Consider the following 72,089-nt stretch of genomic DNA (forward strand, 5'->3'; position numbering starts at 1 on the left):
CTGCTTGCTGCATTGGTTTCTAAGGGTTCAAAGGATTTATCTATGAATCATTATATAGTTTGGAACCAGGATGCCTTAGGGAATTTGGGTGTCTTGTTTCCTCCTTGAAGAGGAGTCTGCCCAACCTGTGGAAGTATATACAACATACCAAGAACTCAAGGGGACATGCAATTCTCCTCTTATGATAGCCACCATGCAGTAGAATTTCTTCCCCTTGAAAATGAGCTATATTCCCCCTCCCCCAATCTTTCAGATGCTCAGAGAAATACATATGGTATTCCCTATACAATTCTATTTATTTAAACTAAGTACATATTAATTTATATTAGGGTTTAATATTCTATTTAATATTATATTCATTGTAAATTAATAAAAAATGGCATGAAGAGTAATCTCTCTGAATGGTTTTTAATGGGTTTTATTTTTCCTTGAAGGAATTTTTTTTGTTTTCTTTCTTTAAGTTGTGTTGATGCAAGCTGACTGAAGCTGACTGAATCAATTGAAAAGCCAATGAACAATATAACTAAGAGATTGAGAAGAGGGGATAGGAGGGAGAAGCCCTCAGTATTCACTTCCCTAAACCCACATCAGTGACCAGGAGCTTAGGGCTCTGATTCTTTTCAATTACAGGTCGAACTATAATAAGTGTCCTAATTCATGATTTAATCATGGATGAGGCAACCAACAGCACATATAACCAAGACCTGGATAGACTTGGGAGGGGGGAATTTTAGATTTAGCATCAGGCAAGAGCCCCAGGATGTTATCTGAAAGTCACTGAGGTCTCTCAAAACCTCCATCTGATTGGATAAATTCAGAAGAAACAAGAAACAACTCAGGTTCAATCCTGACAAGATTGAGCAATGTAGGCACTTGGATCTGGAAGATTCTTCATCTCATGTCTTTGAGACTGGTTTGCAGTCAGGGGATCTTGGACTCCCAGCTCTTGTTTGAAGAGCAGGTGACAGCTGTGGTCAAGAGGACTTTTGGACTTTTAAAATTTTTTCTCCTTTCATTAAATCAATTTCATAGCAAGCATGTATCAAGAAAACCAAGATTAAATTTTAATTTCTTCCTCCATAAAGCCCAAATATCTTGAACTCCCCTGACAGATGGAAAAATCATGGGATTCCTGTAAGATTGGAATCAAGCCCTTGTCAGGACTTCAAGAGGGAGTGGCAGAAGTTGGGCCCACAATGATATATGTTCAATATCTCTTTCATTTAGATTAACATACGTGCCCAATGGCATACTTTAAAACAGGAACTTTAAAATAAACATAGGTATATGAAAAGCACAGCTTTAAAATAAATGCTGCATATGTATTATTTACAGTAAAAATTCCAAAGAAAATTATCAAGTAATTTAAAGTATTTAAGTGGATCCAACCTTTCTCTTCTAAACCTTACAGTTATATTCATTTTTACCACATTTATTCTTCCCATAGATTATTCATCTCTGGATTTTCCCATTTAGCTCACTGATACAACATAAAATATTCATTTCAGTAAGCGAGCAAGATGAATTATCTCCAGTATTTAATATAATCAAGCAATATAAAAATTTATTTATAGGTAGATTTTTATCAATTTGTTTAATACTAATTATTCCAATTCTTATGTTCCCAGAGCATTTATTATATTACTACAGCATTTTTACTTACAATAATATCCATAGACATATTCTATTTTGTCCAGATAATTGTACAGTAGTGGTAAACATCTTTTCTGTCCCATTAACCTAGAATAATTCTGCAAATTAAAGATTAAGAACTTCTTTTGACTGTCTGTTTCTCTGTCTCCCTTTCTATACACACACACACACACACACACAAACCCATCCATGTAGTATCTATGAATTTATATAGGTATAAATATCAACACAGATATACCTATGAAGTAGCAAGGAGTTTATGCTCGCATATCAAGGAAGCAGCAGTATTTTGTGGCCTGAGTGAAGGAACAAGATGTCCTATTCCATTTACAAATGTGGTTACGTAGTTCCATTTTGGTGCAGTCTGGACAGGGCTTCCCTTATCTCTGAAGACTGAAAAGGAGCTCGACAAGGCATAAAGCAAATTGTTTGGTACATAATTCCAACAACTACTGGCCACTTCCCAGAATTTTCTGATGACAATGCTTGCTCTGCAGCCAAAGAAACATAGTTACTCCAAAGTTTATTTGGGTAATAATACAGCTGTTCCTTTTCTACTCATGTCCATACTGCTTGGGTATTCTGAGAAATTGTCCCCTCTGTCTTAAGCTAGGATTTGAGTATTTGGATTTGATTGCTGCCTCTTGCTAGCTTGTCTTGGCATGAATGATTCATCATAAGTCTTGTCATATAGCTGTTTTATAATTATTCTTTCAACTCTTGAAGGGAAAATAAAAATACTAATATTTGTTGGATATTTTATGAACCAAACTTTCTATGTTCTGTCACCTTGACTTCAAGCAAATGAATCATCTTATAGATTAAACACATTCAACACATAATGGAGCATAAAAGAAAAATAATCTTAAAAAGTAGAAGCGCACACTGACTTTCATGATTCCTAAGGAAAGATAAAATTAATAATAATAATAATAATAACAACAATAACAATAACAATAATAATAATAATAATAATAATAATAATAATAATAATAATAATAATAAAGTTGGAAGGGACCTTGGAGATCATCTAGTCCAACCCCCTGCTCAGGCAGGAAACCCTGTACCATTTCAGACAAATGGCTGTCCAGTCTCTCCTTAAAAACTTCCAGTGTTGGAGCATTCACCGCTTCTGGAGGCAGGTTGTTCCACTGGATAATTGTTCTATCTGTCAGGAAGTTTCTCCTTAGTTCTAGGTTGTCAAACTCCCAGAAGATTCTAGCAATTTTGATGCTATCTGTGCTTTGTGCTACAGATAACAATTGCAAAGAAACTAATACATTTCTAAATAAAGTTGGTTTGGAAATAGTCCCATTAGCATGATTAACTATAGTGTGATCATTGTGCAGAGAACTCCAAACAGTGAGTGCCTAATTCCACATTTTTCTCTTTGCTCCAGTTTATTTTCCTGTACACTTTTACCTCCCCAGTGCACATTCCCCACTTCTGTGCTTTTTCCCCAGCCTTAGTGGTCAGGAACTTTCCTGTTCACAGAAACACATTTGTTCTGCAGAGCAAAGCACTACAGAACAAAACTGAATGGTGTCTGGCCATTTGTTTCCTCAAGAGATTCTGTGGGGTACTGTAGGGTAGGCTAGGCTAGGGAAAGACACTGGACTTCTCCTGAGCATTTCAATAAGAAAAAGCTAAGGGCTGTAACCCCTTCATGGATTACTGCCTTGTCGTGGCGAAGGGGCTTGCGTAATTCAATGAAGCTATGAGCTATGTCGTGCAGGGCAACCCAAGACAGAAAGGTCATAGCAGAGAGTTCTGACAAAACGTGATCCACTGGAGAAGGAAATGGCAAACTACTCCAGTATCTTTGCCATGAAAACCCTATGGACAGTACCAAAAGGCAAAACGATATGACGCTGGAAGATGAGCCCCTCAGGTCGGAAGGCATCCAATATGCTACTGGGGAAGACCAGAAGGCTAGTACTAGTAGCGCCAGAAAGAATGAAGCGACTGGGCCAAAGCCGAAAGGACGCTCAACTGTGGATGTGTCTGGTGGTGAAAGGAAAGTCCGATGCTGTAAAGATTTTTTCTCCATAGGAACCTGGAATGTAAGATCCATGAATCAAGGAAAGCTGGACGTGGTCAAACAAGAGATGACAAGACTAAACATCGACATCTTAGGTATCAGCGAACTAAAATGGACAGGAATGGGTGAATTTAATTCAGATGACCATCAGGTATACTACTGCGGGCAAGAATCCCTCAGAAGAAATGGAGTAGCCTTCATAGTCAATAAAAGAGTAGGAAAAGCAATACTGGGGTACAATCCTCAAAATGGCAGAATGATCTCAGTTAGAATCCAAGGCAAACCATTCAATCGCACAGTAGTCCAAGTCTATGCCCCAACCACCAGTGCTGAAGAGGATGAATTTGACCGGTTCTATGAAACTCTACAGCACCTTATAGAACTAACACCAAAAAATGATGTCCTTATCATCATGGGGGATTGGAATGCTAAAGTAGGAAGCAAAAAGATAACCAGAATAACAGGCAAGTTTGGACTTGGAGTACAAAATGAAGCAGGGCACAGGCTGATAGAATTTTGTCAAGAGAATACAATGGTCATAGCAAACACTCTTTTCCAACAACCCAAGAGATGGCTCTATACATGGACATCACCAAACGGTCAACACAGAAATCAGATTGACTATATGCTCTGCAGCCAAAGATGGAGAAGCTCTATACAGTCAGTAAAAACAAGACCAGGAGCTGACTGTGGCTCAGACCATGAGCTTCTCGTTGCAAAGTTTAGGCTTAAACTGAAGAAAGTAGGGAAAAGCACTAGGCCACTCAGGTATGAATTAAATCATATCCCTGTTGAATATACAGTAGAGGTGACAAATAGATTTAAGGAATTAGATCTGATAGAGTGCCTGAAGAACTATGGATAGAGGTTCGCAACATTGTACAACAGGTAGCAACCAAAACCATCCCAAAGAAAAAGAAATGCAAAAAAGCAAAATGGCTGTCTGAGGAAGCTTTGCAAATAGCTGAGGAAAGGAGGGAAGCGAAAGGCAAAGGAGAAAAAGAAAGATACACCCAATTGAATGCAGAATTCCGGAGAATAGCTAGAAGAGATAAGAATGCCTTCTTAAATGAATAGTGCAAAGAAATAGAAGAAAACAATAGAATAGGGAGGACCAGAGATCTTTTCAAGAAAATTGGAGAGATGAAGGGAACATTTAATGCAAAAATGGGCATGATAAAGGACCAAAATGGCAGGGAGCTAACAGAGGCAGAAGAGATTAAGAAGAGGTGGCAAAATTACACAGAAGAACTATACAAGAATGAGCTTAACGTTCCTGATAATCACAATGAGGTGGTCACTGACCTCGAGTCAGACATCTTAGAATGTGAAGTGAAGTGGGCCTTAGAAAATCTGAGCAACAACAAAGCTAGTGGAGGTGACAGTATTCCAGCTGAGCTATTCAAAATCTTAAAAGACGATGCAGTAAAAGTGCTACACTCAATTTGCCAGCAAATTTGGAAAACTCAACAGTGGCCACAGGATTGGAAAAGATCAGTTTACATTCCAATTCCAAAGAAAGGCAGTGCCAAAGAATGTTCAAACTATCGCACCATTGCACTCATTTCTCATGCTAGTAAAGTTATGCTTAAAATCCTACAAGCTAGACTCCAGCAGTATGTGGATCGAGAACTACCAGAAGTACAGGCAGGATTTCAAAGAGGCAGAGGAACTAGAGATCAAATTGCCAACATACGCTGGATCATGGAGAAAGCGGTGAGAATGAGGTGGCTGGATGGAGTCACTGAAGCAGTAGGCGTGAGCTTAAATGAACTCCAGAAGATGGTAGAGGACAGGAAGGCCTGGAGGAACGTTGTCCATAGGGTCGTGATGGGTCGGACACGACTTCGCAGCTAACAACAACAACAATAAATTAAGCTTATCTTATTAAGCCCTTTAGTATGTATGCATGAAGTTTCATTGGCACAGAACTGACTAATTGGTCTTAAATACAATGTCTGTCCTACTATGGCTATAGGTTACAGCTCAGATATCTTCAAATTACAATTAAGTACCTATCAGGGATCATATAATGACATGTCAGGGGACTGTTATGATTTTAGGTACCATAGAACAGTATACTCAATCACAGCAAATTTAAGAAGTGTGGACTTCAACTCCAAGAATGCTCTAGAAAGCATGGTGGTTGGGGAAATCTAGGAATGAAGTCCAGACATCTTAAAATTGTTGAGGTTGGAAAACATTGCTCTTGGGGAGTTCTGTCTCCTCAAGAGAAAAACCTGGTTTGAAAGAAGTAGGCTTCCCTGCTGCCAAAAATAGAACAAACCTGGAAAACTGGGCCTAGGGACATAAAATGCATAAAATGAAATTAGCCTGCTGATCAGATCTGGTATTAGGAAAAGGTCAGTATTTTTTCATTATTGTATTTTTTGCCTATAGTCAAGGAAAGTCAGCTGAAAGGTAAAAATACACAGTTATAAATGCTGGTTTCTTTAATATTATAAAGAGCAATTCCTTCTTCTCGTCCTCCTTCTCTGCTTCTAACTAAGCTGCAAATAGCAGTTGGGATGTTTTGGGAGAAGGTAGGGAGAAGTTACCTGACATCCCATCTCTGAGGCCAGCTGGCAATATATGTGACACACCACTATCATTATCAAAAATGAAATAGGAATTTGCAGGTACATAGATTAAAGCACATATCTTTAATAAAAGGTATCAGAATCTCATTGCAAATGCTGATACTAAATGTAAAAATAATCCACAATTATTTTAAAGTTTTATAGGTTTTATTTCTATTCAGTAACATTTTTATGCTCTACTTTTCCTAATCTGAAATGAAAATATTTAAGATACCAATTTAATTCATTTTCTCTTTTCACTGCATAATAATCCTGCCATATAACAGAAGTGATATCTTAGCAGTAGAATTGACTCATAGTTACTAGAGTGCCATGTGCATTAGTTATACAACCTGTTGAACAGATTCATTACCTGTTCAGACTTGTTTAATTATACCAGCTATGGGAATACAGTATGTATGTTTCTGTCTCATGTAAGTAATTAATGAAGGCTGAAATAATTCATGATAAATGGAACAGAAATATAGCAGCAGGTACTAAAGTTAAGAATCTAGTGCATTCCTAGCATGTAGGCAATACTTCAGCTGCTTAGGATTTGTCTTCTTTTCAGTAGATATGCTATCAAAGAAACATTTCATGACAAATTAGTTATGCATATCAGATTCATATTTGAAAAGTTATAAAAATAGCATAGTCCACTCAAACTGGTGTTCTCCAGATGGGTTGATCTTCAGCTCTCATAACTTCTCTCCCCTAGCAGCTGCATGAATTGGCCATGCTAGAGACAGCAGAGGCATTTTTAAGGCATTTTAAGTCAAGATTATGGCTGCAGTGTGACTGAACTGCTGCCTTTATATATGTGAACATTCAGGATAATGGGAAGTGATCCAACTCATCTGGAAGACATCAGGTTATATCAATGCTGTATGTAGTTCTAATCATACTTACTTAGAACTAAGCCTTGCTAAGGCCAAGATCATTCCAAAGCAGAAACCCGAATTATGATTTAAAATGTATATTTTGTAAAATAACACATGAAAATGTTGCTACTTAAGAATTATTATGGTCCGTTATTTATTTCAAATGTGTTTTCTATCCTAAACAAGGTGAATGGTGCCAGTTGATGGTAGAATCTGAGAGCATTCACTCTCTACTACTGTAACTGGGGGATAATGATAAGAGATGGTGGCAACAGTCATTCAGCAACATCTGGAGAAACAGAGATTCCCTATTGTCCTCTAAAATAATTATATTTGATTTTGAAATTAAAATCTATCCCCAGACTTTATATGAAGAACAGTTACAGAACACCCCTGTACATCATGAACTACAGTTCTCCAATTGTTATGGGAAACATATTAGAAAGACCAATGCTATTTTTAAAAAAATGGGTTTTGTTTGTTAAGTCACAGGTTTGTGTGAGCCTGTGTAAGTGTACTGCCAATTTAACCTAAGCCTGATGTGACCTCTGGAGTAGTTAATAAGTGCACATACAAAGTGAAATTCTTTGTAAAACCCAAGCTTTAGATAGGGAGGGTAAGGATTTTGCAATATCAGTTTCCATCTCTCCCCGCCTCCATGGAGAGCTGAAATATCTATTTGTCAGTCCTTTTTATGAAACCAGCCCAATGAGCTGCTCAGGCACTTTCATCTCCACCCTACACATCCTTTTCCAAAATATCCAGTCCTTGCCAAGAGATGAGCTGTATTCCTGTAATCTTGGCAATAGGAATACACTCAGAAGCTGCAAAAATGTTTCTACAGCATCAGGCCCTTCTGCCCATTCAGGTTGTACTGAACTCTGCTCAGAGCTGGCCTGTTTGTCATCTCTGGAAATGTCAGAAGCTATTCAACTTCCTCAGGTCACGGCATTGTCTTCCAGGAGACTGAAAGTCAGGCGGTGTGTGTCATAGTTCTGACAGATAGAGATGAATAAAGCAGAACTCTGAGGCTTGCAAATTCCTCAAAGGTAATTCCACTATAAAATCCATTGCTATCTCCTCCCAAGGCTGAGAGGGATTGGCAACTTGTTGCAATAATCCTGGTGTTTTCCCAGGATGCCTCTTCATGGTAGCGCAAGTGGCACAATTCTTAACGTAATTCTCAATGTCCTTTTTCGTTCTTGGCCACCAGATTTGCCTCCGCAGTAGATGCAATATTTTTAATATTGCATCATGACTCCATTGCAATACCTGGAGTCTGAGGCCATCTGGGAAGTATAACTTCCAAGCTAGCCCTCCCCTTAAGGTTAATATAGATTTATTATCTTTAAACCAGGCATTAGTCTCTAATTTCTCCTTCAATTCCTTTAGCGAGTGATCATCAGGGCCAGCATGGGGTCTCTGTACGTGCGATCTGGTTGTTATTTGCGGAGTGGATTGTGGCGGAGGAATAATGGAGTTAATTCCTCTTGGTGGCTCTTGAGGGGCATTCTAGACAAGCATCAGCCAAAAAGTTCTTACCCCCAGGAAAATATTTTAAAGTGAAATTAAAATGGTTGAAGTACAGAGCCCACCGAACTTGCTTGGGGGATAATTTATTTTTTATTTTATTTTATTTTATTTTAATTCCATTTATATCCCGCCCTTCTCCGAAGACTCAGGGCGGCTTACAAGCTTAGCTTATGGGGGGTCTTGAGAGCCTCCAAATTTTTGTGATCAGTCCATACCTCAAAAGGTATCAGTTAATTTCCGGGAAGTGTAATTTTTTGATTTTTTCTTTTATTTTTTTGGGTAGGAGAACGGCCCCCATGGCCACGTTGCTTGCATCAGCTTGAATGATGAATTGTTGTCCGGGGTCAGAGTGTTTAAGAACTGGTTCAGCTGCAAAGAGTCTCTTTAGTTTTTCGAACACTGCCTAGCACTCTAATGACCATTGCAATGGCTGACAAGATTGGGGTTTTTCCCCTCCTTTGCCTGTTTTGAATAAATCAGTGATTGGCATGGCTATCTTTGCAAAAGAGGGAATAAATTGACAATAAAAGTTGGTAAACCTCAGAAAACTTTGAAGCTGCTTGCGGGTGCGTGAGGGTTGCCATTCCAATACTGCTTAAACTTTGGCAGGGTCCACCTCTACTTCCTCATTCGAAATCCGGTTCCCCTAGATCAGGGGTAGGCTTGGCTGGCTCAGGAATTCTGGGAGTTGAAGTCCATGAGTCATAAAAGAGCCGAGGTTGCCTACCCCTGCCCTAGATAATCTAAGCGGGTCTGGTAAAATTCACACTTTGACAGCTTTGCATACGGTTTGGCTTTCAACAGTCTCTTTAATACCTCATGGACCTCATGGACCTGTGGACTCGACAATCAAAGGGAGGGGGGTACCAGCACATCGGGAGCAGCTCCACAGGCGAACCTGGCAGAGACAACCAGCTGGGAGGTCCGTCGGCCTGTTCTTGCCACCGCTGATCAGCTGGAGGTCTGGGATGGCCTCTGTGTAGCCACAGCTCCGCCGAACAGCCAGGAGATCAACAGGGCCATCCCCAATGCTGCCAAGCAGCTGATCAGCCCAGGGCAGTTTCTGCACAGCTGCGACACCGCTGAACAGCTGGGAGGTCTGCTGGCCCGCCGATCAGCTGGTGGACCAGGACAGTCTCCGTGGAGAAGGCTACCATACACAACAGCCCACAACGCCACTGGATGGCTGAGGAGTCTACAGCCGGCTACCAGTGGCAAGAAGGCGGTAACAACACTGAACAGACCATGGAGTGCTTGGGAAGACTTACCGGGCCAGAGGCAGCCCTGACGCTCCGTTAAGCAATGCTGGCCGGTAGCAACAGGAAGACAGGTGGGGGGGAGGGAATCTGGCTGCCTTTAAACACAAACACCGGATGCTGGCCTGCTGTGGGGGGAAGGGTGGAGCCGCAGGGGGGAAGGTATTTAACGCTCTGGGAGCAAAACACTCCCAGCACTGACTTTGCGAACCATTAAAGCATCAGTTGCAACATTCCTGTTTGCCAGTCACCTGTCATTCTGCTATCGAGTTGGAGGAGACTAGGGACCGGTAGGACATTGACAGGACCATTTTGATGTGTTCATCCATGGTTTCAAAGTAAATAAGAATGTTATCAAGATAAACCAAAAACCCCTTGTATAAATGATCATGGAGCACTTGATTTATCAATTGCATAAACATAGCATGGGGCCCCTGCAGTCCAAAAGGCATCACCTTAAATTGGAAGGTCCCCAACGGGCAATTAAAGGCAGTTTTCCACTCATCCCCCTCCTTAATCTGGATCTGGTAATAAGCCTCTCTTAAATCCAGCTTGGTAAAGATTTTTCCTTTAGCCAGGTGGGCTAACATGTCCTTCATCAGGGGGAAAGGGTACGTATTTTCCATGCTGACTGCGTTCAAAGATTTAAAATCTATGTATAATCTAAGAGACCCATCTTTCTTTACCTTGAAGAGCATGGGAGCAGCCACGGGTGATTTGGCAGGCTGAATGAAACCCCAAGTTTCATTTTATCAATGTACTCTCTCGGTTCTTTCATCTCTCTGGGTGTCATAGAGTACATTTTTGGTTTTGGGAGCTTGGCACCAAGCAGAATTTCAATAGCACAGTCCGTAGCCCGGTGTAGGGGGAGGATGTCACATTCCTTCTCACTAAATGCTTCCACCAAATCACGGTATTATTCTGTGTGGACCAGTTGAATCTCCAGCAGTTTTTTGGCTATGGTCTTTAGGGTCTCACGGGGCTCCCCTTGAATCTCGCTGATGGCCAGTGTCTTTGTTTTATCATCAGTGGCAGGTGGGAGGGGTCCTGTCCCCAGTCTTAACTTCTACATTCCCTCCTCCCACCAGATGTTAGGATGCCATTTATCCAACCATGTTACCCCCAAAACTGCTTCGGTCATCTTTGGAACCACCACAAAATGAATGATTTCCCAATGCTGACCCATTTCTGAACACACAGGTTCAGTTAGGTGTTGTGGTAGGGGTACCTCCGATGAGGGACCCATTGGCCTACTCAAACCTCATGGGCAGGGGCAATAGCTTGGCTCGGATGCCCAGTTTGAGCACAGTAGGTAAATTAATTAAGCACCGAGTGCACCCCGAGTCTATTAGGATATTCAAATTCATGTGAGCTCCTGTTTTGGGTACTACCAGCCTGGTGGGGATGGCAAAAGAGAGAATGGGCTAACTCACCATGGGGTCCTCCTAACCTTCCTCCTCACTGTCATACAGTGCCGGCATCTGCTGTGGCTGGGATTGGGGTTTGGCTTTGAGCTCGGCGGGTGGGGAGGCTTCAACACCAGACCTTGACATTTCCAGTTAGTTTTTTCTCTTCCTCCTCTAGGAGCTCTTCGCAGTTTCACGGCAGCAACTGGTCCACTCCTGGGTTGAGGGTGAGGAGCAGGGCACTCCACAGCATGGTGACCATCTGACCACACTGGTAGCACTTGATTGGAGCCCTGGCTGGTGCTTGGAGATATTGGTGGCTGCAGAGACTTGGAGATGATGGCCATAGAGGGATTTTTCTTGGATGCACAGTGACTTGGGTTTGGTGGTGCTTGACTTTCGGGGCCGGTCCAGCTCGATGTCTAGCACCACTGTCATACGGTACCACTCATGCAATAGGTTGGGAAGACCTTGAATGATGCAGGCTTGAAGCAAGTCATGATCTAGCCCATTTGATCAGTGACCGCTCAAGCAGTTAGCAACTCTTCTCAATTCATGGATGTATTCCTTTGCGGGGTGACCTCTTTGCTTCAGGTGGTGTATTTCTTTCTCAGCCAGCAGGACTCGGGATTCATCTTCAAACTGACCCCTCAGTTCCATGAATAGATTAATGTGCAATTCAGGAGCCCCTTCATCATGAAGGTTGGTCACCCAGTCGGCTGCTTCTTCCTCTAAATTTGCCACCACAGCATTCACCATCAAAGCCCCATCCAGGTAGGCATAAGCGTAATGATCTAAATGAGCCCACACCTGGTTTAAGAAGGTCAGCTTTCCAGGATCCCCATCAAAGGTGGGCTTGATGGGAGGTTGCTCAAATCTCGGCAGAGCCGCCTGCACTTGCTGCTGGGCTTGGGCGGCTTGTTGGTCCTGGGGACATGGCTGAACCACTCTCTGGATTTCTCTTGGCTGGGTTCCAGGACTGGCATCCTGAGGACATGGCAACAGGCTTGGCTGGGATACAGAGGAGCTGGTTGGGGAATGGGCAAAGCAGCATGGGCCCCAGTGGTTGGCGAGGGGGAGGAAGAGATGGGTAGTTCTTGGCATTTCCCCCCATGGCACCCACCTCTTGGGCAACAGGAATCGTATTCTTTACCTCCAGCCAGCTGAACTTCTCCTTCAGCTGTTCGACTGCAGACTGAAATCTCCACTCTCCAGAGTTGCCCCATCTCATCAACCCTTTTCCTTTCTTGCCATCCACAGATGAAGAACCCTGGGATGGCAGCAATAAGAGCTCCTCTCCAGCAGTTATGGGAGTGCTTCTGTACTGAGGGGAAGCCTCAGCTTAAAAGAGGTCCCGCTAGGGCTGTAGCTGCTTCCTGCAGTGCCAGCTTCCCAGGTTGGATCAATCTGGCTTTTGGCTGAGCCCTGCCAGTGATGCCTCCTCAGTGGCTAAAGCACCAGCCTGCGCTCCAACAACCTGAGTCGCATTGAGGCTAGCAGCAGTTTCAACTTTCTCCTCCATCTCAAGTCTTTGCCAAGTCTTTACCACTCTCCCAAAAGTGAGTGGGTAGGCGGTTGGGGCCAGGCACCCAGAGAAAATGAAATTTTAAGAGACTTGGTTTAATGTCAAGGTTCCAACAGACAGACACAAATAAAGCAGAACTCCAAGGCTTGCAAATTCCTCAAAGAGCATGTTTATTAGTTACAAAGTATCAGCACATCAAAAGTGAAACCAAGTCTGGAGACACATGTAACAATTCCACAATACAAAGTTAAGAAATCCCACCCCTAGGGCTATGCAAGCAATTACCTTCCCAATACATCTTCTTGGGGGGCTTTCTACGCAACGCCCAGCCTGTAGTCTCAGGAGCAGCCGATGACCTTGGTTCCCACAGGACAAAAGATTATTTGAGTAGCAAAGCACCTGGAAAACCATCTCTCTCCATTCTATGTGTCAACCAAAAATGAATAGGGAAAATGGCAATAGCCATGCTCATTTTTAGAGCTGACAGTTTGATATGATGGACAGAACCATTAAAAAAATATGAGCAGGTAAATAATACATCTTAAATAAACAGGAGATTTGATCTACACCTGCAGACTCTACATCTCTAGTCTAATCCCTAGTTTTTGAACCTCAGAACGTGCTACCACTATCAAATGAATGAGCAGAGGCTGAGCAATAGACTCACTGTAGAGCTTGCTATTCTGGGAGAAGTAGCCTTCCTGGGACTTAGAATAATAAAGACACAATCTCTGAGAGAGAGCAGCCACTTAAAGTGTTAGAATAAAGTTCTGATCTGTTTGGTAGGGGTTACTGAATGAAACCTCTTGTCATAGTGTTCTTGCTTGAAAGTTTTTTTAAAAAAATTGTTTCGCTGGGATTTTATTTAATATAATGCATTATGAGATGTAGAATGGCTCTTACTTACTTTAATCTTTGAGGTTATAGGAAACATCTTGCATCAACACATAATTTCTTTTTTAATCTTTTGCCAAAGAATGCTGCACCTGGGTATTTTTTGCCATGAGCACTGCTTAAAGATATTGTAGATATTAAAATATTCCATTAATCTACTCCTGAGATAGAGACAATGAAACAATCTCTTTTCTGTTGCTTACACTTCAGATATATCCTATTCAAATTATTTCGATTTCTTTAATTATTTCTAGAGAACATGGTACCTCTGATTAGTTTTATGTACTTTTCCTCTCCTATACAGATCTAACAATTTTGGAATTGGTTTTGTGCACAAATTGATCAGTAGGTAATCAAAACAATGCAATCAGCTTCCTAAAGAAATCATTATTTTTGTTTGCTGAATAATTTGCTGATTTTCCTCTATTCTATATATTTCTTTTTTGTTTTGTGGCTTATGCTGGCCTATAGCTGTTAATGAGATAAGTTTATAAGAAGGCAGCATAGACTATAGAATTCATGAAGGTAACATTTATTTCAGCATGAATTACTTTGTATACCCAGAACCCACAACATAAATACTTGGCTTTCTTTATCCTTACTTGTGCCTCAACTGCATTTTGAACTCAAACCACTTTTGGACATAGAACTGATTTATATATATATATATATACAGGCTGGATTTGGCAGTTCTTTAGACTTAGTAATTGTATGGCACTGACTGCCTTTGATCTTATTGTCTTTTCATTCTTTCATTTTCTGCATTTCTGCTGGACAAAACAGTTTATCTCCAGCTACCATTCAGTCTTGTCCATATCTTATAAAGTTCCAAGTAGATTCAGCTGGTGCTTATTGTTTGTTAATGCCTGTTATGACCCAGGTGGTCAGTGCAAAAAAGGCCTCTAAAGAGTTCTTTATTTCTCTTAAACAAAGTTCCAAAGTTCTCTTAAACCCTTCAGCAACTGGTAAGGCTCCACCCTCATGCTACCTTGAAAGCAGCCAGCCTCAGTCCCTCAAAGAACAGCCCCTATAGTACCAAGAAAGTCCACAGAGTAGGAGCATGTTCACAGGGCAAGGTCCAGAGTTCCAAGCCCAATCCACTAGGCAGGGTCCAGGCACCGGGCAGTTGCCTCAGGACAGAAGTAGGTCAAGAAGCAGTTCCAAAGCCCCAGTGAAACAAAGGCCAAGTGTAACCACCAGAGAAGGGTGAGGTCCAAAACAAAATGCAACGAGCAATCATCCAAGCTAGGCAAGCCAAACAGCAAAATGCACAAGTAAAAGCCGGGGGAGTGTAAGCAATTGATCCTAGCAAATACTAACTCCCCATGGCTTCTCCTTAAGTTACTCCCCTCCAGGTGTTCCTTGTGAGGAGGTGTAGGACCTTGCAGCTCTTCTCTGGGCTTCCCTACATTCTATTCTCCTTGCCCTTGGATCAAGTGAAGCAGGCAGCTGTTCCTCATCAGCAGCCAATCCTACCCTGTTTCTGTGCAGGCAGGCAGCTCTTCATCTGGTCATCCACCTTGCCTAATGCTGAGGGGCCCAGGACAGCATCGTCTCAGGCCCTGGAGTTCCTTCCCTGTTGGATGGTCCCAGCTCCAACTCTTTCTTCTTCTCCTCCAAACCAGTTCTGAAGGGGCCATGACAATGCCTCTCTGGGTTCTTTCTTCCAGGGAGCCAACTACAGACATTGAACTTTGCACATTTATTTCTCTACTCAGAACTGGTGGTACTGTTAGGACTCAGATATTATGGATCAGCAAAAGGGTGCTACAAATACTATAAATCTACAAGAGATCAATTCTGCTTCCCACTCTCTTCTCTTACCCAACCTCTCAAGCAAAATAGGAATTCTAGGTTCCCCATTATCATTGCCTTATATGTCCTTCCCACTTAGCAGCAGAGATCTAAAGTTGAATGTGCCAAACAATAGTTTTAAATCTTTTAATAACCAGAATTGGAAAGAAACTTACACCACCAAAAACCAGCAATTTGCTTTAAAACTACAGTGATATGACTTGGCTGCTTTAAGATCTGCAAAGTAGTGATGGGGAGAGGTCTGCCTAGGTAATCCACCCTTATCTTTCTTTAAATACAGTAACAAGACTGTTCCACAAGATTGTTATAGTACTCATTTAAGAAATACAATGGAAACAATTTGATCTCTGATGTAAATGTTGCCTGGATGCACAAATATCATAACATATACAGACTATTCAATGTCAGTTGCTACTTGGGTTTGTTTAGTTGATGAACAGAACAAGGTTGCTCTTCGTCTCCATTTTCTCTATCAAATGGTGACCAAGATGACAGTGTGTTCTTGTTCTTTCACACACTTTTTCCTCTCACTTCCTGCTGATTTTTTTTAAAAAAAAACACATTTAATTGAAAACATTTAATTGGGAAGCTGTCATACTAGAAAACAAAACACCAGCCTTTAGCATCATCTTTATCTATAAGATTGCTCTTGAGCATTCTTAGAAATATCTGGAACCCATTGTTTGTGCTTGGCATGATCCCCATGACAATCTTTTTGAGGAAAAGCTCATGAGAAACTTACAACGTTCCAAACACATCCACTGGCAAAATAGATTGAGAAACCTTTGATTAAATGTTCAGCATTAAATCAATTTACTCTTTTTCCCCAGGCACTTTGTTTGGAAGACATTTTTGACATTTTCCATATTTAACTCAGTAGATTCTCACTGAGTACACTGCAAAGAAAAATCATAATGAAATCCTAGATGTTTCTAATAATGATTGAAAGGAGGTAAAATACTGTAATATATATATTCATTCATAAATAAATGAGTTACAAAAGCAATCTTTATTGAAATCAGAATTCTTCTCCCCTTTACTCTTTCTCCAATATGAAAGATTTTTATATCTCACTCCAGCTTTCCCTTCTGTTCTGACAGTAATAAATACGACACATTTTATTAATAAATGACTTTTTGCCCTATGGTTAAATATTTCAGATAATATTTAATTGATATTTTCTTTTAACAGTCATTTCCTCATTCCCCATATATTTTTATTTATGACAAAAATGTATATCTTACGAGTTGGATTGTCTAAAGAATAGATTTTTTAAAAATCACAATTCAGAAAATCAGAAATTGTTTTACTCAATGTGAACAGTTCAACAATTAGTTATCATACTAATTAGTCACTTAATTATCAATATGAGGCTGATAGTTTGTATTTTCATCATTTAATGGATAAAAATTCTGTGTTGGTTGTGTGATTCAGCAAGGCTCCTTGCTTTTAGTGCCCTGGACACTCTTCCGGCATAATCATTGTTTTGCAGCCATAAAAGAGGTGCAGGGGGGGATATTCCAACAATTTATTGTGCTGAAACTCCTGAAAATGTTTGGCTGAAACTCAGTATATTCTTTATGCAGTAATTCTGGCCAGACGTTTTTAGATATTTCTCTAAGGAAAATACCACTGGATGTGTAATATGGAAATATAATGTGGCATGGAACTCAGGTGAAACGATACTGTAGTGGAGTATTGTGGCAGTTGCAGTGACAGATTCTCTTCTGGTTCCATTACGTCTTTCATTGTGGTTTATAGTTTTCAGTTATCTATCTGGTATCTCTGATATCTATCTGATATCTCTGCATTTAGATGCAGGAAGTTCTGAACCACCCAGCATCGTAGATGAGATGCTAAGGGGAGAAGAAACATTTCAGGTAATGTTTGTTTTGTGTTTTCTGAGTCACAATTTTCTCAGACAAGTAGTACAGACAAGCTAATTATTTCTTATGGCCTCTAGTACATGCAGTTATTGGTTTTGTTACATTATATTGTTGTTTTATGCCTTATGAGCTGACAAATTCTTAGATAAAATAGGACAGTGTGCAGTCACACATAATCACACTGTCATAAAAGTGAATCCTTTAAAATCTTGACAGCATGGATAATTTGATTCTGTTCTTAGTAAATGCTATCACATTATTTTACAATCTGTAAGCAGCTTTTTTTAGCTCAGTTCTAAGATATTGAATAAAATAGGATTACAATTAAGAAAATATATTTGGACAAATGGCTCTCTTATGCTGTTTCCTGTGATAATTCAAATAATAACAAAACATGACTATCTCATAGAAATCTTATATGATTATTAAGTTGTTGTAATGTTCTGATTCTTTTTCTATGAATATGAAGCTGAATGAAATCTTATAGTCAGATACAACATTTGTATTGAAAATGGCTGGAACAATGTGGACTGCACCAAAATGGCTAGTATTTTGCCACTCTGAAAAGTGGGAATGAAATCTCAGTAAAACTTGACAAGAAACTTCTGGATTGGTGTGATATCAAAGATGAGCAATACAAAGTTTGCTAAGTGGATACACTGTTAATGCTTTCCACAGATACTTGGATCCAGTGGTGGGATACAGCCGGTTTACACCGGTTAGGTAGAATCGGTAGCTAAATTTTGCTGCATTTGGAGAACCGGCTGGCTTCTAGAAGTCCAGTCTAGGCCTGGGAGGCCTGGAGGAGGCTTCCCAGGCCTAGAATGGCCCACCAGAAGTACGTGGATGTCACTTCCGGAAGTCTGTTCTAGGCCTCGGAGGCCTCCCAGGCCTGCATTGAATAAGAGAACTGGTTGTTCAGGTATTTGAATTCCACCACTGCTTGGATCTGTTCCACTTTATCTAGTTCATTTTGGATTTATGTTGATTATTGTACATAATTGCATATTCTTTCAAGTGATTTTTTTCCATTAGGATGATACAATCTTATAAGTCTCTAAAACATTAAAAATCTTGTAAATTACTTCTGTGTGACATTTTATACCACATATGTTTATATGTCCTAAATGCAGAAGACTAAATATTCTTTATTATGTACTCAAGCAGGATTGAAATATTTGAGTTCTGAACAAGAATTTATATGAATCAGAACCTCTAGACATTGATTGTTATTGACTTCTTGCTGGAGCAAATCTTATAGGATTTTTGTAGAGTTCTTTTTCTCCTCTTGCACTTTTCTACCTTTTTTTCCCTTATTGATATGATAGAAAGCCTTGTAAGTAAAATTAGACCTTTTTTTAACTGTCAAATGTAAATCTTTGTTTTCCTTTAGACAGTTAACTGGCGAGGTTTTTCAGCTATATTAATTGTGGATTATATCACTTTATCATTATATTATGTTACGTTACATTACATTATAATATATTTTTATACTATACTGTACTGTACTGTACTACACTAAACTACACTACACTACACTACACTATACTATCATTATATCATTTTTCAGATCTTATCTTCTGGTATCATTATCCTGAATTAGTTGAAATGCAGTCTAGTCTAGAGAGATGTAACAGAATGATAATACATCGTAACAAAAATAGATCTGAATTTGGGGGTACACAGTAGGCCAGTTTTAGCAGGAGGCAGATAGATGCTTGGGAAACTTGCTTGAATGCTTTTTTTTCAATCGTTTTGGTTTCTTGAAAAGACAAGCCTTTTAGCCAGATGACCAACAGAAAATAAATGATTGCAGATAATTCACACTGTAGATTTTAGAAATCAGAATTAATGCTCTCGACATGTCCCAAAAATCCATTTCAGTTTTTTTTTCTAATTGAAATCAGTGGAGCTGTATGAAAAGAGTGTTTACATTTTCTCCTATGGCATTTACGGTACATAAGATCCTTTACTGAAATTTCCTCTAATGTCACTGATATAACCCTTGAGCTTAAATTTGTAAGCATCAGTTAGTTTGGACCACACTAAAGGCCATTCATAAGGGACGTGGTGGCTCAGTGGGTTAGGACGCTGAGCTTGTCGATCAGAAGATCAGCAGTTTGGCGGGTCGAATCCCGAGTGCCGTGTAACAGAGTGAGCACCTGTTACTCGTCCCAGCTTCTGCCAACTTAGCAGTTCGAAAGCACATAAAAATGCAAGTAGAAAAATAGGGACCACTACGGTGGGAAGGTAACAGCGCTCCGTGCGCCTTTGGCGTCTAGTCATGCCGGCCACATGACCACGGAGACGTCCTCGGACAAGCGCTGGCTCTTTGGCTTTGAAACGGAGATGAGCACTGGCCCCTAGAGTTGGAAACGACTAGCACGCATGTGCGGGGGAACCTTAAAGGCCATTCATTTTGTATCCATTTTTCTGTATTTTCAAACATTTCTAATGGGTGCCGAAGAAAGAAATCCAGCTTTTTAAAGTTTATTTCTCATATGCATATCTAAAAAAAATATAAAAATCAGCCCCTCCATTCTGAATCTATTATACAGACCCTTACTTCACAACTAAAGAGATATAACCTCTCCTTTTGTCTAAATTCATATCATCCATCTGTTGAAAATGCCAGACTGTATGCAGTATTCCCCATACACTGTGTAGAGCTTAAAGGAGTATATTGTTCTAATACTCTTACTTTGTAACTTGTAACTTTTAATGCAGTTCATATATATATAAATTTGACTTATTTTTCACTGCTGCTATCCTTTTCCTGAATTCTCTCCATGTTGTGTTCAGCATTTGAATCATGATTTGAGTCACAGTATACACTCTAACAAAAGACAATCTATGTTGAAAAGTATCTAGTTGATTTCAATAGTCCTTCTGTGACCATAAAAGTAAGCACATGATTGTGACATTTTGTCTAATGAAATAGCAATAGCAATAGCACTTAGACTTATATACTGCTTCATAGTGCTTTACATTGAATACCTTGATGCAAGTTTTATTTCTGCACAAAAGGAAATACTCTTGAACCATTTTCACAAATAATCATATTGATACATTAAATTTTCAGTTATTCAATGTAAAGGAAGGCCTTTTATTGTCACAACATTAGTTGTGAGGAATTCATCATGCAGGTATTGTACGTCTTAAGAACATATACAGTACATGGAGACGTATTTATTACATTGCTTTTTTAATGAAACTTGCTTTTTTGTGGATTTGGCAAATTTCATTGAATTCTCTTAATAGATGATAAATAGACACAGTATAACAATAAGAATTGCCTGCCTTAATCTAAAATATAGATATAAATATGATATAATTTTCTCTCAACTAAGAGTAACAGTTAAACCCATTTCTTTGGTTCTGTTATGTCACCATTACTCAGAGGCCATGGCTTTTTTTAGTCTGTACTTAGCCTCCCAAGTAGATCAGACAGGAAACATGACAAGATGAGCTAATTTTACTTTATTGTAACGCTACATTAAGTGAATCTTGCAAATTTGAAAGTACAAATCTTCCACTGTCTCTTTTTTCCACTTGATAAGTTAAGGAGGATTCTTTCTAAGTCACTTTCTCTCCCTGTTATTCAGCTGTGGGCTCCCCACCCCCAACTTTTATCTGATCGTTCCCTAGGCAGCATTTCTTCTCTTCGTCTCCTGTTATTTCCAAATACCATTACATCATCCGAATATTATCATGTGCTCCCCATCCATGAAACAACCATTTAATACAAAGATGTCATGTTTGGTAGTGTGCATGTGCATGTGTGTGTGTGTGTACACCCCCCACACACCATACATCATGATAAATTTCTGGAGCCACAATGGGAATCACAATGGGAATTATGAAGAGTAAACCACCTTACATTTTGATACAACTACTGGATGAGTTGACTAATATCTGTGACTGACAAGATCACAGGATTATTTCTAGGCCATTGTCATTTTTTAAAAAAGTTGTTTTTAATACCTAGGGATAAATAATTTTTAAGCATTTGTTAGCATAAAAAATCCCCTTTGAGGAATCCAGAAAACTGTCTTCTATTCAGGCAAGTCATTGGTTTATCTATACCAGTGTGGTCAAAAAGACTGGACACCTCTTCAGGATTTCAGGTCTCTGTTTTTACTTTTTTCTTGAAGATATTTGAGCTGATCTTGAAAACATCTGCTTATACAGGAAATGATCTTCTACAAAGCTAAAATCCTATGGGAGATGAAGTTGCAGATGTCATTGCTGTCTTCACTTCATTATGTATATAAATCTGACAGAGACACAAAGCACTGTGGGTTATTCCTATTTGTATATGACAACATTGTCATAACAAAAGTGATTTTGACTGGTAAGTGAAGATAGAAGAGGCATAAAAACTGTGGCATGTATTCTTGGTACTATTTTATTTATATATTTTCATATGTATATGGCCATTCATATAAATGGGCATGAAACAACAGTGCTATGGAGATCCTTCTTCTATTATAGTTCAGGTAGCTTCTAGCATGCTAAGTGGAATACATGAGGTTATAGTTAATTTATGTCAGTGTAATATGCTCATAATTATTTGCAAATTTCTATGGATTGGGAATTTTCTTGCATGTCCTTAGGATATGTTGCTAGCATTGGATAGGATGCTAAACTGAGTTTCTCTTCTCCCTTCACCATTACTATGCATTTTAATTTCCAGTTTCTTAAAAACGAATAAAGTTATCTGATAGATCAACATTTATTTCTAACACAATCTTCTGTTCTGGAAGCTTTAATAAGTTCTCCTTTCTTCAACTATCATATGACTAGAGTGGTTTACTCTAAAGAAACCACAAAGGCTTAGCTTGCAGATGTATCTTACCTCAGCAGGGACCTTGTCTCAAAAAACCATCAAGACATCACAGTTTGGACATTGCTTAAAACATAGAAACTATAGTGCTAACTAAAGCAGTGCTAAAGATTTTGTGTACTTTCCTTAGTAAGAAATAAATGAAAAGATATGTTAAAAATATTTTTCCCATTCTGAAGAGAGAGAGAGAGAGAGAGAGAGAGAGAGAGAGAGAGAGAGAGAGAGAGAGAGAGAGAAGGAGTTCCAGAGTTTTCTGACAGTATCTCTTTCACTTGATCAAAAAGTGTAGCTTGTCATGGTTTTTTTTGTGTGTGTGGCCTAATTCTCATGTAGACAACATATTGCAAATTGAAACAATGTGTTTCAAGGATTAAGTTGTTGGTACCCCAATAAATCCATACTATTACTTTTAGATATAATTATTCTTAATATGATTTAATATAATTTTAATGTAAGACCCACTTTGATCTAGTAGTTAAAGCACTAGGACAAAAAGTGGAAAATCATGAGTTCAACTTCTGCCTTAGCCATGCGCCAGTCACTCTCAGCCCATCCCACATTATAGGGTTGTTGTGGGGAAAATAGGAGGAATAGTGTTGGATATGTTTGCTGCCTTGAGTTATTTGTAAAAGCAATAAAGGCAGGCAGTAAATAAAATAAATAATAAAATAAAAATAAAAATAAAATAATCTGATTATCTGAATTTAAGGATTTTTCATTCCATGTAAATATGGGTGACATTTGTCAAATATTAGTCATATGCCACCCTTTCAAGTAAAAAAGGAGCTTTTAAAGACAGAATATATCTACTCAGTTATGAAAAGAACAAAACAACATGAAACGGCTAAAAAAATGAGAAAACTATAACATGGAGAAAGAGGCTTCTGCCAAAACATTCTCAATAAGAAACTTAATATGAAAACAAAGTAGATTGACCAACTACCATAAGCATCTTCAAATCATCAGATTCATTTATTTCATATGCATGAGAATAAATATGCAGAACAACTTTTCAGTATTCTGGAGCCCAATTCATTTATCTAGTTCTAAATTAATAATATATATTTCTACTAAATAGTTTCATAACTTTAGCATAAAGTCTTTTTTCTACCTCATTCCAACTTATTCTTTCCAAGACTAAAGTATTCAAATTAGAATGTTCAGTATTTTCCTTTCTTCTCCTTATCAAATATTAATTTCTTTTTATTGAATCACAAAATAAACTTGCTATATGTTTCACCCAACATTCCTGTTTTGTTGATAAAATTCAAGAAGTATTAGTACAGTTTACAGAAAGTTCTGTGGCCTAGGATTTGGGTTTCTTTTCATTTTACAGGAGGCAGATCAATAACAGAATTAATTTGAGGCTGAATAATCTAAGTTTGAATATTAGGAGCATTAGAGGAGGAAAACTAGATTTCTGCAGTCCAGATCTCTTGCACTATTTTTTCCTATTTCAGGATGTTCATGTCTGTCTGTCTATCTATCTATCTATCTATCTATCTATCTATCTATCTATCTATCTATCTATCTATCTATCTATCTATCCATCCCATCTTGCAGTGAATAAACAATGGCTAAAAATGACGATGATACACACACATGCACAAACACACATACATCTCAGAAAGGGATTATATATAGACATACATACATATATAGAAATCACACCTTTTGGATTTTCTGAAGTTTTGCACTTCTTTGTTTTCTGATGTTCTCTTCATGTGGGCTATATTGCTATACATAAGAGGATTCTAACTGAACAAATATTGCCAACATTTCATTATAACATAAATGAACAGGCATCAAAATAATATAATATGCAACTGAACCAAAAAAATAATTGAAAAAAACCATTGTTCTGCTAATTTTGTTAAAGTAAAGGGATAACTAGAGCCATTTACACGAGTATTTCATTATTAAACAATCAGGGCTAATTTGAGCCAGAGCTGTCCTATATAAATCTCTTGATTTTTTTCTTCTTCACAATGAAGTCCTCAATATATAGAATATATTAGAAATATAGAATAATAGAAATAAGTTTCTAATGACCTTGCTGGCTGTCAGTTAGTGAAAGATTGCAAAAGCTTTTCAAAAGGTACACTTGAAGGTACACTTGATCCACAGTTGGGCAAATTCTTGACATGGAGAAAATTTTAAAATCCTGCTAAGGGGCAGAGCATAACATTCTCCAAGAAGTCATTAAAAAATCAGGACAACATCTAGCATCCACAGTTTGCTTTCACAGCAATATGTGAGAAAGATTTCTCAGTATTTCTCAATTTGGCAACTTTAAGACATGAGGACTTCAACTCCCAGAATTTCCCAGCTAGGAGCAAAGTTGAATTTGTTAGAATTTTGGATACATTGCATACTGGAAATATTAGTTATAAATTGTGTTAAAATTGCTAAGGTTGAGAAATACACAAGGAAGCCTTGGAATGCATTTATCGCAGCCAAAAGGAAAATAGCTTCTTAAAAGATTAAAACAAATATGACAATTTATAATATATCAGAAATGACAATATATACTGTAGAAGTTAATATGGGTCTTTTCAAATCTTACTGCTTTGCATTAGCTTCTTGAGAATGTTCCCTATTTGGCACACTCCCTGAGAACTGGAAAGAAAGCTAAGTTGTTGAAACTCTTCATTGTTTCTTTTCCCTGCCATTTGGCAGGGAAATAAATCTAAATATTTATAATCTACCACACAGATATTTTTAGGATGGTCAAGTGTCAGAAAGGACAGGTCTTCTGCCCCTTTAATAGTTATGTAGAAAATAGAACCTTAACAGATGTAGCATGTCATGCATATTGCACTTGCAGAAACTCCTTCTTCTGTGCAACTATTAATGGAACAGAAGCCCTATTTTTTTTTATCCAAGTACTCTAAGTGAAATGAAGTAATGAGGATTTATGGGCACTTGATAATAGAATCAGTAATCCACTCTTAATTTAAAAATATTGATCATTTTTCAGTGAACATACAGTTCAATGCTATACATACTGTATTTCTTCAGAAATGTAGAGATTTATTTATTTATTTATTTATTTATTTATTTATTTATTTATTTATTTATTTATTTATTTATTTTATTTAATTGAATTTCTATACCGCCCTTCTCCTGAAGGACTCAGGGCGGTGTACACAGGGCTTTTTTTCTCATAGAACGTTCAGAACGGAGTTCCGGCACCTTTTTTGGATGGAACCTTGTAGGTTGGGCAAGGCGGGTTGTATGACATGTGTGAGTTCCGGCACCTTTTTCTTTTTCTTTTTTTTTTTTTATTGAAAAGTGTTAAAATACAGTTTTCCTTTAAAAAACCCCCCTTCCCCCTCCCTGCTCCCCCCCTACCTCCCCCCAACCTCCCTCCCTCCCCCCCTCCCTCCACCCCCCCCTCCCCCCCGACTTCCCAGAGCTAAATACAAGGTATATATATATAAAAAGGCAATCATAAACAACCATATACTAACAACTATAAATTCTAAAATCCATCACTCTCTAGCTTATATAGGATAAGACACACCTTAACAATATTAAATATATATAAAAAACTAGAATAAAAAAAGAAAAAAAAAACGAAAGAAGACTTATTCGAATGCTACATAAAACTTCTTAACCCTATACTTGTTCTGGATAAACTCAAACCATTTTCTCCATTCCATAATATAACGTTCTTGCGAATGATCTTTCAAATAGGCCGAAATCTTCGCCATCTCTGCCAGGTCGGAAACCTTTAAAGTCCACTCTTCTATGGTCGGCAGTTCCTCTTTCTTCCAATATTGGCCTATCAAAAGTCTTGCCGCCGTAATTAAGTTCAACATCAGCTTGGTGTCCACAACTGTAGCGTCTGCAATTATTCCCAACAAAAAAAGTTGCGGACAAAACTTTATCCTCTGTTTAAAAATCTTCTGCATATTCCACCAGACTTTTATCCAAAAAGCCTTAACCTTCTTGCATGTCCACCATATGTGAAAATATGTTGCATCTTCATCACCACACCTCCAACATTTAGGCTGATAATTCGGATACATACTTGCAAGCTTTTTAGGATCTAGATGCCATCTATAAAACATTTTGTAAAAGTTCTCTCTTAGATTTTGAGCTTGAGTAAATTTTACGTTCCTCACCCAAATCTTTTCCCACGTGTCCATTGTAATAACTTCCTGGATATTTTGGGCCCATTTTATCATACAATCCTTAACAAGCTCTGTTTCCGAGTCAATCTCTATCAATGCAAGATATATCCGTTTAATATGTGCTGATCCCTGATTTCTAATCTGCTTTATCAAATTTTCATCAGTCATTGTAAATCCATTTTTCTGGTCTTCTTTCCACCTGGCCCGTAATTGGATATATTGAAACCAAGTTTGAACAACCTTCTCTTCTCGCAAGAGGCTATATGATTTCAAACACCAAACATTCCTTTCCAGGCTTAAAATTTCCTTGTACGTAGTCACATCATGTTTGAAACCAGCATGTATATTTTCTATTGCGTGTTTTGGAATTGCCCACAATGGTATCTTGCTGCTTAGCTTATGTCTATACTTCTTCCAAACTCTCAGCAATGCCTGTCTTAAAATATGCATCCTAAACACAGTATCTACCTTCTTATCATACAACAAATATGCATGCCAGCCAAACAACAAATCATGGCCCTCAAGATTTAATAACCTCAATTGCGTCAAATTAATCCAATCGCTTATTTCTACTAATGCAGCAGCTTCATAATATAATTTAAAATTAGGCAATTTAAGGCCACCTCTCTCACGAGTATCCTGCATAATCTTAAGTTTAACTCGTGGCTTTTTCCCTGCCCACACAAATTTATTGATACCACGCTGCCATTCCTCCAAGTTAGAATCTTTCTTAAGAATCGGTATCATTTGAAACAAAAATAAAAATTTGGGCAGGACATTCATTTTCACTGCTGCAATCCGTCCCAACAAAGACAATTGCAATTTTTGCCAACTCTCCAATTCTTTTTGAATTTTCCCCCATAGTTTTTCATAATTATTTTTATATAGCTTTGTATTAGAGGGCGACAAAATCACCCCCAGATATTTAACCCTTTTAACAATCTCAAATCCAGTTAATCCTTCTAAGAGAGCCTTCTGTGAAGCTGTCATATTTCTAGCCAAAATTTTAGTTTTCTGTGTATTTACTTTAAATCCAGAAACCTTCCCATATTATGTTATTATCTCCATCAGGTCCACAACAGAGTTCTCTGGCTGGGTCACTGTAACAACCAGATCATCTGCAAATGCTCTCAATCTGTAGTCCTGATCTCCAACTTGTATCCCCTTAATTTTTTCCGAGTTCCGAATCTTAACCAATAGTATCTCTAATGTTAACACAAATAACAAGGGCGATAACGGACACCCTTGCCTTGTGCCCTTCTCAATATTACATGCTGCTGTCAGGCTATTGTTAACTATGATTCGGGCAGTTTGTTTTTGATATAATGCCCTAATCGGCTGTAAAAATTTTTCCCCAAAATCCATTTTATCTAAAACTTTCAACAAAAATTGCCAATTCAATTGATCAAAGGCCTTTTCAGCATCTAAAAAGATTAGCGCTGCAGAGATCTGGTTGTGCCTTTCCAAAAACTCTAACACATCAACTATATGTCTCACATTATTTTTCATTTGCCTGCCACTAATAAACCCCGTTTGATCCCCATGAATCACCTGTTGCAGAACCCTCATCAGTCTATTAGCCAAAACCTTAGCAAATATCTTATAATCTGTATTTAAAAGCGATATCGGTCTGTAATTTTTAACTTGAGTAGCATCCTGGTCTTCCTTCGGAATCAAAGAGATAAAAGCTGTTCTCCAAGACGGTGGCACCTTTCCCCCCCTCTGAATTGTCTGAAACAGTTCCTTTAACGGCTTTATCATCTCAAATTGTAAATTTTTATAATAGGCCGCAGTCAAGCCATCCGTGCCTGGCGCTTTATCCACCTTCAGTTCCTTAATTGCTGTAAGAATTTCTTCTTCTGTAATCAGTTGATTAATCCCCTCTTTTTGTACTTGCGTAAGAACCGGGATGCTAGCATTCTCCAAGTATATATCAATATCTTTTACATTAATTTCCTCTTTAGTATATAATTTCGAATAAAAATCCACAAAAGCATCCTTAATAAGATTCTGTTGAAACACAACCCTTCCTTTATACTCAATCTTATCTATATTAGAGGCCCTTTGTTTTTTCCTCAGTCTATAAGCTAACCATCTGCCTGGTTTATTAGCGTTGCAAAAAGTATTGTGCCTAGCAAACCGCAGATTGGTTGCCACTTGATCTGCCATTAATTTATCAAATTGTCCTCTTAGCAGTCTAATAGCCTCCTTGATCTTCACATCCTCTGGATTCAAAATCAAAGCCTTTTCTTTTTCCTTTATTTCATTCTCCAGTTCTTTCCTTCTAGTTTCCACTGTACGTCTATGTCTATTATTCATATATATCAACACCCCTCTCATATAGGCCTTGCTAGCATCCCAAACCATGTCCATAGAGGTACCCTTATTCATATTAATCTCAAAAAAATCCTTCATCCGCTGTTTGCATTCTTCCACATTTCTCTGATTTCTAAACAAATTCTCATTTACGCGCCACGAGCGCCTGTCTCTTTTCTCCTTATCAATCTCCAACCAAACTGGACTGTGGTCAGAAATAGTTCTTGCACAAATCTTCACCTTTTTAGTTCTCAAAAAAAAATCATTAGTCAACAAAATAAAATCAATCCTCGAAAAAGATTGGTGTCTGTCAGAATAAAAAGTATAATCCTTCTCCTGCAAGTGTCTCTCACGCCAAATATCTCGCAATTCCAGGTCATCCTTCATTTCAAAAAAAGATTTAGGCAGTCTAGCATGACTTGGAATGCGCTTAAAAGCTCCAGCCTTGTCCAACTGTACATCCAAAACACCATTCCAGTCTCCCATAAAAATAAAAGATTTATAATCCAACTGGGTAAGCTTTGTGTGGAGTAAGCTAAAAAAATCAGCTTGTTGTTGGTTAGGTGCATATAATCCAACTAGAAGCGTCTTTTTACCTTCTAACAACAGCTCAATCATAACATATCTTCCATGCTTATCTGCTTCAATTAAGTCTGCTGTTAAGGCACTTTTAACATAAACAACCACTCCATTTTTCTTATTCTCTGCAGAGGCAACAAATTGCGTACCCAGTCTCGAGTTCAATAAATGCTTTTGATCCAAAACTCTAATATGCGTTTCTTGCAAACATATAACATCTATCTTAAATTGTTTTAAATATTGAAAAACTTTCTTCCTCTTCTGCGGTGAATTTAGTCCATTAACATTCCAGGTTAGAAATTTAGTTGCCATGCATATCCTCCAAAAGCTCTTGGACCACAGCTTTGATAGGACTAACTTCTTTAGGCCGTGCTCCTCCCACAGCTTGACTATATGTACGTTGTGAAGAATCTGAAGACTTTTGCTGATCTTGTTCTTTTATTTTCTTTGCTCGTTTTAAAGCAGCACGTGTTACTCTTTGCTCTCTAGGATCATCCAAAGAAGTTGTAGCTTGATCTCCTCCAGCACCACTTTCCTCTGTTTCATCCTCTTGATGTTCTCCTTCTCCAGATCCCTTTCCAGCTTCCAGAAGTGTTAATGGGGTTGCTTTTAAGACATTATTGTAGAAATCACGCGCTTGCTTCACAGTAATCAGCCGATACCTTTTACCTTCATGCATCACCATCAGCCCATCTGGAATCTCCCATCTGAACCTTATATCTCTTTGCTTAAGCTCATGCACGAGAAATGTATAGTCCTTCCTTCCCCTTAAAATCCTTGGAGGAATTTCTTTTAAAACCAAGACTTCTTGTTCAGCAATCACCACTTTAGCATCATAGGCAGCTTGTATAACTTGATCTCTAATCTCTCTTTTTGCAAAATAAACCACCACATCTCTAGGCAACTTTCTCTGTCTGGCAATCCATGAATTCACCCGAAACACTTTATCCATAGCTGCTCTTATTTCAGATGCTGGCTGGTTTAATACCACTTCAAGAGCCTCAGAAATCAGCTGCTTTAAATCTTCTTTAATATTCTCTTTTAAACCTCTGATTCTGACAGCAAACTGCATCTGGTAATATTGGGCTAGGCTTAACTCCCTTTCCACTTTGTCTCTTGCATTTTCATTCTCCCGTGCTTTTACTTCTAATATAGCATTCCTTTGAGCCAGATCATCCATTTTTTCATCTAATTCTTCCACACATTCCGCCACTTTATGCACTGAAGACAAAATGTCTACCTTCATCACGCTGAACTTCTGTTCCATCCTCTCTTCCATTCTCTCCTCCAATTTCTCCAATTTCTCCTCCATCTGTGCAAATTTATCACCCATTGATTGATTGATTGATTCCAAAAGTTTATCCAGAGCATCTCGTAAATCCTTCGATGTCAGCGCTTCAGGAGGGTGCAACGCCTGTAGTGATGATTGTTGCACCGGCGAGGATCCACCGCTCCGAAGAGTTTTAGGGGGAGGTTTCGCCGCCATCTTTTAGTCCTCAATTATGACGCACTTTCACTTAAAGTTTAAAAAGTCCAACAAGCTAGAGAGTATAGTAAAATAATCCTCTTCACCTTTGCCTCTTGTACTGCTCTGCCTGCTCCTTTAAATCATAGTCCTTTCTTCAGGCAGGGATGGTTCGCAGACGCCTGGCTCTGCTCCAAGAAATTCGGAGCAGAGACGCCGGCCAGCTGGGAGCAACCCAGGCTTCGGGGGAGTTCAATCCTTCAGCCGCCCAAGCTCCAAGCTCAGGCGGCCCCGGAGAACTCTACCCCTACCTGGGGCCTCACCCCCTCCTCTTCTCCCGAGGAGGGGGCTTCAATTTCGCCCGAACAGCTGATCGGCGCTGTTTCGGGTGAAAAAACAAACAGCTGAGCCGCGGGCAGCCCGGGAAGGCTGTCTTCGGCGCCGCGCCGCCACCGGAAGCCAGTTCCGGCACCTTTTTCTTTTACAAAAAAAGCACTGGGTATACAGATATAAACATTAGGATTTGATCCCAGAAACATAGATTCAGGATTATAGCTTTAGGAATGTATTTTAGGCTACATTGCATACTGGAAATATTACTTGTAAATTATTTGTCTTAATACTCTACCACACTTGTGTTTCAGATTAATACACTACAATAATATACAACTTGCATGGACATTGAAACACTGGCACATTTTTGTACTTTCAGTGCTGCAAAACATCTTTTGTATTTTTGTCAGATTGATTGATCTCTTTCTGCCATACATTGTGGCCTACTTGCTATTGTCTGTGTTTTCTTGGTTGGGGAGAAGAGAAGTCTGAATAGTTGTGGGAAAATATTCAGAAGTTTGGTTTGCTCTCTCTCCCCCCTCCCCCTGCCTCCCTCCCCTGCCCATCTCTTTTAATATCATAATACAAGATTCCCTATGTGGAACCCAGAGGTGACATCTAGAGGTAACTCTAGAATGTAATCCAGATGATACCCGTGAATTATGTTAGGGAAGAAAATATCTACTGAATATGAATCCTAAAAATTTACAGAACCAGCCATAGCCTAAGCATCCACTACATTTTGCAGATTTAAAACATATCTCTTATATATTTCTTCATTAAAGAGTCATATTAACATCAGTCAGAAGAAAAAATACGGTACACAAGTGTTATGAATGCTTGCAAATCAAGGAACACCCTTTAGAGGTCCTAAACCTAGAGTTTTGTAAGCTAGACAATAATTGGCCTCTTAAGAGCTCAATAATAAATCTTCTTAGTGTGACCCATTTACTATGCATGATGAAAACAATAATAAAGAGAAAATAATAATACAATCACTTTCAGTTTATGTACGGGTTTATGATGTCAAAACATATTTTTAAAGCGGTCTGTATTTATATTCATTTGGTGTTATCCTTCTGAGTCCTATGATGAAGAATCAACCAATGTCTACAAGATAGAGTAGAACTAAGGCTACGGTTTTGCTGTGCTCTGATCTGCTATTGGGTGGAGTCAAAACCCTGATTCAGTGATAATTAAATTATATTTATATAATAACTATATTATATTGGCTCAATGAAGTCTGTGGCTTTATTATTGTTATTGTTACTAGTGATAGAGGATTCCAAGTTTTAAAAAGTGTGAAAAGCATCATGTCTCAAACAAATTATAGTTTATGAATGTTTTATATTATACATCATAATTTTTGTTGTTGCTGATACTAATATACACAAGTAATTAGCAACTCTGATCTATACCATGTAATGTTCTGGGGACAGATTTCAAAGCCAGCAAAAATTTAAATTGACAACAATTTAATGCAGCCGCACGAGTTGTGATGGGAGTCTCCCGATACTCCCATGTAACACCTCTTCTCCGCGAGCTGCATTGGCTTCCAGTTGCCCTCCAGGTGAGATTCAAGGTGCTGGTGATGACCTATAAAGCCCTACATGGCATGGGTCCGGATTATCTTAGGGAGCACCTGCTGCCAGCATCAAGTTCCCATCATCCTGTGTGCTCCCATAGAGAGGGCCTCCTTAGGGTGCCACCGGTTAGGGAGTGCCGGTGGGTGATCCCCAGAGGGAGGGCGTTTTCTGTGGGCGCGCCTGCCCTTTGGAATGATTTACCTGTGGAACTCCAGACTGCCCCCGATCTGTGTTCATTTCGCCGGGACCTGAAAACCTGGCTTTTCGATCTATCAGGCCTGGACTGAAGGGGTTTTAGCTTTTTAATATTGTTTTAATTGTTGGGCTTTAATTAATTTAATTCATTTTAATTTTATATTATCTTTTTATATTGTCTTTTATATGCTGCCCTGTAAACCGCCCTGAGTCCTTCGGGAATAGGGCGGTATAGAAAACTAACTAACTAAATAAATAAATAAAAATTTAAAAACACACAGGAATAATTTTAACTTTTAATACAGAATAGCTAGTTTGAGCCAGTTTGGTGTAGTGGTTAAGACACCAGGCTAGAAACCAGGAGACTCAATTCTAGTCCTGCTTTAAGCAGGAAAGCCAGTTAAATGTCTTTGGGCCAGTCACTCTCTCTCAGGCTCTAACATCAGGCACCAGGGATAAGCCAGTCATCGTTTCCTGTCACAACCAATGGATCAATATTCAGTCGACCTGAAAAAGCAGGCCCTGAACTTGCAAGAAAACACTGGGAAGGAAAAACAAACCTGGTATACATTGTAAGAGGGATGTCTCTGTTAATTCCAATAAGATTGTTTTGACTAATTAACAAGTTAATTATTAAAATGTTATGTAAGGGTAACAATTCCAAGATTTTCCCTGTGTAAACTGAGACATGGGACTTTAATTTTCCAGACTTTCAAGGGTACCTTTAGCCACACTTTCAACTTACAGTTTTGTTTTTTTTTTTTAAATGACATTGCATGTGCATCACTACAGGCATAACTAGAGTGTTATTATTTAGAACCACTGAAACCATTTGTGGCAATTTTTAGTTATAGCTGGAATTTGGTTGTATTTCCAGGATTAAAGCCAGTTAGATATAACCGAATGTCATTAAGCAAGAAATTAAAATTTTTTTAAATTGCTAACAAAGAATTAAGGGAGACTGATATGCATTTCAAACTTATTAGTTTTCATCAGTCAGCCATACCCTTCCGAGATTCGAACCTGGGCTGATTACACATTAGGCAGTTGTTTTCACCTCTAGGCCACATGATCTCTCTCGCTTTGTTAGCAGAGAAGCAAGGGGAGATATATGACAAATGCTTGTTAACTATTAGATTACCTTGCTAGGCCCCAAACATGGGACAAATCTTTATCTCCTGTGTCAGCCTATCCTGAAGGCCATCGACAGGCAGTAGTCACACCGGTGACAGCTCATATTTGTGTAAATTTTTAAATTTAAATTTAAATTGCAAGCTTAGCAGTAGCCTTCATTCTATGTATATGCCTGCTTATTAGGGCTTTCATACACCCCCAAGCGGCATTATTACAAAGTCAGCTTAATTGCCCCCAACAATCTGGGTCCTCATGTATACACACACACACACACATACATACTGTATATATGTCTTATGACTGTTTTTTTACACTTACAACCATTGCAGTATCCTGATGGTGATATGATCAAAATTCAGATACTTGGCAACTGACTCATATTTATGATGGTTCCAGTGTCCTGATATCATAGATCACCTTTTGTAAAAGCATAGGTCCATAAAGTAACAAATTATCCAAATTTGTGAAAGAAACTGGATATATGGTGCTAGGGGCATGCCTCTTGAAAAAAATGCTCTAAAATTTTCAAGTCCATTAAATCTCAAGAGATTTGGCAATGTTGCATAATTTTAGCCACTGTTTTTATAGTGGTGGGGATGGGGGTGGGGATTCTGGTATCTCACAGAATCAACTGGGAGTCTCCAGATTAATGCCAGATTGCTGAAGCTTATATTCATTTAGAATTAAGTCTTACCAAAATCAGTTTTGTAAGCAAACAGAGAAGAGATACGTAAGCTAAAAGATAATTCTTGGAATCCAGTCAATTTAATGAAAGTCAAAACTCTTCTGAAAAAATAAATGTAATGCTAAATGTCACATTAATTTCCTCATTATGTTAAATAGGAAAGAAATACTGGGTCTGAGCAACACTATTTCAGAACCGCAGTGTTTGAAAAGGTGAATGCATTAAATTATGTTGAATGCCAAGTGCACAGTATCATATTTCCCTTCCTCTACTTTTGATATATGGATAGTTCCAATTAGCTGTTTAATCCATTCATCAGCATTTTGGCATTCAGAAAATAAAGCTGTGTATTGGTCCTTGGAGATCTGTACCAAATACAAGGGAGTGGGCTTGAGCCATTGAAGTCTTTGAAATAAATTCAAAACATTTAAAATGTTGCAGGTATACCTAGGGAATGAAAAAAAATATATCTTAGGACTATGGCAACAGTTCCAAGAAAGAGGATATTTAAAAAGAGAAACTCCTCTATATTTTTCACATGTCTTACTTGTTTACATATTTGCAGTTCTGTTCTGATATTGGATCATAAATTATCTCTTTAAAATAAGTTACATTATGGAAACTTTATAAGAACATTTAAATCAACATTTAAATCAAGGCTGCATGTGCCCTATCAGACAAAGATTAGTTAGTCCTTGTTTTTCCAAGTAAAATTCATTTGATTAAATCATGAGTAACTTGCTCAGCTCTATAAAGACAATTGAGAAAAATATAGGAATCTCAGTTGCCTCTTTAAAAACCAGACACATTTATGAGCTTTCCCTTTTTAATGAACACTCCCATGGTAGCTTACAGAAGAAAGCAATGTACCAATTACTAACAAATTAATAAAAGCCAGTGATTATAAAATATGCTTCCTATTTCAGTGTGATAAAGTTATGAACCACTGTACTTCCATAAACTCTTAACTTAAGAGATGGGTAAAGAAAAAAAGTAGGCTCTTGAGTCTGACTCCTGAAAATTTCATGGCTAGGTTCCATGGATTTTTCTTTTATCAGTTTGTAGAAGTAGTTTTCCATCACCTTCCCAACCCCAAATTCTCAGTCATAGTCTAATGTTATAATATTGTCCTGAGATCTTCCATCAAGGCCCAATCCTGCTTAATTTAGAGAAAATAAATATCTTTATACCGTAATTTTCCTAAGACTGAACTAAACTTTGTTGAGACTGTTGCAGAAAAGATTATTGTCAACTAATTGGTAAGTCTTTTCAATATAAGCAAGCAAGAAGGCAACTACAGATTTTATTTTTATTTTATTTTATTTTAATTCCATTTATATCCCGCCCTTCTCCGAAGACTCAGGGCGGCTTACAAGCTTAGCAGTAGCCTTCATTCTATGTATATGCCTGCTTGTTAGGGCTTTCACACACACACCCCAAGCGGCATTATTACAAAGTCAGCTTAATTGCCCCCAACAATCTGGGTCCTCATTTTACCTTCCTCGGAAGGATGGAAGGCTGAGTCAACCTTGAGCCTGGTGGGACTCGAACCTGCAATAATTGCAGGCAGCTGGTGTTACTTAAGGAGGCATTAGCCCACTGCTCCACCAAGGCTCTTTTTAAAGATTGGGAGGGCAATTCTTCACATACCTTCATATACTTTGTACCCACATCTAAGAATATGAAATAGAGCTGCTTTGTTGCTGGAGAAGTTTCAGTGTGAATCAAATAATAAGTTTGCCAGTATTTTAAATATTCTTTACCTAATAGCATTGTCTTCTGCTATTTGTTATCATCTACAATGGCCTATGCATTTATAAATATTTAACATTTAAGAATCTTGATTTTGGAGTATATTGCTTATACATTCAACCCTTTTAGCTTTCTGTAAGAAGCAAAGTACCCAGGGAAAGTGGCAGGCTGGTGTGACCTGTATGTGTGCACCTGATTATTAAGAAGCAATTCAGTGTTCTAAGCTTGCTGTTGAGTCACCAGCAAAGAGACATTGAATTCTAACAGCACTTGCATTACTTGTGTGGGAGGCTTAAATCCTGAAGTTCACAATTAAAATAAAAAGCCACAACAATCATGTAGGTTTGCTTTCAATTTCTCAGCATGGATGATTTTACTTTATTCAAATGTGTATTTGGAATTTTATGCAAATTAAAGTTGTTAATTTAGATTTGGATTTAAAAATATATAGCCTAACTGCAAGATTTACAGAATGTGGTGGTGATGATAGTGGGGAGGGCTAGAATGTAGAGTTTGACATGCAGTGGAATTGAGTATGGTAATTGTGATGTTTTTCTGGATTCAAAGCTCCATAAACACAGCTGCAAAAATTCTTAGCAAAGAGTACCTTCATCATCCATCTTTTTTATTCTTCTAAAACAAATATTTAATGCTCTTTTAACTTTCTCTTTGACAGTTGGTGCTTCTTGTTAATGTCTGTCAATGAAATAATGAAGACAGCATCCCATTTTTTGTTGCTTGTTTGATGTATGTATGCAGTGCTTTTTTTGTAAAAGAAAAAGGTGCCGGAACTCACACATGTCATACAACCCGCCTTGCCTACCCTACAAGGTTCCATCCAAAAAAGGTGCCGGAACTCCATTCTGAGCGTTCTATGAGAAAAAAAGCCCTGTATGTATGTATATATGAGTGTGAAGAGGAACTGTTGTCTGTCATTCAGCTAGGCTTGGCTATCTAACAACATTTCAATGAACCTCTCCAACAATATTACAAGATCTCCATGTAACTTAGTTAATTATGGCCTGGGTGTAAATTGTGATCCAAAAATATATGATATTTCTATATGAAGTAAGGGAACATCAAGATATTCCCAGCTTCCTCTCTGCTGTTACCAGGATAGGAAGTAACTGACTTGTCTCTTTCTAAACATGGTGGATGAGGAAAGAGGCAGGTTGAACATGTACTTCTTTGTTGCTGCAGGTATTACAGAAGGTTATGTAGCATATACATATATATTTACGTATCAGAAAACATATTGTGTCTGGCAAATGATAATATCAAATTCAATGAAAGATGACTGGGAACTACTGTTATTTGTGAGGTTGTACTGGGAATACTGATGTTGCAAACTTTCTCCCATTTGTTTAAATGTAGTTAACCATATCTGCATTGAAATTATGCATTCCAAAGAGGATCACTTCTGATGATCTTTTTTTTCAAGGACAACCTGTAGATCATCAGGCTGATGATGTGCATAAAAATCTCAAATCTTTCCATTTCCTAAGTCCAACTTAAGTTTATAGTTGTCACATCATCCAATTATTTTTGAGAATACTTTAAAACTTAAACACTTTTAAAGCTTCTAAAGTAAATTGATATTTTTTTTCTGTGCTGAATACTTTTGCAGGGCAGCCCCATGTAAAGCATGTTGCAGTATTCCAACATGTGAGTGACTAAGGCATGGGTGACTATGAGCAGGGTCTCCCAGTCCAGAAATTGGTGCATTTGGTGGATAACATAAAACTGCACAATGCCCTCTGGCCAGAGCTACCACCTGCTCTTCAAGTAAGAATTGTGCATGGTAGAAAGTTCCCAGAATCAGGAGATCCTAAAACCCAAACCTAGTTGGTTTTACAAAGATAGAACTAAAAGTTGTTCAGATTCCTATACACTCCAGCGGCCAAGAACGGACTACCACAGCATCGCTCAAACAGTGGGGTGGAAATATATAACAATACAATCTGCATATTGATGATCCCTTATTCCGAACTGACAGATGAACTCACCCCATGGCTTTGTGAAGTGTTAAAAGGAGAGGTAAGAGCTCAGAGCCCTGCAGTATCTCACATATTAAGGACTGCAGCCTGGACCTCTCCTTCTCTGTCAACATATACAGGAGCCAGTCCAGGAATAAGGAAGAGAACACCACAACACTGTGTCCATCCCATCCCTAACCCCAAATAAACATTGGTATTTATTATTAAATACTATTAAACCAATAATGACATTAAAAAAGTCCTCCACTGAGGACTTGAAGAAATTAAGTGTAACAGCAGGTACATCTTTATGGTATCTTAGTTTCCAAAGATACATAAATTGTGTTTGAAGCTTTTCTGTGGTACATTAAAACCCTACTGCTACCATAGGAACAACAACAAAAAACCACACCGAAAAACCCCCAGCTAGTGATAAATTGTCAGCATTGGAGAACATTCTGACTCACTGAATTTTATTTCATAAAAATGAAATTACTGTAGCACTGTCGAAAAAAATAAAATTATTGTTATTAAAATAAGCTCACCATTCATTTTTATAGCTTGAAAAACTTCCCTTACAGTTATAGGTCCATTCATAAACTGTCTCTGTGATCTTTGCTAATTTTTGTTTTTTTAGATATTCATCTATTTTCTCTAGAGGGAAGTCACTTCCTTTATACAAATTGCAATAATATTGATGAAATGCTTTTACTATGCCCATTGTCTATTGAAAAACTATCTCCCTCTTGTAATTTCACTATCATTACCTTTTTATTTTTCTTCTCGTAATATATATATGCTAGCCACTTCTCTCATTTATTTTCAAACTTGCTTTACATAAATCATTTTTATTTCCATTTATCTTACTGTTAACATAGATAATTGTCTTGGTAAAAGCTTAATTTGTTGAGAAATACTTATCTTCTCTGGAAATTTCTTTCATTCTTCTTTCTTTCTCTTTATTTCATCCAGAATAGCTTGTGTTTTCTCTTGGTTCTTCTTTTTAAGTTTATTATTATGTTGTATAAAATACTCTAATAAAATGTTACTTGCACCCCAAACCATTCTTAAATCAATGGCTTTACCTAAATTAATTTTTAAAAAATTAATTTCTTTTTATAGTTCTCCACTGTTACTTCTTTCGGTAGCAACTTTTTGTTTGGTTTCCATCTACAAGAGTTAGATTTTCTTTTATAACCCAAAACTCACAGGACATGATCCGAAAGGGTCTTTGGTAATACTTCATAAATTGAGTAACTAAGTTCTTGCAGGTCCAAATCATGACTATTCTTGAAAAGAATCTATGTCTTTCAGAAAAGTAGGTATACTTTAACTGCCACTTCAGAAGAAGTGCATTCCATTCCTTTAGCTAGTATTTTATATAAATTCCACATTCTTATTTCACAAATTAATAATATAATTAAGAATGTACATTAGGTTTATTATACACTACCTTTTTTATAACAGTGTAGTGTCTCACAAGGACATTCAGCCTCAGGAAATATTTCATTTTATTTTGGAGAACTGCTTCCCTTATCTTTACAGTAAACAACAGATAACCGTTATAACCCTGGGCAATTGTCCTCAGCAGTGTAAGGAGCAGTGCTTTTTTTGTAAAAGAAAAAGGTGCTGGAACTCACACATGTCATACAACCCACCTTGCCTATCCTACAAGGTTCCATCTAAAAAAGGTGCCGGAACTCAGTTCTGGGCGTTCTATGAGAAAAAAAGCCCTGGTAAGGAGCATGATATAAAATGTATGTACTTACATCTCATAGAAACACTGCCCACCCAAATAAAACAAGAGTGTTCAGGGAAGAGCTATCTAAGAAGAGGCTATCAGTTTTATGGACAAGAGTAACTTCATTTTATTCCTTATTTACAGTCACTGAAACCAAAGTAAAAAAGGATAAAAATTGGTCTTCCTGTCTTGTCACTAGAGAGACTTTTATAATATCCCAGTCAACTTGTACAATAGTTCTTTTGTTCTTAGTCAGACTACCTGGGTCAGATATATGGAAGACAGCATTTAAGAACTGGCAGCTTGATTGACAATTACTACCCTATCAAGTTTTATTTTAAAGTGCGCTTTGGTATTTGCATAGACTGGACTTAAGCCAGTGTGGCTTTGTAGACTTTGTGTGAGTCATTCTGAGAAGTGCGCCCTCTCTCTCTCTCTCTCTCTCTCTCTCTCTCTCTCTCTCTCTCTCTCTCTCTCTCTCTCTCTCTCTCTCTCTCTCCCTCCCTCCCTCCCTCCCTCCCTCCCTCCCTCCCTCCCTCCCTCCCCCCTCTCCCAGAGATAAGAAAGCATGCATATAACAGGCCACTTTGAGATTCTGGCTTGCTGGTGTGCTGATAATGACCTTGTCTTCACTAAGCCATGCATGATAAGCAAAGTTATTCAGCTCTTTCTGCAGCATTATCAAAAGCACATAATGTGTGAATTAAGTGCCTTAACCTGGTAGTCCAAGCACTTAAAAAGCTGTGTGTGTGTGTGAGAGAGAGAAATTCATTGAAATCTATGACACAAAATAAGACAACAGCTGCTTAATCCTTTTGCAGTGGTTCTTTGTCTTACTGGCCTTTAGTTTATGTCATTTTTATCAACTTGAAAATAACTATTAAGATCAAGTGAGCACTGATTTCTCTCCCTCTCCCACAGTAAGGTTCAAACAAATATACTCTAAAGCTTGACCTTTCTAAAATTGGATTACCTATAAATAGCAAAGGTTATTCCCCACAGTCTTCCCAAAGCAGCCACCGGTATGAAGCGGAGATCCTTTCCACTTGTTCTTTCAGAAGGGCTTGGAAGAGGCACATGGCACTTCTGGCCTTGAATAGCAAAAAAAAAAAAAGAATTTACTAGTGATCAGGCAGAGGTTCAAAAAAAAGACACACAAGCAGCTGCATGTATTACATGTACTGGCACAGAATACCAGCTGCTCCCTGTCCTACACTTAAAAGCAGAATAAGCACTGAAAGTTTTTTATGGCTGAAATATATCACCTCTAGAACTAATTTATTTTAAAAACTGCCTTGAACAATTTTTAAAATTGGCAAAACTCTGTCGGTGCTATTCATCCAAACACCCAGGGTGTTTTAATTTTAGCATAATGATCTGCACAGCTAAATATTCTACATAGTCTTACAGTTTGAAGCATGGGAAATAACTACAATTATTTTTCTGGTTGTGCATAATGTACCAATGGTTTGGAACAGAATGCTATAACACTTATGGAGGGTACATTTTCAGAAATGGCACCATTCATTTGAGGCGGAGGTCGGTTATCCTTCTTCTCCCTCAATGGAGACAGCAATGTAAACATTTTGTCCAATTCCTATGTGCCCTACAAATGTGGAATATTGTCTGAAAAATGTATATAAAGTAGGTGTGAACCATAATGCAATGATGTGATTATATTCTCCCTCCCATCTTAAGAACTTCATAATATGGACATTGTATCACCATTACATGCCCAAGCCCAGTATAAGTGTGATTACATACCCAACCAGCAAAATGACTGGAGAGTAATGGGAACTATTATTCCTAACAAGTGGGGGTCCCTGTTACAAAAGGCTGGTTTAGAACAGTCTTGTCATTTGGTATTTCAGTTGCTTAATGGATTTCTTTACCTGTCTTATAGGTGGGTTTTCATAATCAGAAATGACTTTTAAGAAACCTGAAAGTATAATTTGCCTGGGAATTGTAGAGTGATGAAGTCCTATGTCATTTTTCAGTCCCTCTGCACTTGACACTCAGCATTGGAGTTGTAGTTGCATGCCCTGTAAAATGCTATTAACTCCATTTTGGGTATTATAATAAGTTACCAGCTAGGTATCTGCAAAATCATTTTGTATCAACCTACTCTGTTTGTGAAGAGTTACTACAAGGCTAAAGAGAAGATAGTTGCTATCAATATTAAGCAGTTTTCTAACTATATAATCTTAACCCAGTGCATTGGATTTTGTTGAGAACTATTTCTTCTCAAAGCAATGTAGAAGAATAAATAATGCTGGCTTAATAATTTTGACTGTGGACAGATTCTATTTTTATTTAGTATTAGATTTGAGTAGTGTTTTTAAAAATATATTCAAATTCAAATATTTAAAAAGGAATATAAGCATTTTAATCAATCAGGACATTAATATATATGAATGTATGCATGTGCGAATTATGTGCAAATCATTTTGTTCTTACGGTACTATACTGTGCAAACATGAATAAGGGTATTAATGATTAATAAATGGAGTAGGCAGAAAAGAGTGCAGGCTTGTAAAATGTGGACAATAATGAATACATGAGGAATTACATTAAAAATGGAAAGATAATAAAAAATAGGATTCTTGAAACTAGCTGGCAAAGGTTTAGTCAGCTAACTTCACTTGCATTTCCTCAACTTTTTTTTTCTTTCTTCTCAATTCCTGTTAGTGAGTCTGCTTAGTGAAACTACCGGTATCTTTCCAAGACAGATGCAATGAATATTACCTCTCCTAAAATTCGAGGTGATACAATTAAAGAGTCAATGGCCAGGATGGGATATGGGTGGCATCTGGCCACAGTATAACTCAAAGTATCATACTGTAGTTAAATTCTCAAAAGCCTGGAAGAGATTCAGGTACTGTTTCCCCAGCACTGGAGTATTATTTTCAAGGATGCCTGCTGTTAACCTCACTCTGTTCCATTTTGGGAGGAGAACAAGGTCAATTATAGTGCTGCAATCTCTCTGATATGTAGTGGAGCCAGGCCAGCTCAGAGAGGATGTAAACTTGAGCTCATTGACGAAGAAATCTGTTAGGAATGCCCTATTGAGCATGCATGGGAATGACTACCTTGCACTTTGTGTTGACTCTTCCCTAGCTGCAAATTGACACACTATAAAATAGCCAACAGATCCAGATTCACATAGTTCCCCCCACATTTTTGAATCCCTCAAACCCCTACAAAAGAACAAAATTAAGTGACGAATAATATTCATCATAGTAATATTGTTTTTGTTGGCGTAGTGCTCCTATTATTCTTCAATTTCCTCCTGTCGTTTTCACAGGAGCCTATTTCCATGCTGCCACAGATCTGGCCACATTCACCACACAGGATTAAGCCTATGCAAACATCTGTGTACTTAGCAAGGCACAGAGAGATTGATCTCTCTTTAACTGGTTTCAGGAAAAGACAATACCCCATTCTTTACTTTACCCAAGCTATTAACATGTTGAATTTTTATTCTGATATCTGGCCTGCCCTTAATGAAGATGTATTTGGGAGCAATACTCTGTCATTGTACAATTTTTATTCAATTGATCTTTTTCTATCTTAATAAGGGAGCAATTAGGTAGAAAGTTATAAGAAAGGAGCAAAGTTATGTACATTTTCCATACTGAGACATGAGACTACAACAGAAGTTGACATGGCCTGATTTGGCAGTCAAATATTGCACAGATTAGGGTGATTACCTAGTGTTTAAAATACCCAACCCAATACAAGAGTTAATGTTTTCTCATGCAAACATAAGCACCCTAAATATCTCATACTTCATATCTAGACTGATTTACTCAAAATATTTGGAGAAGTAAAAAAAATAAACAGAAAAAAACCCAGCCCAGTCTAATCCAAGGTCTTTCTTTGTTTTGGCTTTATCTATGAGTAATCAAGTTAACAATAATATGATTAACCCCCAGCCAATAGTAGGTGGTTAACTGTAAGAATAAGACTGACCTGTTAAAGTCTACATTTGCTTTTATGCATTTCCAGAAGTGTGTCTGAATAAACTGCTCTTTCTTACAGTTGCTTAAAGTCTGACTATTCGTAAATGTTTTATTCCACACTTACTGTTTTATTGTTTCATTGTAAGTAATTGCTTATTCTTTTTAAAGACAAAATTCTGGCAACTACTACAAAATTCCATATCCAAGTATATCATCCCATTGATAACTTCCCTTCAAAATTTAGAGTAGGATTAAAATTGTGCCAGTTTAAATTCAGGATTATTTGCATTTAGATCCCATGCATAGTTTTAAAATTTTCATTTTGCATAGTTTAAAATGTTAATTGTTTATTTATCTTTTTATGATCTGTAAGCCTCCTAGAGTTGCCTTACTGGGGAGATGGGCAGCAGATAAACTTAATAAATAGATAAATAATGAAATCAGTGAGATTGAATTAATGGCTAATGTTTCATACTGATTCCATGGAGCATATATATATATTGTGCAGTTAATATGTAGATCCATTTCATCATATATTTAATACCTATGGATACAAGAGCAATCAAAATATTTAAATAGATTATACCAAGGAGCTATTTAATTTTCTAGGCTTATTACGGTAATATTTTTCAGATTTTCTGAATATACAAAAAATAATAATCTGTTTTTGAATTTATTGTATCACAGCCAGCAAGCTATAAATCTTTATATCTATCTTTACAAACCAAGATTTACATAAATATTAAAGTTAATGAATTCTCTTAATCTTTGGATTTCTGCACTAAGCAAAATGAAGCCATTGTAGAAGTCAGTCTTCCTGTAGTTAACCCATAAATGTATGATATCCAGAGTTTGGCTCAACAGAATCTCAGTTCAGTGTTCTTGGTCTAACATGAACAGCCTAAGGCACGGGTCGGCAACCCGCGGCTCCGGAGCCGCATGCGGCTCTTTGAGCCGTCTCCTGCGGCTCCCAGCCGCCCGGTGCGCGCGCACCTCTTCGAATGGGCAGTGGTGCGCGCGCACCTCTCCAAATGGAGAGTGGCACCGCCCGTTTGGAGAGGTGCGCGCGCACCTCCCCGAATGGGCGGAGGTGCGCGCGCACCTCCCCAAACCTTTGGAGAGGTGCGCGCGTACCTCCGCGCGAACGAGCCGCGGCGTCGTTCTTTGAGGAAGCTGCCGCGGCCCGTCTGCAAAGCTGCCGAAAGCGGCAGCTTTGCAGATGGGCCATGGCAGCTTCCTGAAAGAGCGACGCCGCGGCCCGTTCCGAGAGGTGCGCGCGCACCTCCCCAAATGGGCGGAGCTGCGCGCGCACCTCCCCAAACCTTTGGAGAGGTGCGCGCGTACCTCCGCGCAAACGGGCCGTGGCGTCGTTCTTTGAGGAAGCTGCCGCGGCCCGTCTGCAAAGCTGCCGAAAGCGGCAGCTTTGCAGATGGGCCACGGCAGCTTCCTGAAAGAGCGACGCCGCGGCCCGTTCCGAGAGGTGCGCGCGCACCTCCCCGAATGGGCGGAGCTGCGCGCGCACCTCCCCAAACCTTTGGAGAGGTGCGCGCGTACCTCCGCGCAAACGGGCCGTGGCGTCGTTCTTTGAGGAAGCTGCCGCGGCCCGTCTGCAAAGCTGCCGAAAGCGGCAGCTTTGCAGATGGGCCACGGCAGCTTCCTGAAAGAGCGACGCCACGGCCCGTTCCGAGAGGTGCGCGCGCACCTCCCCGAATGGGCGGAGCTGCGCGCGCACCTCCCCAAACCTTTGGAGAGGTGCGCGCGTACCTCCGCGCGAACGGGCCGCGGCGTCGTTCTTTGAGGAAGCTGCCGCGGCCCGTCTGCAAAGCTGCCGAAAGCGGCAGCTTTGCAGATGGGCCACGGCAGCTTCCTGAAAGAGCGACGCCGTGGCCCGTTCTGAGAGGTGCGCGCGCACCTCCCCGAATGGGCGGAGCTGCGCGCGCACCTCCCCAAACCTTTGGAGAGGTGCGCGCGTACCTCCGCGCAAACGGGCCGTGGCGTCGTTCTTTGAGGAAGCTGCCGCGGCCCGTCTGCAAAGCTGCCGAAAGCGGCAGCTTTGCAGATGGGCCACGGCAGCTTCCTGAAAGAGCGACACCGCGGCCCGTTCCGAGAGGTGCGCGCGCACCTCCCCGAATGGGCGGAGCTGCGCGCGCACCTCCCCAAACCTTTGGAGAGGTGCGCGCGTACCTCCGCGCGAACGGGCCACGGCGTCGTTCTTTGATGAAGCTGCCGCGGCCCGTCTGCAAAGCTGCCGAAAGCGGCAGCTTTGCAGACGGGCCGTCGCCGTCGGGCAACCGGGAACCGGTTCCATCTGACTTTTAAAAAAAAATGGTGACTGCGTGCGTCCGCGCATGCGCAAAAAACCGTTTTGCGCATGCGCAAAACATTTTTTGCGCGTGCGCGTGCATGGACACACGCATGCGGCTCCCAGTTTTTTTAATTTGTGATGGAACCGGTTCCCGGTGGCTCTTTTACTTTTTTAGGTTGCCGACCCCTGGCCTAAGGCTTCAGGGCCATATGGAATTCAATGTAGCTTTGGGAGTCTTCTAAAAGTTATTAAGTTGCCATTTAATGTGACAAACATTAACTATAATTATAATAACTGTAACAGTAACAGTAACAACAACAATAATATTGGAAGGGACCTTGGAGGTCATCTAGTCCAACCTCCTGCTCAGGCAGGAAACCCTATACCATTTCAGACAAATGGCTGTCCAGTCTCTTCTTAAAAACTTCCAGTGTTGGAGCATTCACTGCTTCTGGAGGCAGGTTGTTCCACTGGTTAATTGTTCTAACTGTCAGAAAATTTCTCCTTAGTTCTAGGTTGCTTCTCTCTTTGGTTAGTTTCCATCCGTTGCTTCTTGTCCTGCCTTCAGGTGCTTTGGAGAATAGCTTGACTCCCTCTTCTTTGTGGCAGCCCCTGAGATATTGGAATACTGCTATCATATCACCCCTTATCCTTCTCTTCATTAGACTAGACCAGGGGTCAGCAACCTGAAACAGTGAAAGAGCCACTCGGAACCGGTTCCCTCACAAAAAGAAAAACTGGGAGCCGCAAAAAATGTGTGCGCATGTGCATACATGCGCGCATGCGCAGAACAGGGGTTGACTGAAGAGTGGAGCCAAGGCAAGATATGCACCTACCCTGCATATTTGAATTGATTGGTTGAACTTTTTTAGTCCCACTGTTGTTGTTTTTTTTGGACTGCACATGGCAGAGGACTGGGAGCCGCAGGAGACAGCTGAAAGAGCCGCATGCGGCTCCGGAGCCGCGGGTTGCAGACCTGTGGACTAGACATTCCCAATTCCAGCAACCATTCCTTATATGGTTTAGCCTCCAGTTTTCTTGATCATCTTTGTTGCTCTTCTCTGTACTTTTTCTAGAGTCTCAACATCTTTTTTTACATCGTGACCAAAACTGAATGCAGTATTCCAAGTGCGGCCTTATCAAGGCATTGTAAACTGGTATTGACACTTTATGTGATCTTGACTCTATCCGTTTGTTAATGCAGCCTAGCACTGTGTTGGCTTTTTTGGCAGCTGCAGCACACTGCTGGCTTATATTTAAGTGATTGTCCACTAGGATGCCAAGATCCCTCTCACAGATGCTACTATTAAGCAAGGTACCACTTATACTATACTTGTATGTTTGGTTTTTCTTGCCTAAATGTAGAACCTTACTTTTTTCACCATTGAATTTCATTTTATTATATAGCACCCAATGTTCAAGTCTGTCAAGATCCTTCTATATCTTAAGCGTATCTTCTGAAGTGTTGGCTATTCCAGCCAGTTTGGTATCATCTGCAAATTTAATGAGTTCCCCATCTATCCCCGCATCCAAATAATTGATGAAGATGTTGAAGAGCACTGGGCCCAGAACAGAGCCCTGGGGCACCCCACTATGCACTTCCCTCCATGTAGATGCAGTTCCATTGAGGACCACACGCTGAGTACAGCCAGTCAGCCAGTTGAAATGGAATTTAGTTTTGCCCTTGTCCTGCCCGCTATACTACAGTTGTTGCCTGCCACTCAAAAGTTAAACATAACCCTCAACCTAGAAGAAGCAACTCTCTAGTGTAACACCAATCTTAATTTTCACTCTGTATTTTCCACTTAGTATGCAGTCCTTGGGCTAACTTAGTCAGGACTTGTATTCATTGAAAGTCTGATATCTACAGTACATTTCCTTGACTCAACCATTTTAATAAGATTAGACTTAGGATGCTCTATTAATAATTTACCTATACAATACATGTGATTTGTACTTATCTTCACCATCCTCTCCCTACTCTTGGCCAGAATGACAGTATGTGTAAAATGATTGTGAATATAAACATTCTGTAGCAGCCATTTTTGACTTGAGGTTTCCTGGGATAATAGTGCTAGGATCCAACACATCTAGAGACCAGACCAGGTTGATGGTTGTATTAGAACATATTTCTTGGCACAAAAACAGCTGGATATCAAATTGTTATTTGCATGAATCCAAAAAGAATTAAGGCAGTAATGGTAGTAGTAGTCACAGAGCAGAGATTACATTAAATCTTTCAGGACACTCCAAGTAGTGCGGCAGTCACCAAGAGCTTTTCATGGGTGCAGAGGCAAAAAGTAACCTCTCTAATCCTTTCTCACTGGCTTACTGCCATCAAAGAAGCTTAATAATTAGAGAGGAATAAAGTCAAAGTGTTTTTAAGGACATATGGTGCAGCAGCTTATTTTAACAGCACACACATAGCTGGTTGTTAAGGAGTAAAAGGGGAGGTAATCTGAATGTTGCTGATGCCCACCACTTCCAAGTTAATAGTTTATACAAATTTGAAAAAGAAACTTATTTTATCAATATGTAGGCTTACATGACCATCTCCTGTTCATGTATTCACACCATTTGTCAAGGAAAACTACGACACAGAAGGCAATGGAATTGTGCTCAACTATTGTGCGTCAACTATTATTACGAAGGACTGCTCTGCATTTCTTCTGTAATATTCTCGTCAGATCTAACATAAATGTTAGAATCAGGGCTTCCCAACCGAGGGTGCTCACAACACCCTGGGGGTGTGAGATGATATTCCAGGGGGTATGAAAACATGGGTTTAGAAGTTTCAAAATTATAGTGTATATGCATAATTCAGTGCCATTATTTCAAACTTTTGTAAGAGGTGGAAGAACATATCAGAAGCATTCTTGGGGTGTGTGGTATAGTTATCTGGGTAATAATAAACTGGAGAGATACATGCATGATGATAAAGATTCACTTTCAGCATTGTTCAGTTTGATAAGAGAAAGGAGAAAGAGAAAAGGAGCATGGATGAACACTTACTGGCTGCAAATAAGTGTGACTGCATGTTAAGTGTGAGGGGTGGGTGAGTGAATTTTTTTTAGTTAGGATAATATGACAGCACAATTCTGTCAATTTAATATATTAGTTGGCACCATATTGTGATATACGCTATACATCCATGGAGTGGATACGTAGTTGCCATGATGTCATTACAAATTACAATACTCATCCAAGTATAGAGACATGAAGAATAGTGATGTTGATGAAGATGATAATCATGAGATCATATCATAAAATATTTGAAAAGATAAATCTATTTGTTTGAGAGTTTATTTATTTCCCTAATTTTATACCATAGGACCTTAAGACATTATACATTTAGACTCAAGATAACTACTTCTTTTGCGACTGAGTAGATCAGCTTTTCCCAGTCTAGAGCCTTCTAGATGTATTGAAATAATAATTTCTTGCATTCCCAAAATATTAGAAATGAGTCACTTCCATTCAGGATTTGATTCCAATTTTTTTTTACAAGACTAAAGTAAGAAAGAAAACAGAACCATTTCTAGTTCTGAGTCTTTAAAGACAGTATATACTTGAATCATTGAACAAAAGAAGGTAGTGTATGTCAGAAACTGTAATATGACAATAATTCCATGAATTCAATACAGATGAATTCCAAAAATACATGGCATCAGCATCATTTCCCCTGAACAGAGAAGATTTATGCCAAGTAACAAAAAGAAAATTGTTTCATACCACATCTACTGTACTTTGGTCTGTTAAAAATTAGCATGAAAAAATGAGAGTAAGCACAGGAGCAATTTATGTGCAAATTCTTATTAAATTCTAACATTTTGTGGATCTGAATAAACTCATCATACTTATTCTTTTATGTGGCTGTAAAAATAGTGTATGCTTTAATGAACAGGTATCATCATACTAAAATATTGATAGATGTTCAAATGGAAGAGAAAAATGCACATTTAATAAAAAAGCATCTAGATTATTTTCAACTCTGCCATATATCACCTTTTAAAAAAAATAAATAAACAAGGTTTGGGTGAATCAGTCTTCAAGGTACAGTGCAGTATCAGAGAGAAGAAAACTGGCAGGAGATATTATGATGGGCAGTGCTTTTTTTGTAAAAGAAAAAGGAGCCGGAACTGACACACGTCATATAACCCGCCTTGCCTACCCTACAAGGTTCCATCCAAAAAAGCTGCCGGAACTCCGTTCTGAGCATTCTATGACAAAAAAAAGCCCTGATGATGGGTGAAAAAAAGAGAAAATGGTAAGAACTCTTCCCAAACAGGGAATAAGGTCAGAAGAAAAGTTTGGTATAATACTCAAGAGAGATCAGAGCAAGTAAGTTGTATTCCCATGACATACCATGATTAGCATGGTGTTAGATTAACCCAACCCCTTCATGGATTACTGCCTTGTCGTGGTGAAGGGGCTTGCGTAATTCAATGAAGCTATGAGCTATGCCGTGCAGGGCCACCCAAGACGGACAGGTCATAGCAGAGAGTTCTGACAAAACGTGATCCACTGGAGAAGGAAATGGCAACCCACTCCAGTATCTTTGCCATGAAAACCCTATGGACAGTACCAAAAGGCAAAATGATATGACGCTGGAAGATGAGCCCCTCAGGTCGGAAGGCATCCAATATGCTACTGGGGAAGAGCAGAGGGCTAGTACTAGTAGCGCCAGAAAGAATGAAGCGACTGGGCCAAAGCCGAAAGGACGCTCAGCTGTGGATATGTCTGGTGGTGAAAGGAAAGTCCGATGCTGTAAAGATTTTTTCTCCATAGGAACCTGGAATGTAAGATCCATGAATCAAGGAAAACTGGACGTGGTCAAACAAGAGATGACAAGACTGAACATTGACATCTTAGGTATCAGCGAACTAAAATGGACAGGAATGGGTGAATTTAATTCAGATGACCATCAGGTATACTACTGTGGCCAAGAATCCTTCAGAAGAAATGGAGTAGCCTTCATAGTCAATAAAAGAGTAGGAAAAGCAATACTGGGATACAATCCTCAAAATGACAGAATGATCTCAGTTCGAATCCAAGGCAAACCATTCAATATCACAGTAGTCCAGGTCTATGCCCCAACCACCAGTGCTGAAGAGGATGAAATTGACCAGTTCTATGAAGCACTACAGCACCTTATAGAACCAACACCAAAAAATGATGTTCTTATCATCATGGGGGATTGGAATGCTAAAGTAGGAAGCCAAAAGATAACTGGAATAACAGGCAAGTTTGGCCTTGGAGTGCAAAATGAAGCAGGGCACAGGGCCTTGGTGGAGCAGTGGGCTAATGCCTCCTTAAGTAACACCAGCTGCCTGCAATTAGTGCAGGTTCGCATCCCACCAGGCTCAAGGTTGACTCAGCCTTCCATCCTTCCGAGGTAGGTAAAATGAGGACCCAGATTGTTGGGGGCAATTAAGCTGACTTTGTAATAATGCCGCTTGGGGGGTGTGTGAAAGCCCTAATAAGCAGGCATATACATAGAATGAAGGCTACTGCTAAGTTTGTAAAGCCGCCCTGAGTCTTCGGAGAAGGGCGGGATATAAATGGAATTAAAATAAATAAATAAAATAAATAGAATTCTGTCAAGAGAATACGATGGTCATAGCAAACACTCTTTTCCAACAACCCAAGAGACGGCTCTACACATGGACATCACCAGATGGTCAACATAGAAATCAGATTGACTATATGCTCTGCAGCCAAAGATGGAGAAGCTCTATACAGTCAGTAAAAACAAGACCAGGAGCTGACTGTGGCTCAGACCATGAGCTTCTCCTTGCAAAGTTTAGGCTTAAACTGAAGAAAGTAGGGAAAAGCACTAGGCCACTCAGGTATGAATTAAATCATATCCCTGTTGAATATACAGTAGAGGTGACAAATAGATTTAAGGAATTAGATCTGATAGACAGAGTGCCTGAAGAACTATGGACAGAGGTTTGCGACATTGTACAACAGGTAGCAACCAAAACCATCCCAAAGAAAAAGAAATGCAAGAAAGCAAAATGGCTGTCTGAGGAAGCTTTGCAAATAGCTGAGGAAAGGAGGGAAGCGAAAGGCAAGGGAGAAAAAGAAAGATACACCCAATTGAATGCAGAATTCCAGAGAATAGCTAGAAGAGATAAGAATGCCTTCTTAAATGAACAGTGCAAAGAAATAGAAGAAAATAATAGAATAGGGAGGACCAGAGATCTTTTCAAGAAAATTGGAGAAATGAAGGGAACGTTTAATGCAAAAATGGGCATGATAAAGGACCAAAATGGCAGGGACCTAACAGAGGCAGAAGAGATTAAGAAGAGGTGGCAAAATTACACAGAAGAACTATACAAGAATGAGCTTAACGTCCCTGATAATCACAATGAGGTGGTCACTGACCTCGAGCCAGACATCCTAGAATGTGAAGTGAAGTGGGCCTTAGAAAAGCTGAGCAACAACAAAGCTAGTGGAAGTGACAGTATTCCAGCTGAGCTATTCAAAATCTTAAAAGACAATGCAGTAAAAGTGCTACACTCAATTTGCCAGCAAATTTGGAAAACTCAACAATGGCCACAGGATTGGAAAAGATCAGTTTACATTCCAATTCCAAAGAAAGGCAGTGCCAAAGAATGTTCAAACTATCGCACCATTGCACTCATTTCTCATGCTAGTAAAGTCATGCTTAAAATCCTACAAGCTAGACTTCAGCAGTATGTGGATCGAGAACTACCAGAAGTGCAGGCAGGATTTCGAAGAGGCAGAGGAACTAGAGATCAAATTGCCAACATACGCTGGATCATGGAGAAAGCTAGGGAGTTCCAGAAAAACATCTACTTCTGCTTCATTGACTATGCTAAAGCCTTTGATTGTGTGGATCATAACAAACTGTGGCAAGTTCTTAAAGAGATGGGAGTACCAGACCATCTTATTTGTCTCTTGAGAAACCTATATGCGGGTCAAGAAGCAACAGTGAGAACTGGACACGGAACCACTGATTGGTTCAAAATTGGGAAAGGAGTCCGGCAAGGCTGTATACTGTCGCCCTGCCTATTTAACTTATATGCAGAGCACATCATGAGAAAGGCAGGGCTAGATGAATCAAAAGTTGGAATTAAGATTGCCGGAAGAAATATCAACAACCTAAGATACGCAGATGATACCACTCTAATGGCAGAAAGTGAAGAAGAACTAAAGAGCCTCTTGTTGCAGGTGAAGAAGGAGAGTGCAAAAGTTGGGTTGAAACTTAACATTAAGAAAACCAAGATCATGGCATCTGGCCCTCTCAATTCCTGGCAAATAGATGGGGAAGAAATGGAGGTAGTGACAGATTTTATTTTCCTGGGCTCCAAGATCACTGCAGATGGGGACTGTAGCCAAGAAATTAAAAGACGCTTGCTCCTGGGGAGGAAAGCCATGGCAAATCTAGACAGCACACTAAAAAGCAGAGACATCACCCTGTCAACAAAAGTGCGTATAGTCAAGGCTATGGTCTTCCCAGTTGCAATGTATGGCAGTGAAAGTTGGACCGTAAGAAAGGCTGAGCGCCAAAGAATTGAGGCCTTTGAACTGTGGTGCTGGAGAAGACTCCTGCGAGTCCCTTGAACCGCAAGGCGATCAAACCGGTCAGTCCTAGAGGAGATCAATCCTGACTGCTCTTTAGAAGGCCAGATCCTGAAGCTAAAACTCAAGTACTTTGGCCACCTAATGAGAAGGAAGGACTCACTGGAGAAGAGCCTAATGCTGGGAAAGATCGAGGGCAATAGAAGAAGGGGACGACAGAGAATGAGGTGGCTGGATGGAGTCACTGAAGCAGTAGGCGTGAGCTTAAATGGACTCCAGAAGATGGTAGAGGACAGGAAGGCCTGGAGGAATGTTGTCCATAGGGTCGCGATGGGTCGGACATGACTTCGCAGCTAACAACAACAGATTAACCCAAACATCTTTTTCTGGTTAGGAGATGATTCAATTTAATATAAAAGTACTCAGAATTAATTGCTGGATGTCATTATAATCTTGTTACAATATCATCTGAACCCAGAAAGCACAAATAACTACAGGTTAACTCCTGCCCTTAGATAAGGAGATAGATTCTAGAGTATGTCTGCTAAATCCTGCCTGATACTTACTCCCCCTTTCCTTTGTACTTAGGGCTGAGTACATATAAATGTGTTGGTAAAAAAGTGATCTTAACCCCAGAGTCAGCCTTCAACAATTCCCTTTTCAGATATAAAACAAAACTTAGAAACTATCAGTTATAAAAGTGGCTGAGATAAATAGCCAAGATGGCCTATCTACATTTATCTAGAGAAATTACACATTTTGCCTGTTATTTGTTACAAGATCACTTCAAAAATTCCCTACTTAGAAAAAGCAGCAGATCCAGTCATATTAACATGTATTCTGTATACCATTAGATCCCAATAGAATTTAGTTAGTTCACATCAATGTCGACCCTTCCTTGCTAATTAGTTCCAGTCAATAATGAAGTTTCCTTTGCTGATCATAGAGGAAATCACAAAGCAGAAGAGGTGGAATTCTGCAATAGGACATAGGACTGAGTTGTAGGACCTTGGACAGTTCCTAATTAACAACTTTGTTGGCTAAATTCTGTCTCTTAAATTTTACCTGAGAGTAGAACACTTTTTTTTTAAAAAAAGCAGCCAGATGTGGAGCTTCAGCAGTTCATTTTCTTTCTGTCAATTCCTTCAAGATTTGCTTCTCCATCTTGCCAATTTTAAGATGTGTGGACAGAATTCCCCATACTGAGTGGGAATCTGAGAGTTGAAGTCCACACGTGTTAAAGTTACTGAGAATGAGTACGCTGCCCTCAGGTTTTTTTTTCTATTGCCAGTCTCTATAAATTTATATCACTCAAATGTGTAAGTACTTTGTGTAAACTCTATCACGGCTTCTGCCTGGCTGCTTGATTATATTAGAATTGATATGTGTAGGTCCATTTACGGGTTGCAACTTCAATGTACAAAGAGCTGGGACATTAATTTTATTTTACTTATGTTTACTCACACACAATTTAGCTGGCTAAATGAATTTGGAAAAAAAATCTTTTAAAGAAATTTCTCTTTCCTTCATTACTAAGAATTGATTTCTCATTAGGGATCAAAATCTAGTAAGCATCACTTCTCTACAGCTTTTTATTGCTGTTCAGGCAGTTTCTGAACTGAATGAGTTTTATAATTTCCTTTTGTTTGTTTGAATTATAAGCTAGTCAGTCAAGCATGGAAGAAACTTCTGCTGCATTTCTTGGTTATCTACAAACTGCACATGTTATAGACTGATAAAACTCAGCTGTAACTGATTCTGTATTTTTGCCCCTTTGTAGTTCATATAAGGAAATGGTAATTAATCTTAAGTAGTTCACTGAAATCTGCAGTAATCTATAAACACTGTTTCTAGTCTCTGCAAAACTGAAAGTGTCCTTTCTGCTATGAAGGAAATGACTGCTATATCAATTTTGGGTTATTTAAATCTGTTTATTTTTTTAATCCCAACCAGAAAGGTGTTGCATATTCTGATATAACTTTATATGCTTAATACTTCTACAAATTAGAGTGCTACAGATTTCTTTTCAAATATGAGAAACGTGCACTCCCCTAATAAACACGAACTCCCATTAATCCTTGCCATAATGAGTAATCATCAAGAATGATGAGAATTGTAATCCTACAATATTGGAATGGCCATGGATTTCTCTATCCCTACTTTCTATGTCTCCCTCTGTGCCTAAAAATAATGTTTTCTTTACATAGGCCAGGATTAAAATCTTTTGATTAATTGGGTGTATCTTAGGAATATTGATCTTCTGTTTTTTCATCTTTACCCTCAAATATGGTAATTAATCAGCACGGCATCCTGCAGGTGAGGCTGATGGTGGGATTTGGGTTCAGAGTAAAGAATTTTACAAGTTTTTATAGAGTGATCTGAATTCTAGTTTTGTTTTTCTTCATGTATAAATTAGCTCTGTGTTTAACCTGTAGTTGGGAAGAAATATCCTGGTGGCAAGCAAACAGTGACAAAAAACTGAAATGTTCCAAACCCATTTTCTAATACTGAATGCCCTTGATTACCTTTTGCCTTATTTTATTACTCCCCTAAGCAAACTGGTCTTCTGTAGTTTACATACTGAACTACAAATGAGTTATAAAAGGAGCTTATCTATTTTAGTACAAATCATTGCACATGCTCTGACCTTTGAATCTACAAGTGTTTATTAAAAAGATTCTCCACTAGACAGCAGATTGTTATGTTTGTAATCCAATCAAGCTATCACTAAAAAGTAGTTAGACACAATGAAACAATGCTATATTCTGCTTATCTCTCTGGTAAGCTAGTTTTGCACATCCTGTTATGTGTGTGTTTGTGTGTGTGCATTTAGCTCAGGGCTTTTCAACTTTTTCACCCATTGTACCACTTTTAGGATATGGCAACATCCGAGTACCACCAGTCGCCTAGCAAGGTGTCAAAAACTTGATGACCAAAAAAAAAAAGAGGAAAAAAGTGATGAAGGACAGGTAGTCCTCGACTTACAACAGTTCTCATAGTGACTGTTTGAAGTTACAATGGCACTGAAAAAAGTGCCCCCCAAGCCACAGCCAAGCAAGACACCTGCCTGCCCCCCCCAGTGGCACTCTTCCTCCTGTCCGAGGTTTTCATTGTGTGAGCATTTCTGTTGAGGATTGGCAGTGGGATAGGGTGTGTGTGTGGGGGGGTTTGCTTTCTATTCCCCTCCCTCTGCTGGGTGGTTGCAGCAGGTTTTGGTCACTTCACATGAAGTGGGACACTGTGACCATCATAAATATGAATCAGTTACCAAGCATCTGAATGTGAATCACATTCAGATGGTGCTGATCCTGGCTCTTCTGCTGAGTCCTGACAGCCCTGCAGCTCCAGCCATCTCACTCAGGCTTGTGCGGTGCTACCACCAGTTCAGCTCATTCCTCTCCCCCCCCGCTACCACTTTTCTAGGATGGTCACATACCACCTACCAGGTGCCAATGTACCACAGGTGGTACCCGTACTACTGGTTGAAAAGCCCTGATTTAGCTGATAAGATCAGTGGATTCCTTTATTAAAACAAGGTGGTCATTCAGAAATGTAAATATGCTAGAGTTATGTGTTAGTTTCTATGTTAGTTTTATATCCTGAATTTTACTCCCTTCACCAATTTCATTCTCACATCAAAATTCCAGATGCAAGTTTTGGGACTTCCTAATATTAATGAATTATGAGTTTTAGGATTCTTTTATGATTACCAGTATGGAAAATATTTTTTACTATATGTATGGATGATAAAATCTCCGGGTGAGATTCAAGGTGCTGGTGATGACCTATAAAGCCCTAAATGGCTTGGGTCCGGGATATCTGAGGGAACACCTGCTGCCGGCATCAAGCTCCCTTCGTCCAGTGCGCTCCCACAGGGAGGGTCTTCTCAGGGTGCCGCCGGTAAAAGATTGCCGGCGGACGACACCCAGGGATAGGGCCTTCTCAGTGGGTGCGCCTGCCCTGTGGAACCAGCTGCCAGTGGAGCTTAGGACTGCCCCCGACCTCCGTTCATTCTGCCGGGACCTGAAGACCTGGCTCTTTGAGCTCTCTGGCCCAGGCTGAGAATTTTAATTTTAGTTTTAATTTTAATTTTAACTGGGGTTTTACTTATGCAGGGACGAATATAATTTTTTAATCTGTTTTTAACTTTTGTATTTTGTTTTTAATCACCCTGTAAACCGCCCTGAGTCCTTCGGGAAAGGGCGGTATATAAATGTAATAAAATAAATAAATAAATAAATTAAATAACTTCTCTATTTTCCAAAAAACAATTTAAGAAGGACAGAGAATCTTTCTGTTCTTTCTGGCCATTCTAACACTGATCTTATAATGGATTTGTGTCCAATGAAGCAAAAGGTTTGGTTGAGTGATACAAGAAGGAGCATTGTTTTAAAAATTCTGCTAAGTAAAAGAAATTATTATTTTTCATTATAGTTGCATGTACAGGGTCTCATTTTGGTCACCATTTCTATAGGGATGTATGTATGAGGTTGGATGATAGGTGAAAAAGATGCTGTCTAGTTAACATTCAGACAAGTGACACAGGAACCCCCAATGGATTAACAATCATAGGAAGAAACTTAGGATCTGCCCTTATTGTTCAGGTCATTAAAAATGTCAGTACAAAGTTTCTACTTGGAGACTTGCAAGATTCTTTTAATGTAGCCATACAATAAAGCTGAATTAACTCATCTAGTCATGTTTCTGTCTGGTTTGCCTAGGAGGGCTGGCACTAGTATGACAACTAATAAAAACACAAACTTTAAGCATTTTTTGTACCTAAAGCTTGATTCATAATCCTAAGTGGGCAGACATTTTACTATTACAAAAGTAATTTCATAGTAGATAATGAGAAAGGCACCAAACTGATAACAGCTGGCCACTGCTATCACATAGTACTATATTATTTTTCATATCTAAGTATCAAAATCAGGAGTGAGCATATTCTGCTAGATCACTGAATTAAATTAAATTTATCTGAATGTAGATCAGGCCTGCATTAAAAATAGTTTGTCAATTTATCTTAAATAATTTATCTGAATATCTTTATGCATATTAGAATAGAATAAGAATAGAACAGAATATGCATCTTGATTGCATATTATCATGTGTTACTTTTTACATCTCTAATTAACCATTAATTAACCATTAATTTAAATATATCACTGTCATTGATCATTGAAATGGTTCCTCATTCACTAAGAACTTTACTCAAGTTACTTTTCAGAACACTTCTCTTTTCTGACTAATAATAACAGAAAAAAGTTGTTTGATAAAGAGATAGTATTTAAGTTCTCAGCTGTTGAACTGGGAAGCATTGGAATAGGGACCAAAATAGTGTTTTCAGAATGTTCTATAATTTTAAAAGGGTTTTAGGACACCTATACATCCCTGTGATCTTCAGAGAATATGAGAGATTATTTAAATGTGTTGAGAAATTTGCAGAGTGCTAGAGCATAGGTTTAAATGGAATGTTATAATACTTGTCTTTCATTTTGATTTACAGGAAGCTGTTGGGCTAAAATATTCAAATGCCATATCAATATTCACCCTGGTAATCTTCAGAATGGTAACTTATTAATTGAAGTTATAGTAATGATTTTAAAACTATTTCTTTAAAAATAGCTCAGCTTTATTTCCGAAATTAAGATTCTAGTTTCTAAATAAAGGTGCATAAACATCTTTTCTCTTTTCCTTTCCTTTCCTTTCCTTTCCTTTCCTTTCCTTTCCTTTCCTTTCCTTTCCTTTCCTTTCCTTTCCTTTCCTTCTTTCCTTTCCTTTCCTTTCCTTTCCTTTCCTTTCCTTTCCTTTCCTTTCCTTTCCTTTCCTTTCCTTTCCTTACTTTTCTTTACCTTACCGTCTTTTCTCCATACATATAAAGGAAATTAATGGGTTTTTAAACCTATTTTGTACTACTGGAAGGATTACGTACCATTTTTAGTTAGCACTATTTTTCAGAAAAAAGATCATTTTTAATGCAATGAAACTAATTTACTACCTTGCAACAAGTAACTTGTATAGAATATTAATGCTTTCTCTAAAAGGCAAGTAAACCAAATAATTAAATCAAAGAAGTGATATGTCACTATTTTGCAACCTTGTAAAATCCTTTAATGATTAATGTTGAGATCAGCTGAATCATTGTAAAGATGCATTGGATAACTGATAATATTATTGTTGGAGCAAATCCAAAGATTAGTTTATAATCACATTTTATGACATCTCAGGAGAAACTCAAATGGTGTTCATCCAAGCCAAAAGCATCATATATCGAAAATATCTTTAATCATGTATCCTATTTCACATTTCACTTACATCATTATAAAATTTCCTCATATACATTAAATAGACTTATGCAAATTTATTTAAACAAAATTTAATTGACTACTATGCATGCTGTATATGGATAGGTAGAACTAGTAGACATCATCTTAATACTTTAACCTTTGTCAAAGTAAGCTTTTTTAACTGAAATGGCTGATTATATTTCTATATAAATCTGATGGAGAATAATAATTACTACCCGAAGTTAGCCTGATTTTCTTTGATTCCATTGCTTACAGTGGAATCAGGATTAATAAACAATCTACTATAATCAGTGTTTGGGAAATAAAATAATGTTGGCAGTGGGAAAATTGTTTAGTTGGGCATGAAGCATTCTAGTTGTCAAAGCTAGAAGTGAATAGAGTTGAACAACATTTCTGTAGTTGTAGGGAAAAAAACCCTCACTAATTGTGAAACTCTAGCTGGCTCCATTGATATGCAGAAAGTTGACACCTGTTGGGCAGGGAGTAATTTTTTTCATTATATCTGATGGTAAGAGAGGACATGCTTGAATTACAGTACAGAAAGAGCTGTTATTTTCTATGGATAACCAGTTTGATTATCATCTATCTGCACCAATAGTTTCTAGTTTTGTGCTATTCATACAGCTCAACTTAAGTTTACAAAAAGTCTACTCAGATATTCTTAGTTTTGTGAATCTGAGATGTTTGTCATGCAAGTGTCTCATTTTCTTTTGAAAACCTGAGTTATTCAAGGCTATTGTATTATGATACAATGATTCTTGAACTGCTTCATCCCTAAAAATTCATTTCCCAAAATCTTGCTGATTCAAGAAGCTGAATGTGGTGCTTGTTTTATTTGCTTTAAAAGATTCAGCCTTCTCTCTGTTCCTCTCTCCCCACACATAGACACACACATGCAAGAACAGGACAGACTGTACCAACAAATGCTAGTGTTTTATTGCCAGATCATTTCTAGCCTACTGGCATGCATCTGTACGGAGGATTTAGCAAATATGCAAAACCAGTTTTATTGAAAACAAGTGGACTAATAGTGATTGGATATATATGACATCTACTGCATTGTTACTATTTTTTCCCCAAGGTAATAAAGTTTGAAACTTTTTTTTTTTGGGGGGGGCACATTCATTTACTGTTACCAGGTAGCCATGATAAAAAAAGAAAAGAAAAAATGGGGAGGGGAAAAGAATAATCATGTTATTTTTTAGATCCAGATATTTCCATGTTTATATATACAAGGAAGTGTGTTATGTGAGTAGTTAATGGGTACATTTGACTCACTAACAATGCTGTGTTAGACAAGCCACTGAATAATTCTGGATTTGTACCATCTGCTTGCCTTTATATGGTCTGGAATATGATAATACATATTTAAGCTGTGATATGAGGAAATGGCCATGGTCCCAAAACTCTTCCATGAAAATGGCAAGAATAAGCTGTGGTCAGGCTTTCATTGAGCATATCACAGTTTAGTAGATACTGAAGATTTATTTTATGATGACTATTGTAGAAAATATTTGCTTGCTCCATAAGATGTACTTAATCTCTCTAAAAGCACATTTTTTTGCCATACCGGGAGATATAGCTTTATATATGCAAATAACAAAGAATGAATTCACAAACAGGTTTTTCCTCTATAAACATTCTATATCCAAGACTTCTTTCAGAGAACATTTTTTTCTCTGGAGAGTGAGACCAACACAAATGGTAGAATATAATACAAGAACTAAGGAATCTATACCTTCACTGATAACGGCATTGCACATATTTGATTACAGTGTTCCACTAATTGTCATAGTTAGAAGGTCTGCATCACCCTTTTCATGCATAATTAACATGTCACAGCTAGATTTTTATATAACCTCTCTAAGCCAAGAACATTTTGGAAAAAATAATCAAGAACAATACCAAGAATTTTTTGAACTGTTCCATCAATTGACTCCTATATTGAATCAGTTTTCTGCTCTGTTTGATTTCGGCATTGAGTGATCAATGGCTTGTGGCTCACTTTCAGACTAAGTGGCCAGATGAATGTTGGATTGAAGTCAGGGAGATGTGTGCTTCACTGAACCTTTCAAGAAGGAATTGGGATATAAATGCAACAGATCAGCCGTAATATGTATAGAGGATCCAAAATGCTTCATCAAGGATTTGTATTCTCTTTTTTTGGAAGGAAAACAATTGAGATATGATTATTTCACTTATAAAACTATTTGCTTGGTTTTGTAGGAGAGATATTTGCTTGGCTTTGCCCAAATATATTATATGAACCCGAACACTGCGATTTGAGTACCATCATTTAAAATTTATGTATTCAAATTCAGGTGAGGTGTATTTTAGATGTTTTAAGTATTGCAATATATAACAAGAAATCTTATGCTTCATACCATTTTAGCAAAATTTAGCATACAATTGCTGATAGCATAAATCAGCTCAGGTTTTTCTCATTTGCATCCAAGTATCAAATGTTCTGTACAGTTTTGTACACTAGCCAACATTTTTGTCAGTAATTCATTATGTTAGCTCTTCAAAATGAGATATATCAAAGTAGTTGATAATCAGTCATATGAAGTGATGTGTCTTTTAAAAAGCTCTGTTATTTAAGATGTAAAGATGTAATCTCACAACAACATTAATAAGTTAACAGTTCCCAAACACTCTGAATGTTGCAAATAGAATGGACATTTATTATTTCTTTGGTTAATAATACAGTTTTTAAAAATTAAATTAAAAATACTGACAAATATCCCAGTTCCATATGATTTTCCTTTAAATTAGATAGTGTTTCTTGTTATTAAAGGGTTAAAAATTTGCTTCTGGTAATTTTAGTCAAAGAAGTGAAGACAGAAACATAAATAATCTGATATTTTCTGAGAGCATGAATGGTAAAAGTAGAAATACTTAGAGATATTTTTTTTCTTATTTAACTTTCTCCTTATTGCAATATTGTTGATGTGGTACATAGATAATTAAAACCATTTTAAATGCTTTATTAGTTAAGATGCATTAGCTGCAGGTAGAAGGGATGCTATGCTTTGAATAGTACAAATAAAATATAAATCTAATAAACAAATCAGTGCTAAATTCACTGATCACTTCTATCTTTAGATGTTAGATTATGATTCAATACAATTCTGCACCCAAATCACACATACAACTTTGAAAGGAGTTATCATTCACAAGTCATAATTATGCACACCAAATGCTAAAAGATCAATAGAAGTTAACCTTTATTAGATACTTAAATCTATCTTTTTAAATGCAATTAGGACCAAGCCAAAGGTTCATGTTTTTGACACTTGTTGCTCAGACTTGCTAGTACTCAGACTGGGCCAATGCATGCAAAATTCAATCCATGCTTTCTTTTGTACTCTGCCTGGATACACTACTAGAGCAGTCTAAATCTTTGGCTTAGGGTATGCAAAAATGTAATAGCCATTTCTCATAAACTGTACTGAATCAGCTAGATAACACACCTGTTAAAGTGCTATCCTCCCATCCTTGAACTGTTATGAAATTTCTGATCTGTTTGCTGATCCCTATCTTGCATATGTTTTGACTCACTGTTGAATTGTGCAGTCCTGATTTTTCATGTGTGTGTATGATAAGCAAAACAATTAATAAATTCCTCAGGCTTTGCTGCCTTTTCTCTTCTGTAAGTCACCAGACAGCAGGAAAAACATGCACCACTCATGGAACTACATCCAGAATGGGGAAGAGCGACTACATCCTTTATCTCTCATCTCCTTCCTATGCCCAACTTTCTATACGTGTTCTATCATAATTTGAGCTGAATAAAGTAAAATAAAATAGAATCATGATTGGGGACGACTCACAAGGAGAACTCCTACTTATAATATTCTCTCCTTTCCCTCCAAATAATGTGTGATGAAATGTTACAGACTATGCCAATCTTGTGGCTGCTTTAACACTGACACATCTCAAAATGACTTGGAGTTTGGAGATAAGATGAAACCAACATCATGAGGATACAGTAGAAAAATGGATATTGCCAGGGTATGTTAGATACAATGAGATTTTTCATTGATAAACATGTGAGAAAGGCAGGAAGAGTGTGAGTTAAAATCTGAGAAACAAAAACAAAATCACAGGCTACAAGAAGGGAGAAAGAAAAAAGAAAAATATAGATTTTTTTTTAAAAAAACATATACATTGATGTTTTTATTTATATAAAAACCCTAGCAAAAAGAGTGGATGCATACATTTAAACTTATTTCTAGCATTTCAAAGATGCAAACAGTACTTGATGGAAAGAAAATGGGACAAGAAATGAAACACAAGGCTTTTGTTGTAAAGAAAATATGTCTTTAATAGGAGAAATGGATTTGAGGGATAACACAGTTTTAAAACATGGTAACAACTACAAATAACAATGTAAATACTCATCCAGCACCGCAAATAATATCTTCAGTTAAAACAACAAAATAGCTGTAACTCCTCCTCTAATTTTAAAACTGGCTAAATAGGATGATATGATACAAATGCAAGAAACGTAAACCAGAAGGGAAAACTAAGTGAGATTAATTAAGAGCAATTGAAATAACCATTCAAACTGCTATCCTTTTATATTAGGTGTCTCAAACTCAAATGAAGTTGGAGGCCCTGTCACATAAAATGTGTTGCTCAGTTGCTGCATTAATTCACATGCAAAATGTAACAAATACTAAATATCACCTATCAATAGGTAACATTTAGTATTAAATATTAAACAGAACTATGTTGTGTACTTTAAAACAGTGAAATATTGTACAGTACAGTTTATTTCACAGAGCTTCTGAGGAATGAAGTGCAAATATTTCTAGGACTTAACTATTTTGCAAGGCTGTGATACATTCTTTGCCACTCAGAAACAAAAATGATTCAAAGTAAAAATGAATGTGTTGAGTTTGTGCACACAACAGTTTTCTAGGAATTTGCTGAGATATAATTCTGCATCAGTGTTGCGTGTATTACTTGCACAAAGATATATCATTTGTTTCACAATTAATTTGACACCTTTCCCCCAGTTTTCATAAATTGTCCAAACTTTTTCAGGGCAAGCTGGAATATAATCCAATATGCTTCTATCAAGGACAATGACATAAAAGATGTGCAATGCCACACTACCCATCTGGACTGCTACGCAAATCATTGGCCCTTATGCCATCAAATTATTCCTGTCTGATCACCTACAGGGTCAAGGTGTGTTAGCTGAAGTAGTGGAAATTTCTCTTCATCTTATAAATAGTTGAACAGCTTGACTGAGTGAAACGTGAAGCGAACAAATATTCCATCTTCTCCTTGGAGAGCAGATCAGGATTCAATCTATAATGCTTTCATGTCAACAATGTCAGCACTGCTGTTCATGATGCCATGGCACTATAACTTATTCATGTGAACATAACAAACAAAGGTTTAGCTTAACCAAGCGGTTCCTCTACCTAAAGCTTTCTCCTCAATTAGAAACAAAAGGGCTCATGGGCCATTTAATCTTCGTTAGAAATGAACTATACAGCCTATAGTGCTGCCATAAACATAAATGTAGAAACATAACTGCATGTCACAGCACAAAGGGCATCAGGTATCATTTAGCAGCCAAATTTAAGGGCAGGGAACAATTTTCTAGGGAAACTACATTTCCCTTATGATCTTGTTTATATACCAGCCTATTAGCAGACATGGGATTGGGGGGTTGTTCTTTGACTCCTGCTTCTTGCTTTCTGATGTCTTCAGAGGGATGTACATCAAAGGCTTTAAAAATCACAGGGAAATGGTAACCACTTTTTAGCACTCTGTCCTCCCCCCCCCCTCAGTATAATGGTTTCAGTCCAGCTGAAAATGAAGAAATTAAATAGTAGAATTTTATAATAGTCTGAAGTACAAGGATATGCTAAATGCAATCTATTGTCACTTACTCATTTTTAATTAATGGAACCATGTCATAGCTGTGGGTGTCAATCTCTGGAAAAGAATGCCATTAAGCAACCATCCTTGCATCTTGGCAAGACATCATCATCTAGTGGTAAAATAGAGGGACTGTGAATGAGGTAGTGAAGACTTAATATTTAAGTCTAGCAGATCTGGGCTGCTGAAATCTGGAAGGTCAGATCAAGCACCAAAACATCTCAGAAAATGCTAGTTCTGATCCTGTAGTTCCTCTGTTCATGGCTCAGTCACTGAACACTAACTAAACTGTTCCTAGCAGAAAAGGAGATTAGCTTCTATTTCTATTTTGATAAAGGGAGGGAGGAAAGAGGAGAAGGTAAAGTTATGGCCATTTAGTTTTAAACACTTATGATCTTATAAGATATGTGGAAGTAATTTCTTTTGAAATGAATGGAATTAGCACAGTGCATACTCTTAACCTGTTGTTTTACCCTGGACAGGAAGAGAATGATCTCAAAGAGAGCCCAGGGAAAGATTCAGCATTACTGAAAGAGGACCCAGGGGAAGACTAAATGCTGATTGACAGCATTACTTATAGTTACTGATAACCGTCTTTTGTCAAAGGGTCTGCCCCATGGTATTAATGACTCGAGGTGTTGGTTGAGTGTGAATAGCTGACCATTTTCTCCGATGTGTGTGTGTGTGTGTGTGAGCACACACCCACCTTCAAGTCAGTTTTTGTTTCCTGGCAATTGCCTGAACTAGTCCTTGCAGTTTTCTTGGCAAGATTTCAGAAATGGTTTGCTATTGCTTGCTTCATAGTGCTGAGAGAGTGATTATCCAAGATCACTCAGCTGGCTTCATGTCTAAGGTAGGATTAGAACTCAAGGTCTCCTGGTTTCTAGCCTAGTGCCCTAACCTCTACACTAAAATGACTCTTATGTCTTGAGTGTTCTTTAAAATTAGAATTCTATTTGTATGTAGGGAATGACCTAGGTGCTCCTTCCTTGAAATTCATGCACATTTTGCAAATCTCTGGAAAGAAATTTCATTAGATATAAATCTTGATAATAGCAATCCCATTAGACTTATATATTGCTTTATAGTGCTTTATAGCCCTCTCTAAGTGGTTTACAAAGTTAGCATATTGCTCCCAACAATCTGGGTCCTCATTTTACCAGTCTCAGAAGGATGGAAAGTTGAGTCAACCTTGAACTGATCAGGATTGAACTCCTGACAGTGAATAGTGAATTAGCCTGCAATACTGCATTCTAAGCTCTACACCACCACAGTAATCTAAGTGCTTGTTAGCAGCACATGTTCATAAAATAATAGCCCACTTACTATATGTACAGGTCTTAAGGAGACCACATGGTGTTCTCTGTGGGGTACATATAGCAGGATTGGAGGTTTTGGTCAAAAGAATGAAAGTAATATAGTGCTACCATGGCCCAATGTTTTGCACTTACAATCCTGCTTTAACCTCCTTCCCACTGTCTTCTTCAAGCCCTCTTCAGGCCCTTCTGGATAGCTCCATTCCTGTCTACATGTTGAAATATGTTCTGTACTTCTGAATCATACCTGAATAGGACCTCAGTCTGAGTGCATTGAAGACTTTTTTGGCAATTGCCTTTTCTCAAGACTACTGTGGGAGAATTTTAGGTATCTATTCAATAGAAGGATAGAGAAACTTTGTATGACTATGTCAGTATGTTATCCCTACAGTACTACAAATGGCAAGATTTTTTCTCTAGACTGCTTCCTGGTGCATTTTTTCCCTTTGTTATCAGAAGTTCAGATGGCTGCTGATATCTCAGCTGGAAGGGATCAGGCTCACGTTGCTGTCCCATTTTAAGACTCCATTAGTAGGAATCTTTAAGTGAATCCAATACTTTATTGTCACAGTCTAAATTAGTTTTTAAAGCTATAGTAGTGAACAGCTCAATTTGTTTGCTGGCTAAGAAAAGTATTCATTTTTCCTGAAGCATGACATTGTAGTTTCAGACTCTCATGCCAAATTCCTGCTCTCTGAAACTTATATTACACAATTAAATAAATTGCTTAGTGGTCACACAACACTGGAATGGAAAGAGCTTCATTTGCTATCAGTATACAAAAGCATGGATCTGTCAGGAGATGATGTTAAATTTATCTATGAAATAGGAGGATAGTATCTGCAGTTCTTGATTGATTGATTGATTGATTGATATAGCATTTTAAAATGCCTGTCTCAGAATGACTTTGAGTACTTTACATTATAAAAAAGCCAGAACTACAAAAAGAAGCAGATAATGTACTTAAACAGATTGTTATGGAACTGGAAAAATCTATTATTTCGCCTCATGTTAAAAAATTAGACTTCTTATTTGAAACATTTGTGAGATTATAGTTAGATTTATATTCTGTATCTGGTGAATCTATTGTTAACTACATACAGAGACCATCCCCATCCTTTCCTTGAAATATATTCAATTAGCAAAACCTAGGAGGGATTAGATCACGTTGGAGATGTAGGAATTATTTTAATTTATGTATGTGTTAAATATATTTCTGTATGGCATTCCTATTTTAAAACAATTAGATGCGGTACTCATCAAACAATTAAAAAGAAAAAATACATTATTTAAAACTAGCAAATAAAATTATAATACATTTAAAATATTCAATATTGAATATACACAGGAATATATTATATAGGTGTATGAGAGTCAAAAACTACCACTTTGACACAAATTGAAGGTGCAGATGCCCAAATGTTCTGCTTACCATTCTAATGACTATTTTCTGCCCCATTGCACATGCTAGTAGATGAAGGAACACCAGATGGAAAGACTATACAATGATTGCCTGGATTCATGTTTCCAATGAGGGACTATCACAGAATAGTCAGGTTGGACATAAGGAAAGATAACACCTGGTGAAGTGGTATAAGGAAAAGATTGGCCAGGAATGTTTTCCCAATGAGAATTTAGGGAAGGAAAAACTGTTGGGTCTCAAATACAGCTAATATTTTTCCCCAAAGTAAAAACATATTGAAAAGAGAGACTTCTGCCTTGAGGGTCTAGGACAACTCGTTGTGGCCAACTTGCCATGGCCAGCTCACCACTGCCAACTCACTTCTCCCACCATGCCACTGCCAAATTGCCACAAGACAACTCCACATGGCCAACTTGCTGTGAGAGCAACTTGCCACAGGCAGAGGGAGAGCCAGGCAGGTGGTTGAGCAAGTGGGCAGAGTGCAGAATACATTGGGGTGGTCAGCAGGGAGGCAACAATGGCCAGAGGCTTCCCATTTTCACAACCCCCATTGGCGCGGTTGTGGCTCTGAGCCTGGTGCACCAGTGCTGATGCCGCCATCATGCTGGGCATGGACCAGCTGCAGATGCCATTGCTGCACTGGGTGCCGAACTGCTGTGAGGTTGCCACCATCCTGGCAGCAGGGGGTATGAAAATGGGAAAGCCCTGGCTTCTGCCACCTCCCTCCTGCCCACCCTATCCACCACATCCTTGTCCTCTTCCACTCCGGTAATGTAGGCGGTGTGTGTGTGTGAAAATGAAACGCTGTGATGACTCCCCCAGATCCCTCTCTAGATGTCACCTTGGAGGAGGATGAACCAGTTCCAGGTACCTCTGGAGGGGAGTTGGTCAGTGGCTCCAAGCAGCTATCTGAAAGGGATTTGACTGAAGCACAGCTGCAGCGGGACAACCCTGAGGCTTCAGGTGGAGAAAGCATGCAGCTGCAGTCAGTCAGCAATGAGGAAGAGGAACTGCCTTCTGCACCAGCTCCAAGGACATGTGGAGTAGAGAAAAGGCAGGAGTAGGGAAGGTCAGCCAGATTTCTCCGGAGAAGAAATCCTTGCCCTTCTTGATGGGCTGCACCAGAACCTGGCTATTTAGCACAGGAGAGAGATGGAAGCGATGCTTCCCTCTTGTATTGTGGATTTAATTTTGCCTGTTGGTTTATTTTGATTGGGAAACTTTCAAGTGCCTTGTGGACTCATTGGCCATTGCTCTATGGACTAGCATTGGTTTGCTTGTGGCTGGACTTAATTGGGACAGTTCTGGATTTTTGGTGAAGGGAGGTGCTGGGGAATATTAATAAACCAACTAAACCACAGTTATGTTTGTGTGTGAGTGAGCGGGACAGCACAAAAGCCCCCAGCCACTGCCACCTATCTGAACCAAATAACCGAAGGCTGGGTAAATGAATTATTGTTGAAACTTCTTGTCTCATTTAGATATCAACCCTGTATGTATTGATTCTATCTGGAAGCAAAACAGCCTATGACAATATTCTGTAGCACTAATTTTAAAAGAAATCAGGGAATCAGCTGAGATTCTGGTTTAGACAATAATTAGTAGCTACCATTTATCTTACCTGTGAACTTATTGTGAAATAAAAAGAGGGATTGTGATATTGCTCCAAATATTTGAGAGCCAAATTGAATAAAAATATCCTTCAGAGAATGCTTACTCTAGTTATCTCTTATATCCATATTATTCATATGATTGTTTGGAATTGAGTTTTTCAGTTCTCTTTTTCTACCATGGTCTTCTGATATTGTATTGTGTACATTACATTTAAACTAAAATAATAATCTGGGAAATATCTCTACTATCCCCACCCCTATTACTAGTTTGCATTCTGTATCAACCTACAATTGTAAATAATATTTTTTCAAAATTTCAAGAATCTCAAAAAGACTGCCTTTTGCCTCTCTACTGACATTTCCAAGTGGAAGAAGACATTACAGAGAGAATATGGGAAGACTTTCCAGAGCTCTTTTTTTGAAGAACTTATCGTTTCTATTGTTTACTCTTGTAACAAGGGTAATTGCTTTTTTCTGCAATGCTGAAAGATTTACATTTTCCCCTTTATTTTTATGTATGGATAAAGTTCCTGACCTCTAAATAAACATGGCTGACAGTCAATGTTTTTGAGCAATCTGTTCTTTTCCAAGATCTATTTTTCCACTGTCATCAGCCGTTTTCTTACCTATTTTTTTTTCTTACAAAAATAAGCCATGCTGAATAGGTAGCAAACACTCTGTGAACTCTGCTCCTGGCCTTCCTTGCTGATAAATCTTTCAAAATAAGAATATTTGTAAAGTAATTCTGTTAAGGTAATAAAGCAAACGAGGGTTCTACTTAATGTCTGCATTTTGTGTTTCATCCCAACTGGAAGAAATCTTACGCAGTTGTCAGATCACTGTTCCTTCCAACCCATATTGTCATCTCTGACTAATGGAGCTGTTAGGATTTTTAGCAGAAGAATTTGTCAGCACCCACTGCTTGTGAGATTCATTCATAGCTACTGTAATTTCAGGGACTGAACTTGGAAAAACAACATGAATATCATATGAATTCTACAGTTTGTTCATCAAAAGGTGTTTTTATGGGAACCAATTAACTGCAGGTTAATTCTTTCTTTTAAAACTTTTCTTAACTGTTCAACATTTTCTAGAACTCTGTGATTCATTCTCTGCTTCCACACATAGCAACACCAATAAGATCTCTTTGTATTGTAAAATGTATTATTATTTTATAAGCAGTAGCTTATAGCAAGCAGTAGTTCACCCCCTATTTGGTAGGATTAGATAAAGCTGGTAGCTTAAACCATTGAGAAAAAGAGAGAGGGAAGCTTAAAAAATACCTCTATGTAATAAATAGATGAGCATCAGGGGCATGTTTCTGCTACTTTATACATTTTAATGTGTGAGCTTGGCTGTCTGTGACTCCCATGCTGCTGATAATAAAATAGTGCTGCTGCAAGTGACACAATCAAATAGAACAAGACAATTTCCCCTACCTTAGTCTGATTTCCTGTTATTTTTCCAAATGTGTTCTATTCTTTTCCTTCTTTC

This window comes from Vipera berus (assembly GCF_964194415.1).
Source record: "Vipera berus genome assembly, chromosome: 6".
NCBI lineage: Eukaryota > Metazoa > Chordata > Lepidosauria > Squamata > Viperidae > Vipera > Vipera berus.